The sequence below is a fragment of the Carya illinoinensis genome, chromosome 5, assembly GCF_018687715.1.
Source record: "Carya illinoinensis cultivar Pawnee chromosome 5, C.illinoinensisPawnee_v1, whole genome shotgun sequence".
Lineage (NCBI taxonomy): Eukaryota > Viridiplantae > Streptophyta > Magnoliopsida > Fagales > Juglandaceae > Carya > Carya illinoinensis.
Window position 1 is genome coordinate 25935568 of NC_056756.1, and position 72089 is coordinate 26007656.

The following is a 72089-nucleotide window of genomic DNA, read 5'->3' on the forward strand; positions in this document are numbered from 1 at the left end:
AAAATTGCTCAACAGTTCGGATGGAGAGAAAGGCTCTCTTTTAGCCCACTAACGCAATCTGGGCCTTTATTGGTGTTGTTTGGGGCTCCCGACGGAGTCATATGATGTCGGTGTATATGTTCATGACAGTGAATAGAAAGCAAGTGCAGAGAAAATAGAAAGAAACAGACACAAATTTACATGGTTCGGCACTAGGCCTAAGTCCACAAGGGTTTGGGGAGGGAAAATTTACTATAGTATTCTTGTTTACAGCCTCTCATCTTTCACTATACAAGGAAGACTAAGGATACATTTACTGGATAAGAACGTTTGCACCAAAGTCCTCTAGAGTTGAAGAGAAAAACTGAGGAAGAATGAGAGGTCAAGCGCCCCCCCCCCCCAACCCCGGGCTGGAAACTTTTTATTATCCTCTTATTACGTGCGCTAATATGCAATAATGGGACCCTACCTCTTTGCGTGCGCCAGTTTCCTTTCTTTTCCCACTTTCCTTCTGGCTTGCTCTGAAGTCTCTTGTCATTTGCCTGCCCCATGTCCCCCTTTGTCCCCTTTTGTCCTCTAACACCCAACTAGGTGGGTTGGGCTTTAGGCCCTGGCCATGGGATTTTACTCGCCTCACAAGTGGCAATTTGGAAAATTGCGATTTTGCTCATCATGATTCACATCATGTGTCATGTATAGTTGCTAGTAAATCAATTCAGGTTCTGTTGTTGATGAGGATTCATGGTTACAGTACTTGGAGATCTCTGAACAGATGAGCAAAGCGTCATCATAGATATGGATGCGACACCGACACCCCTAACAAGGTTTTCTTCGTGAATGGTTTGACAACTTGTTTGTCGAGTTTAGCTTTTCTTGTCTTATTGGGCATTTGATCACATACATGCACTTTAAATTTCTTTTTCGTATATGTCATATAAGCTAAACGGATGGTGTTCCCATCACAAAAACCTTCAATTATCCTTCAAATCTCTCTAATAGCTGATACTCTGGAGAGCTTGTTGTTGCCTTCTAAGTTGAGATGCACGAGGCCAGGGGGTAGTTTTCCAAAATGGAAATGGTGTTTTAGAAGAGATTCGACTACGACTAAAAGATTTTGGAATGGACTCAGATCAGCTGCAATATTACCAGGTTGCATGCCACTGTCAGTTTTGGAAAGTTTCTTGTTCTTAGTCTGAAAGATCAAAACATTCATTCGTAACCAATATGTAATAATTGACTCCTTCAGATCGCCAACTGAAATAAAATTGTTTTGATGAGACATATCATACAAAATAATATAGGAGGTGACGTGACATTCTAAGGAGATCTCAAAGATTACCTTTTAAGGGTTACTATTTCACCACGTGTTATTGTTAAGATATTCCTTTTTAACCAGGCCTACCATTTATAGTGTGGAGAAGGTTTCTTTATCCGTAGTACATGAGGTACGAGGTTGCAGTAGGCATGCCAGGAAAATATCTTTTACATATCTACAGAGAAAAAGTGAAGTAGAGAAGGATGATAACTCGTGTGCTAACAGCATAAACACCTGATTGAACATATCGCTAACGTAGGACGACATTGCTGCCACTTCAATAAAGTGAAATCCCAAAGGAAGTTAAGATAAGCACGTAAATCTATTATTTGCTCTCAAAAGTGCACTCATCTCCCAACATTGCACCAAGTATTCCCCTCAAAAAGGTCGTCATTACTCAACAGTGATCGGAAATTACAACTGCTCAAATAGTAGGTACCGGATGAAGTTCTCCCTCGAACAACGCGCATAATATTTTGAGAAGATAATCAGAGAGGAACGGCAGTACTCATGGAGGGTTACAGGGTTGCTTCGTAGCGTCGGGAAAACACAAAGGAACCACAGTTCTCCCTATCATTCATCGTGCACTCTTTCATCTGAATTTTTTTCTGCATATACACTTCGGATTTTAAATGATGATTCACGTGGTGCGAAACATAAGACACTGGTTCAAAAGAAAATTCTATTCATTATATTATCATCTCACTTTTATTCTATTAAGTTGCGACACATTTATCATTATTGAATGATCATTTATTACATTATTCTTCATCATCAAATCGTAATGAATATACTACATCTTATTTAATAGGATGAGAATATTGTGTATAAGATTACTGGCGCAAAATATACAAATTGATCCGTTGCCTAAAGGCTTCTGTAGCAAGAGGCCCAGTTCAAAGTACGCAACAGAAATACAGCACTAACAAACACGTAGATAACCACGGCAGAGAGAACACTAGTATACTATAAACGAAGAGATTCGTGTTCCCCATATAAAGGACATAAATAATTTTCATGTTTAAAAGTGTGAGTGAGTCTGTTACAACCTAATAGTATATAATTTAAGAATGCTCCTAACTTGGGAGTAAACAAAAAGCGAAGCAAGCAACAAGCAACTAAATAAAGCAAACCAAAACTCTTCAATGCACAATTCTTTCCAATCGAAGAAACTCCACAAACAGTCCCCAGCATAACGTTCTTCACTCCCAAGTAACTGAGATTATGGAGTTTGCCAACCCCGACTCCTCAAATGTTGTTGGGCTATCATAATCCAGAGACTTTGTCGCTCCCGGTATTGCTTGGGTCAAGCGAAATGACCTTGTGTCGGCTTCTTCTAGTTGAGAATAGCAAAATGACCACAGTAGCTGAAAATAAAATAAAGTGCACATTTTTAAACAGTAATGTACAACAACAAAATATACATAAAATATCATTACAAAAATTTTCAGAAAAGCAAGATAGTAATGTATTTAAGGGGTGGATGGCACTTTTAAGTTAAAAATTATAAAGGTTTTTTTTTTTTTCTTCATTGGTACTCTTTAGAATTCTGTTTTTTTTAACCCTTCATTCCTAGTTGGATGCGTAGTTTGTATTACTAGAAGTTCTTAACCCCTCAGTTGATAGGCCCTATAAGTCAAAAGAGTCTTATCTTTTTCTTTTTCCTTTTGTTCTTTATTGGAATCACAAACTCGGCAAGCATCAAATGAACCTTGAATTCTTTTAGCCTATTGCAAAAAGGATTAGGGAGAAGATCTTTGTGGTCAAAAAAGTATTAGGTATGGTCTTTGCTCTAAAAACTCCGATTCCTTTTCTTGTGTTCGTTTAAAATTCAAGTTGATCCTATTAATTTTTGTTTGGATTTTCCTTGTATCGGCCCCCCTTAAAGTAGGGCTTTCTTTGTAACGCTTGGCTATGCCTATTCTTTTATTAATATAATTTGATTTTACTCATCAAAAAAAAAAAATTGTTTGGATTTGTATCCTACTAATTTTGGTATGCATAAATTGATTTTCCTACAAGAGGACCACGTAGGAGATAGAAAACGGTCAGAACAAATCATGCAATGTAACATGAGCTTCAAAATAGTTCTTACTTGTATTGGATCAACACGGAAGAAATTTCTCTGGACTCTGCGTCCATCTGGAAGACGGAATCCAACCCTACAAAGGAGGTTCTTATCACCCTTGGGCTCATCAGGCAGAGGTGGATATTTTGGCTTCTTAGAGGATGTTTCCTCCTCATCAGTAACAGTTACATCTTTGTTTTCAGCAGTCACCCCACGGAAATCTTTCGTGCTTTCCATAGAAGCTGCCAATGCTCGTTGCAGTTCCTCATCTTCTTCATTTGTTTGATCTGCAAGAAATCCCATTCGTTTAGAAAAGAAATGTAAGAAAAATCACTCTTTATGACAAGACAAAAATCTAACAAGTTAATAGTAAACCAGAACTTAAAAGAATTTAACACATTTAAAATCTCCTGGATGTCATTCACATTGACACATCAATGCCTTGAAACTCTCACTTGCACAACACTTCCAATTACCACAATCACAAAGAGATCCAACAAAAGTAAATCTATAAACTAATATGATTTCATATGATACGTTGGATATACTTTACAATAAAAATAGTTTTACAATTAAACATATCATATCAAGCCATGTCAGTTTGTGGGTTTCCTTTTTTGGAATCTTTTTTTTTTTTTTTCTATAGATAATAATAGAATTTATTCCAAGTAAATAGGGCATAGTCCAAGTATATAGGATGTATACAAGTGAGTACACCTAAATACAAGCTATAGCAAAATACAACTAAGCCAAAACATTACAAATATTCCCATCCCTTACAAGGTTCTTCACCCAAAAACTTAAGTGCTAAAGAAAAAATCCTTGAATACCCCCATAATTCGTTCGCAATCTTCGAAACACCTCTCATTTCTCTCTAACCATAAGCAGCAAAACAAATACAAGGGTATCATCCTGCACACTGCTGCACTGCCTCCACATCCCACTGAACCTTGCAAGCTAGCCAAAAAGTCCACCACACGCAAAGGCATCACCCAAGCAATGCCTACCCTTGCAAAAATCTGATTCCACGGCTTCATCACCACCTCCAATGAAGGAAAAGATGGTTAACAGATTTGTCATCTTTTTTACATGTAAAACACTAGTCAATTTCAAATTATCCTCTTTTCCTCAAATTATCCGTGGTTAATATTTTCTCAAGAGACACCAACCAACCCAAAGATACAACTTTCCTAGGCACCGTTGCTCTCCAGATACATTTCCAGGGGTATACTTTATCACCATGACTATTTAACACCTTGTAGAAAGATCTCACTGAGAATCTGGAATTATAATCATGCACCCACAACAGCCTATCCTCCCTATTCTGATCCATCTTCATATCATGTAATTTTACAAAGAAATCAGCAGCTTCACCACTTCCTGGTCCTGTATTTCTTTGATAAATTCCACATTCCAATGCAACATATTATTAGATACCTGATAAGAGTCAGCCACTGCAGCCCCTTTGTTTCTAGCAATCCTAAAAAGATTAGGAAACACAAATTTAAGAGCTGAATCCCCGCACCAATTATCATACCAGAAATAATTATTTGTCTCATTCCCCACTTTGAAATTAATGTTTTTGACAAAATCCCCCCATCCCAACCAAATGGACTTCCACAAACCCACCCCATACACTCATTTTACTTCGTTAGTACACCAATTCCCCCACATCCTCCCATGTTGAACATCCACAATCTGCCTCCATAATGCATTACTCTCCTTGTTGTACCTCCGAAGACATTTCCCAAGAAGAGCTTTATTGAAAAGCTTTAAATTCTGCATGCCCAATCATCCACATGACACCGGGATACAAACCTTATTCCAACTCACCAAGTGATATTTTCTTTCCTCCCGATTACCGTCCCACAAGAAATTCCAAAAAATCCTCTCAATTATTGTAGCTACCCCAGCAGGTGAAGCAAAGAGGGAGAGGAAATATGTGGGTGGATTAGACAATGTGCTTTTAATCAATGTGACTCTGCCCCCTTTTGACCAATTAAACTTTTTCAAACCTGCTAATCTCCTCTCAATCTTCTCAATCACCCAATCCCAAATAGACACTGATTTGTGAGGTGCCCCCAGAGGTAACTCAGGAGATTTCACAGGTAACAAAGTTACATCCCAAAATATTGACCAGATCCAAAATATTTCTGACTGTACACACTGGAACAATTTCAGACTTAGTTAAATTGATTCTAAGCCCGGAGACAGCTTCAAAACATAACAATAAGGCTCTTAAAGCTCGAAGATGATCCTGGTTGGTATCACTGAAAATTGAAGTATCATCTGCGAAGAGTAAATGTGAAACAGTAATGCTGCCCTGTGAGATATCACCCACCATGAATCCCGACACAAAACCCCCATCCACAGCCACTTCCATCATACAACTCAAGGCGTCCATAACTAAGACAAATAGGAAACGATATAAAGGGTCTCCTTGCCTCAACCATGGGAGCTGTTAAAAAATCGAACCGGAGAGCCATTCGCCAAAATAGAAAATCTGGTGTCGAAATGCAATGTCTTACCCACGAGCACGACCTCTCCCCGAACCCAAATCTCCCAAGCATGTAGAGTAGAAAATCCCAATTGACATGGTCAAAAGCCTTTTCCATATCCAATTTGACTAAAATTTCAGATTGCCCCATCTTTTTTCTACTTTCCAAACACTCATGAGCAATTAAGATTGAATCAAGGATTTGTCTTCCCCGCACAAATGCATTTTGAGACTTCGTTATAATCTTTATCCATAACCACACTTAGGAGGTTGGCTAGCACCTTTGATATGATCTTATACACCCCATTTACCAAGCTAATAGGGCAAACATCCCTCATTTCTACAGCACCCGCCTTTACTTTTGTGGGATCTCTTTGTGGCCAAAACATTTCTCTAGGGGTGGGCAAAATTTCTGAATTCCGGCCGAATTCCGACAAGGCTCCGACTCTGACGGAGTCGGAGTTTTCGAAAGTCGGAGTCGGAATCGGAGTTACTCCGACTCCTTAGTCAGAGTCGAGGTCGGAGTCCAGAGTCCATATTGGCTCCGACCTCCGACTCCGAATTCCAACACTTAGACTTAATATATTTAATGTTGTGACATAAGTAACAAGTAGTTGAGTGGCCTAATGGTGCGATGCAATGTTAGCTGAACGAACTGACCCGCGTTCGAGCCTCCCCATGGACGAGATGGTGTATTTTGCCAAGTTTTTTTTAAAAACCCTCAAAAGTTCAAAACAACGTCGTGGGGGGCTCTATATATTTATCTCTTCAACCTTCAGGAATCAGATCAAAAACCCTACGCCCCGTACGCCATTTCTCACCTCTTCCATCATCTTCTCAGAACCGAAAGCCTCTCTTTTCTCTCTTGCCATTGTTTCTCACTTCCTCATTCGTTTTCTCACAAATTCCTCCTTCGTTTTCTCACAAGTTCCCTTCGTCAACTAAAATCTTCACTTCAGTTTTGAATATGCTCGAGTTCCACTATACATGGGTTAGGGTTTCATCCCTAACCTCTTCTCACCGCTTCTCACCATCAGTAGCTCCCTCTTCTCCACCGCATTAAGGGGCTTCCATGGTGGACTTGTTACATCTGTTCTTTGTTGGGAGTGTGGAATGTTTTTGTTGGGATTTTCATCTGTTCTGTTTTTTTTGTTCTTTCATTCAACTCCGATTAGAGCTCCGATCCTCTACTCCAACTCCGACAACTCCGATCGTAGTTGGAATCTACTCTGATTCGGAGTCGTAGTCGGAGCCCAACTTCGTCTCCGACTTTGGTCGGAGTTGGGCTTTCCGACTCCGACGGAGTCGGAGCCCAGCCCTACATTTCTCTTGGAAATAATTATATTTTGTTGAGAAGGCAACCAAAAAAGCACAAGAATCATAAGCATTAACTTCTAAGCTAACATACATAATACAATGTAATCCTAAATTAGATTAATATCCTCACCAGGAACATCATCATTATCATCAAAAGATGTGTAATCCACATCATCTTCCTCCTCTATTTCTTCTAATTAATGGTCTAGACAAGCATGCATAGTTACAAATATAACTTCAAAAGTATGTCTTTTTGCACTTTAAGCTCACTAAAAACAATGCCAAAAATTCTGTAAATGCTCCACTTATGCTAAGCAAAGCACTTTAACCTTGGGTCTTTGCACTTAAGCACATTTGAAGCACTTTTACCAAGCTGACCAACACCCTTACATACCTTTATTTTTTTGAGGAGAAGTCAATGAACTTTCTCTTGGACGTTTATTAGACAAGGTTATGTGATGATCCTTTGGGCCACCATCGATGAAAGGTAACAGATCCTACAGTCGACGTGATATCATTTAAGATTAATATTGTCATAAGTCAAACTTGGGTACATTTCTTAGTCATACAGCTGAAATACAGGAACATAAACTTATGTAACATACCTCTAGCAATCGCTGAGGTTGTACCATTCCACACCACGAGCGCATTTTTTGACCTGTTATGGGGTCAATAACGAGCACAACGGGAATTGAATCCAACTTGTAATATGTGCAAACCTTTCTGCCTTCAGTTGTATCATCATAGACCTATATTCACAAAACAAGTTCTGAGCAATTAGGTACAAAGAAATTGTAAGATATCAGAGAGAAAAGATACTGATCCTAAATTTCTGAAGTCCATTATTAATATAGCATTCAGGCCGGTAGAAAAGATTTTCGTAACTATCGAATTGGGCGGAAGTCGATTATAGAGGTCATGCACATTTGAGGCATCGAGTATCCTAGAAAAGTAGTTGCACCTTCAATGGAACTGGCAACTGAAATCCAATACACCTCATCGATTCCTTGTCAATTATGTGTCTATTAATATAATTGGGAAAGAAACATCTTATCATAAAAACAAAATGAAGTCTAGGGTAAGAAAGAAAGAAAGCTCACAGAAACTTCAACATCCCAAATTTTTAGACATTACAAAAATAATTGAGCATAAACGCCGTGTATTGAGGACAACCTGTCTGAATTGCCTCTAGAGCTCAACTACTGGCCATCAGAGTAAAAGATGGCCAGGATCTTATATGGGAATCCATTGTAAAGAGAGCACATTTTCTAAAGCAATTACAAAGATGGGAAGCAAATTCCCTTAGTGCAGGTTAATCTGTTATCTTCTGAAGATAACAACAGGAGCTAATTATTACAGAAGGCATTAAGGGGAATCTCCTTGAAACTTTCTGAAGTTTTCTCTCCGTACAAGCTGCATGCATGCACGCACCCCCTTCTCCGGCGCTTCTCGCCGGAGTTGACATCCTTCCCCTTTTTGCTTCTTTTCTTCCTTTTCTTTTCTGTTAAGTACCCTTTACAGTTAGTTCCGAAGGATGAAGTTAGGCGTTTTATGGTGGAGTCAAAATCTTTCTTTTTCTCGAAGGTAGGAGCTAACAGTTTTCGTATTACTGAGAAGAACAGACGCATGGTTTTATTCATACTCATTAATGGTGCAACAGCCTCTTGGGTTGTGAGAATGGTCATGGAAGCCATTGATGCTCCTCTGCGTGAAGGTTTTTTTAAGAAACTAAGAATGGGAAATGGGCTGTTCACTTTGCAACTGCTTAGAAATTCTAGGGGACGTTACCTCCTTCTGGAGGAATTCATTAATGGCAGGAGAAGGGGTTCGTTGATCATCCCAGAAGGAGCAAAGGGCAGCGGCTGGGAGGGGTTCTCTTATCACCTTAGGAAGGTGGCTGAGCAGGTAGTGCCTCACTCGGAGTCTGTGAAACGAGATGGAACCGTCGTGGAGGCAGGAACAACCTCTTACACAGCTGCTTTGGCTGGTTCTTTGCCAGAACACCTTTCACCCAGTGGTCCCATCATACCTGATTCTTGCCCAGTAGTATTAGGAGGATCTTCTGATGGCTGTAAAAATATGGGGGATGTCGAGGGTGTCCTCTGGGCTGTCAGAGCTCAGCTTTCTGGATTACTGCAAGAAGTTTCCTCTGTTATGAAAAGGGTTGATTTGGGTCTGAACATGGTGATGGGACTGGACAACGTAGGTGGTGGGAGAAAACAGTCTACGGTTTCTGCTTTTTCCCTGGTTGCTGAACAGCCTACGGTAAAGGGAGGGGAAGGGGGGGTAATTGGGACTAATGGGTTTAACGGGCTGGGCCCTGTTTTAAACACACACTCTAGGCCCTTGCAAGACCGGGCAGTGGGGAAAAAGCCCCAAGCCCCTCAGTTACAGGCCCCAAGCCCCAAGCCCCACTCACGGGTCACGGGCCCACTCTCTGGCCACGGGCCCACTCACGGGTCACGGGCCACGGGCCCTTCAGACAACGTGTTAGGCCTGTCTCAACAGGCTGTCGAGCCTTCGGCCTTCGGCGAGCACCTGTCCTCCCCGCCGGCGATGAACAGGGCCCCCCTTCCGACGACACAGAACATCACGTCGGTTGCCGGCGAGCCACCCAAAAGAGTGACGTAGCACCCGAAGGCCTTTTCACGAGCCGAGAAACCCCCCTTGGCTGCGATGGATCAACCCGGAGCATCCCAGGCCACCAACGTCTTGCCGTCGACACAGAACGGGCCGATCGACTCCGGCGAACCTGGGGAATGTTTTTTGAAGACAAAGACACCCACCGACTGTAGTTCTAAGGGATCGGGGGCACTGTGTACACTCGGTCCGACTGTGGGGGTAGTCTCTGAAGATCCGATCCTCTCCTTAGGTCTTTCTGAAACTTTATCCAAGGTTTTATGTACAGATATGGGAGAGGTTGATGCCTCTTCTCTGGAGGGGGGGTCCTCGGAGGAAGGGTCTATTTATGGGTCAGATTTACAGCTTTTTTGCAAGGAATTAGGGACTGAGAATTTGTCAACTCATCCAAGTGAACCCGAGGACCTACTCAGCCCTCTTTGTTCACTGCCACCAGCTGATACAGGGACTGATACACACCCGGAGTGGGTTCTTCAGAAGGTCAATGATATGCGACATTGCTTGGGCATGTCCTGTGAAGGCTTCGAGGACCAGATGCAAGCTCTCCTCTTAGCAATCCAAGCTGGCCAGCCTTCTCTTGCTAGATCTGAAGGCAAGAAAGATAGGGAACTCAAGAGATTGACCTGTTCGATAAACTATGACGCTCGGGAGGGCAGCGTGGGTAGAGGGAGACACAAGGATAGGGTGAATCTTGGTGATCCATGAAGCCCAAAATTCTAGCATGGAATGTTCGTGGCTTGAATGACCCGAACAAACGCCTGTCCATCAAGAATCTTTTACGGGCATGGAAGGCTGATGTCATTTGCTTTCAGGAAACTAAATTACAGCTTATTGATAGGCATATCATTAGAAGTTTGTGGAATTGTCCTTATGCACGATGGACCACCCTCGCTTCTAAGGGCGCCTCAGGGGGTATTTTGGTAATGTGGGATAAGAGAATAGTTAATTGTATTGAGGATTGCATCGGTGATTTTTTTGTCGCTTGTTCTTTCTCCAATGTGGACGATGGTTTTTGTTGGGGCTTCGCAGGTGTTTACGGGCCAAATGATGACGGTAGTAGAAAACTTCTCTGGGATGAGTTGGCTGGTCTATGCAGTTGGTGGGACATCCCGTGGTGTGTTGGGGGCGATTTTAATATCACCCGGTTTCCGAGTGAGTGGTCTGGGGTTTCTAACACAGGTTCGGCCATGATTGATTTCTCCTCACTCCTTTTTGACCTAGACTTGGTGCACCTCCCTTTGGCAGGGGGAGATTTTACTTGGTCAAACGGAAGGGCCTGGTCGAGGTTGGACAGGTTCGTCGTCTCCTCTTCTTGGGAGGCTCACTTTCCCACCCTATGTCAAAAGCGACTTCCCCGGCTTTGCTCAGATCACTTTCCCATCATGTTAGATTGTGGGGGTCTCCATGAGGGAAGGAGGTATTTTAAGTTCGAAAACATGTGGTTGAAAGTTGATGGATTTCTAGAGAAAGTTAGAGCGTGGTGGTCATCTTATCAACTCACGGGCACTCCTAGTTTTGTTCTCGCAGGGAAAATAAAAGCTTTGAAGCAAGATCTAAGGAAATGGAACTTCGAAGTCTTCGGAAACATTAATGACCAACGCAACAGCCTATTCCTAGAGTTGCAGCAGCTTGGCGCAAAACAAGCAACAGGGACTTTGTCGGTCGATGATGGGGTAAGAAGATTAACTGTGGTTGCGGAGCTGGAGAAACTTACCCTTATGGAAGAGATTTCGTGGAGGCAAAAGTCACGGGCACTTTGGTTGAAGGAAGGGAATAGAAGCACAAAGTTCTTCCACAGAGTTGCCAACTCTCACCGTAGGAACAACGCCATAGAGGTCCTCCACGAGGAGGGCAGGGTCATAACAGGTAGAGAGGCGATAAAGGACCATATTGTTCACTTCTATGATAAGCTTTTGACAGAACAATATTTTTGGAGACCCAAGGTAGATGGTCTAGCTCTTGATTCCATTGATCACACAAGTGCGGCTTGGTTGGAGAGGCCTTTTGACGAAGATGAAGTGCTTCATGTGCTAAAAGGTATGAACAAAGACAAAGCACCAGGTCCAGATGGCTTTCCCATGGCTTTCTTCCAAGCCTGCTGGGATATCATTAGGGAGGATCTCATGAAGGTCTTTATCGAATTTCACTCCTATATGAAATTTGAGAAGAGCCTAAATGTCTCCTTCATTGCCCTTATTCCCAAAAGGGCAAGATCGGTGGAAGTGAACGATTTCCGCCCCATCAGCTTGATCAGTGGGGTTTATAAGATCATCTCCAAAGTTTTGGCGAAGCGGCTGAGTGGTGTCATGGGGAAGATCATATCGAAGTCTCAAAATGCTTTCGTGAAAGGAAGGTAAATTCTAGACTCGGTCCTCATTGCCAATGAATGCTTGGAAAGCAAAATCAGATCCGGCACTCCAGGTATCTTGTGCAAATTGGATATGGCAAAGGCTTTCGATCATGTGAACTGGGACTTCTTATTGTATATCCTTGGTAGGTATGGTTTTGGGGAAAGATGGTGCCAGTGGATAAAGCATTGTATCTCAATAGTCAGATTCTCGGTTTTGGTCAATGGTACTCCGGAAGGCTTCTTCAACAGCTCTCGAGGTTTACGACAAGGGGATCCTCTCTCCCCACTTCTTTTCATTCTTGTAATGGATGTCTTGAGCAGAATGCTGGAAGGGGCAGTGGAAGGCGGCTTCGTCTCGGGCTTCTCGGTAGGTGGTTCTCCTCATGGAAGCTTGACAATCTCCCACCTCCTCTTCGCTGACGACACCTTGATTTTCTGCCATCCGGATCTAGCCCAACTTAGATCCCTTCGTGCTCTTCTTCTTTGCTTTGAAGCTGTTTCTGGCCTCAAAGTGAACTTAGCAAAATCGGAGGTAGTTCCCGTTGGCTCGGTTATCAACTTAAGCGAGGTGGCTGCCATCTTGGGCTGCAAGGTCTCTTCCTTGCCTATGAAATACCTTGGACTTCCCTTGGGAGCCCCTCATAAATCCAAAGCAATATGGGAAGAGATGATTGAGAAAATTGAAAGCAAACTGGCAGGGTGGAAGAGAATTTACTTGTCCAAGGGGGGAAGAATCACGCTTATTAAGAGCACGCTCTCTAACCTCCCAACATATTTCCTCTCATTATTCCCCGTGCCTGCAGGGGTAGCGACCAGACTAGAGAAGACTTTCCGCGATTTCTTACGGGGTGGGTTAGAGGATGAAAAGAAATGTCACTTGATCAAATGGGATAAAGTATGCACTCCGTTGTCTTGTGGTGGTTTGGGCCTAAGAAATTTGCGAACCTTCAACAAGGCACTCCTGGGGAAATGGTTATGGCGGTATCATCTTGAGGGAGATGCTCTTTGGAGGCATACCTTAGATGCCAAATATGGGAGCATTTGGGGGGGATGGTGCACTAAAGAAGCAAGAGGGACATACGGCGTGGGAGTCTGGAAATTTATTCAGAATGGATGGAATAACTTTCTTGGTAACTGCAAATTTGCGGTGGGAAGAGGCACACGCATCCGCTTTTGGCATGACATTTGGTGTGGGGATGTCGCCCTGAAAAATGCTTTCCCCTCTCTTTTCAGGATCGCTTTTGATCAGGGTCCCTCGGTAGCCGATAATATGTGTAGTGCTGTTGACTCTATCCAGTGGTCTGTGAGATTCTCTAGAGCTGCCCAGGATTGGGAGGTGGGAGTCATCACTGATTTCTATAGCGCTTTGTATGAAATGAAGCTAAGGGCTGGAGGGGAGGATTGCTTACTTTGGATATGCACAGGAAATAAGAAATTCTCAGTCCGTTCTTATTACAAGGCCTTGACAAATCACCCCTGCAATGTCTTCCCGTGGAAGAACATCTGGAGGTGCAATGTTCCCCTTAAGGTAGCTTTCTTCGGATGGGTGGCTTCTCATGGTAAAATTTTGACTATAGACAAGTTAAGAAAACGTGGACTCTACTTATTGGATTGGTGCTTCATGTGCAAACATGACAGTGAATCTGTGGACCACCTCCTTCTTCACTGCGAAGTAGTTAAGACCTTATGGGATGAAATCCTATCCAGGCTTGGTATTGCATGGGCTATGCCTAGGAGGGTGATTGATTTATTGTCTTGTTGGCAAGGGATGAGGGGCAATCGTCAGATAGCTGCTGTCTGGAAGATGGTACCTTTATGCTTAATGTGGTGCACATGGATCGAAAGGAATAGACGCTGTTTTGAGAACAAGGAACGCTCCCTCGACGGTCTTAGGGCTTTCTTCTTTCACACCCTATTACTTTGGGCGTCCTCTATTGTATTGAACGGAACAAGTCTTCATGACTTTTATGCTACTATTCGTAGCACTTAGTTTGTAACTAGGCTCTCTTTTGTATACATCCTGTGTACTCGGGTTTTGCCTTTTTACGTGGATCAATAAAATCTTTTACTTATCAAAAAAAAAAATTATTACAGAAGCCAAAGAAACTAAATTATGCAGAATTTCATTGTATCCACTTTATGCTAATCAATTGCCCGAAATTGGAAAAACTTAATCCACCCATCCAAACTGCCATTGCCCTCATTATTTTGTTGCAGGCATCAAATTTATCTTAGTGCATGACAACATTTGATTGACTCAACACACCTAACAAGATCCCATAACCTAAAGATCAGCATGTTAGCTAAGTGGTTTAAACTGGAAGAAACATTATATTAGAAGTTGGCCAGGAGTCTATTTGCCCACAACTGAATTCATGACCTTCACCTTCATAGTCTAATAGCATCCTTCCTAATAGTGCCATTGCACTGTCACACACCACTCCCCCTTTTCTTTCATCATCATGCTTGATAATCTAAGCTACAAATGGCAAGGCATTTCAATGATTAATAACCACCTTTAATTTACTGATCAAAAAATGATTAATAACCACCTATACCCAAATTGATGCTCAACAACCTTTTTTTATGTTTCCTTTTTATTATTATTATTATTATTATTATTATTATTATTATTATTATTATTATTATTATTATGTAAAAATTTTATTCGTCAAATGCAATAGGCGAAGCCCATGTACACAGGATGTATACAAAGGAAATGCCTAAATACATTCTAATATTAGAAAAACAAGGACAAAAACTCATGGACTGCCCCTCCATTAAGTACAATAGCTGAAAACCAACTAAACAATGAACACATGAAAAAATTCCAGAGTTCTTCTACATTGCGTTCCCTATTATGTTTCCTTATTATTGATAAGATTTGATGTATCCATCCAACTTTTTTACTTCTTGAACTATAGACAAGGAATGGGATTTTTTTTAACGCTTTTGCTCAGCATTTGAAGCTTTTTAGTGGAATTGAAGATGTTAGAAACACTATATGATTACTCATTTCAATTATTCCAATTATTCGACTTAGTGAAATAATTTCAAACCAGTACAATGATTCAGAGAACTCCCATCACCAAGAAGGCCTGGCTAGGGCCTTTTGCAACAAGTACCCAAACACAATCACATGAGAAACTGCAAACTGTTAGGGGCACTTGCTACATAAATTTGGTCAATTTTATTATATGTTCATCCAGCCTTACTTTCCAACTAGACTTGCTTGTACAGGATATTCTGTATGAAATGAACAATTAACAGAACATAGGAAGAGAAGCACATATCACAACACTGAAGTCTATCAAGGCATCACACAGACCTGCCAGAAGATAAAATTGGTACTTATAGTTTGAGAAACAGCTTCATTTGCCCATGTATCCCGATTAAGCTTCACAAAGTAATGTAATGGTACCAAGTGAGTATGCTGACAAATAACAACTTAACAATGATGAACAAAGACAAACTAGAGTATTTAGAGACTACCATATGCGAGCTGAATTCCTTGGTTGATTGCAAGTTTACGAGGAGCCATTTGTCTTGGACAGAAGCAGCATCTTTTGCCTGGATTTGAGTATGAGGGTGATGAAAATCAAACTAGTAAAAGAACTGAAGCAGATCAAGAACAAAAATTGAGGATTGCGTCTTTTCTTTTTTTGATAGGTTAATATCAAGGATTACATCAGCCGAATATCATCGGAACTAGAATATCATTTTCAAACTGTCGAAATATATGTTATTGTCCAATTTCATGTGCTGTGCACAAACAAAATCAGAAGGATTTCCCCAGGGATAAAATGACAAAATGCTTAAAAGCAATTTGCTTCAAAACAAAAAAAGATAAAAAAAAGGACATGGAAAATGAGGCAACACTAAATTGAGAGACAGTAACTAGAAAACATTCTATAGGTCAACCATGGCACAAGATAGTGTCACAAACATAATGCATACAGCTTGCATCAACAAGGTTTAATCCCAACTTCTCATCTACCTTGCTAAACATAGAAAACAATGAGTTCAAAAGCAGAACCCAAAAAGGAAATAAATAATAATAATAAAATTTCAAAAAAAAAAAACCTTTTTGTTGAATGAAATCACAGTACCTTGAATAAGAGAATTCTTCAAACAATCATACTACAAGACATAAATTACATTGTAAAGCCATTAAAGAACTCAAGGGCATACTATCAAGCATGAATGCCCCCAAAAAAGATCAAACAAAAGTCTATACTTTTAAACACTAGTGTATGATCACTCATCTGTTATAAAATTAACTTCTATAGAGTGCTAGCATGCACACGTACCTTTTCAAAGGGTCCATGGAGCATCAGATGAAAGGGAGGACGGTATAAAGAAGCAAGATTATCTCGAGGATTATCAGATGTAGATGAAGCACCCTGGTCCGATTCCCAGACCTCAGGGCGCTTCATTTCCTCATCAAAATTACGGAATGCAATTAATGAACTTGGTTCACGTGACGGATATCCCATCCTTGATGCTCTAGATGAAAATATCAAAGAAATGTCACAATTTAATGAATGTATAATGAACAAACTGACCCAAATTGCAATAAATAAAACAGAAAACAACATTGCATGTCAAGTGCAACCAAAACAATAGGAAAAGATGCACAGAGCTTAAAACAGATAGCTGGAACACGTCAAACACTGAAGTTACTCAGGGAAATCTCTTATGAAGCAAGGATACTACAAAACCCCTAAATATGACTGTGCATCAAACATGGATACAGCTCAGACAGGACCATATCCTAAAGTGTCTGAAAATTAAAAAATTACTCAGGAGTCTAAAAAATGCCCAAAAACGCTCATAACATCAGATGACAGGCATGAAACAATAAGTATACAACTCTCACTTGAATTGGGAAAAAAGGTGAAACAAAACTAAGTCAGACCCAGAATCTCTCTCCCTGTCCATTTCTCCCTCTTATCTAAACTGTTCTGCCAATGCTCACCAAGAATCAGTCTCCCACAAGCAATTGCAACTTGTTGTCTCTCTACCAATGATGGCAGACCCCTCTCATGATTAATTGCAATTCTCAGCTTTAACTTGTGCTAGCAACTGGATCAGTACTAGTTGCAAAGGATCTTGCTAGGGTCCTGGACCGCTGCACTTCTGTGTATATTGAGGCTTGTACCACTGCTAGACATTGCGCCAGCTCCACAAACCCAAGAACAAGCGTTCACTACCTCTCTCTCTCCTCCTGAATCCTTTTTGTTTTTCTTTCTATTGGTTTTGATTTAACTGTTTTAGCAGTATATTATTGTTAGTTAACTAACTCGAATTCTACCAAGAAATATGCAAATGGTGAGTTGGATGATCATGCTCCATTCTGGAAATATGGCACTACATTGTTGAAGCACAAGCCTTTGTTAAAAGAACTATCAAAGAGACGTTGATCAGATGACACAGATTTCTGATGAGGAAAAAGTGTATATGATACTTGCCAAATCTAGATGGAAAAAATGAGGTCATTATTGAGTTTACTAGGTTTTAACTTTTATGTATCAACTGATGTATTTGGTAGTTTGGATTCCAATGGGAGGTATGTCCATCTTTGGCACCTTTACATCCAACTTCCAAGCCTAGCCATTAAGCGTTTTGAACACCCTTATTCTTCATCATCTTGGTACTGATAAAAATAGTAGTACTTTCTGTACATACTCCATTCACTCAATGATCTGAGACATGACTCCTAAACATATGGAAGATTTTAGTATTTTACAGTCTAATATTTGATATTTAACAATGTAGTGAAGATTGCAAGAAAAGAACAAGACAATGTTGATTATTGAAGGGGATACCGCAAGCCTTTAACGTGATGATGAGGACACGGAGACTGTTTTATTTGTGGAAGGTAATGGTAATGAGTATGAGATTGTCACAGTTGTATCATGATGAAGACATGCTTTTTTTCCTTTTGTTTTCTTTTTCAGTTTTTGTAGATTGTTAATTTGTGATGTTATAGATGATTCAACTCCAAAAATGGATGATAGTTTATTTCCACTGTAGACATCATTTTACAGAGTTCTGAATTTGCACCTTTGTTGTCTATTGTAAGAATAGGATGCTTGAAGACCATAATTCAAGGGATGATGATATGCAACATTCAGAAGAAGATACTATGCCCACTGGTTCACCTAACTTCTGTACATGCTTTGTATTGTTTTTCATGTTGCTCTAATTAGTGTAGAGCACTTTCCTCGTGTTGCAACCCTCGTTCCAGAAATGTGCAGGATTGGGAAGTGGAGGAGTTGGTAGGTTTTTACAGTTTTCTTTACTCCACGAAGATAGGAGGGAATGGGAGAGATAGAATGCTGTGGAAACATTCAGGGAACAAAAAATTTTCTGTCAAATCATTTTATAAGGTGTTGCAAGACCACCAGCCAACGTAGAGTTCCCTTGCAAGACCACCAGAATTGTTCCCTTGGAAGAGTATATGTAGAGTTCCGGTGCCATCGAAAGTTGCTTTTTTTGCCTGGACTGCAGCTTTGGGTAAGATTTTGACGGCTGACAATTTAAGGAAAAGAGCGTTGATTGTGTTGGAGTGGTGCTACCTGTGCAAGAATGATGGTGGAACGACTGATCATACTTTTCTGCACTGCGAAGTGGCAAGGGTGCTTTAGGATGGCATTATATGTAGGGCTGGGTTGAAGTGGGTCATGCCCAAGAGAGTGGTGGATCTCTTTGGAAGAGGCACCATCAAAGCTCACAGCTGGCTGCGATGTGGAGGATGATCCCTTTGTGTTTACTGTGGTGCCTATGGATGGAAAGAAATGAGAGATGCTTCAACAACAAAGAGAGAACAGGGGGAAATCTGGAATTTTTTTGTATTTTCTTTGGTCCAATGGTTTTCGGCTATTGTACTAAAGGGAGGGGATGTTCAAGAGTTTTTTTTATTTCCTTTCAGCTTGCTAGAGTGTAACTAGGTGTCTCTTTTGTATATTCCATGTGTAAATGGGCTTTACCTAGTTGAATTCGATCAATAAAGTTTATTACTTATCAAAAAAAAAAAAAAAATTAGTGTAGAGCACTAATCGATATATTGATCTTTTGAGAACATTTGCATAATTTCACTAAACTCTCTCAGTTTTACTCTTAGCACTAGCAACTTCTACATCAATTACAACATCAAAAGCTTTCTCATTGCTTTACAAATTTACCAGCTTCTCCACCAGCAATCTTGCCACTTGTACCTTAATCAACTCATCTTCCTATCAAAAGACACCCTTTAGTTTCATTAAATTGGTTAAATGCATAGGTGGTTCACCACCTCTTATAGCCTCTACATCTGAATATAAATATTCAAAAATACATCAGAATTACATTCAATGGCCAAAAGAACGGCTTGTGAAACATTTCTTAAAATGGTTTTAAAAGCCTGACACAGTGGGTGCACTCAAACAAAAAGGCCACTAAGAGTGTAGGTGCAAAGCGTAAGACCACATCAGATTGAAGTGCACATCTTTAACAATTAACCTATAAAATCAAAAGATTAATAAAGCAATAAAAAGGGTTTAAAAATCAAGATAGTAATATATTTAGCCATTGACTCAATTTGTTAGAATACGATTAAACAAGACAATCAAGTAGTAAACCAATCATATGCAATGCACTTACAAAAAAAAGAAAAAAAATTATATGCAATGCAATCCTAAAGTATATATCATCCACATCATTAAGCATAAGAGCATCAACATTGTCATCAAAAGATTTGTAACACTCATCACAGATATTAATGGTTTAACCGATGTTTTATATCTTCGTTTCAAGAAACTATAAAAGCACCAACAAGCACGCTTAATGTGTGCTTTTGTTAATGCACTTCACTTTTGATAAGCAAAGCGCTCTGGTGTCGCACCAAAAAATATAGAAAAATATGTTTCAATTTTTTTGGAAACCAGGGTTTCTATTTTTAGATTTTCTTAATGCGGACGTAAAAGTTCCCTTATGATTTTTCATTTATTTTCATTGTGATCCATCTTTCACAAAGTGAATTTCTTCATACTGTCAGTAGCTTTAGGGAAAATCCTAACAATGAAAAAATTTGTGGCGGGCGCACATCTAAGCTGCTGAAAGCCCCATCTTCTTTATTAAAGTGCCTAGATCCCTTCTATCTCTCCGTTTCATTCTTTCTAAGCTCACATCACCAAAAGCCTCTCTCTCTCTCTCTCTCTCTCTCTCTCTCTCACCTCACCAAAGACCAGCAAGCTCTGTTCCCCTCAGCCATCTAATTCACACTCATGAAGCCAAGCCAGCCCTGCCATAAGCCATATCTTGCTCTTGTTTTCCTTCACAATCTCCCTTGCTCAATTTGTTATGCGAGTTCTTTTAGCAAGACTGAAAGTTAGGCAGTTCCTACTTTTCTTTCCTCAAGTTCTCCCTCTCTGCCTCTCTTCCTCAAACTTTGTTTTCTCTCTCTCTCTCTCTCAATACCACCAACCAAAGTGCAAGGTTAAACTCACAACATATCTCAGCACTAACGAAGGCCAAGTAGGCAATCTCTCTATTTTTAGGTTTCTGCGTCTCTTGCCTAGCCCTCTCTTCACGAACCGAGAGCAAGCTCACTATTCTCTCTCACGCATCTCTGCACTGAAAAAAGACCACACCATCTCCTATGTTTTCTGGGTTTCCGTCTCTCTCCCAAACTCACATAAATGAATAGTTAGCTAACTATGTCACGACCATCATCTTTGCACAACCAACGAGCTTATGTGAGTTCTCTCTCTCTCTCTCTCTCTCTCTCTCTCTCTCTCTCTCTCTCTCTCTCTCTCTCTCTCTCTCTCTCTCTCTCTCTCTCTCTCTCTCTCTCTCTCTCTCTCTCTCTCTCTCTCACACACACACACACACACACACACACACACACACACACACGTCTCCCCATGTGCATTGCTATGATATCCCCATATTGAGGAATATAGGTGGTGAATGGGATACCATATTGCCTGGGAGGAAGAAGTTTTTACTCTTTATAATAGTTTCAATGAGCTCCAATTGTACCATTGACTAATCATTTGGAGTATAGGTCCAAGTGTGGTGTGGGCTTCCTTTCAGGCATTATAATCATCGAAGCCTAGCTCCACCTCAAATTCCCACAGAACACGTCACCTGAATACTCTCCACCATTGGATGCCAAAATTGAGCCACCTAGCCACGGTATGAACCCTTTGGTTGTCCTTTTTCCACTAAAGCCACACAAATCTCCTTTTAGTTCCTAACCCAACACTTTTTTTCCTCTTTCAGCCATGGGTACTTAGTTCAAGCACACCCTCTCTCTCTCTCCCCCCTATTAAATCCTAATAATAGTCATTTCGTTGTACTTGTAACATGAGAGCTTTGCTTTATTATAGGTATCACAATATGATATCAAGGTTATGGGACGAGATTATTTTGGGGCTTAATTATATATGGTAATACATTAGATGCTAAATTTTGGATGGTACGGATTGATAAATATGTGTCATAGGTTGGATGGGTTAAGAGCGTTATGATGTTAAATCATGAAACAATAAATATTTTGAGTTACAGATAGATCATTAGACAATTTCACTAATTAATTGATAGTTTCCGCTTAAATAGAAATTGATGTGATATTACATGTGCATTGAAATAGGCAATTATCAACACTCAAATTGCTGCTCAGAGCTAATAGGCAAGTACATACGATCGCACCACTTGACACGTATCTTTTATAAGTTATAATAAGTAATTATAAATTTATTACAAACACACTCTTCAAAACACAGCCTTTCAAAATGCAATGGGGGAGTATACAACTTATCGTTCTGATTTTACGTGTTAACCATCCCATGTGATGATCAATGTGAGAATAGAGCTGCAAGAAAGGACTTTCCTTAGCGAGAAGAGGTGGAGCCCTAGACATTGATAAAGTTTATTTTTATGCTTAAGTGAGTTGTGTGTATTAGCACAAAACTTGAACAATTTTTTAAAGATTGTTACTGATGAATCTTTTTATTTAAAGAAGATTGAGTTTTTTTTTTTTTTAATGAAATATTTTATACATGGCGTTTACACGATTTTTAAAAGGTTGGAAGCATTTGTAACCTGGTAAGGGAGGCGTTTAGGATTTTTGTATAGAATTACAAACAAAAGTTTCAATATGCTGAATTTTATGCATTTATTATCTTGATGTCCAATAAGTGATCAGTAGTGTTTGAAGTCTATATTGTTTATAAAACCCTTATTAGATGGTGCTATGGAAAATATGATGAAGCATTCCTAATCTAATAGGAAAGGAGGTGCTACATTTGGCCTAGGCGCTTTTGTGCTTAAGCACGTTTTTACCAACACTACTTTACCAAATACTTTAGTCATGCAAAGATTAATTTTCTTGAAAACTTCTCGAAACAATCTACCACGCAAAAGTCTAATCTAAATCGAGGGCACCAAATTATCACTAAAATTGATCAGCCTTCACAGCTCATTAAAAGATGTAGACACTATTGTAGAATGTGATTAGATATATCCTCAATGAAGTAGGTCAAGACATACCCTCACCAAGGATGCCCACTAATTTTGTATATAGTTTATATTATTTTTCACATGTAGTTTTTTCTATTGGCATTGGATGTCCGGAAATAAAGTCCCGACCAATCCCAAGGGTGCACAGGCCCTGGGCAAGGAGGTTCTAACAGGTGCACCTTGAGTAATTCAAGCAAAAACTCCCCAGTATGATGGCCCCTAGAAATTATTTGCACCCAATGGTTCAGATCTTAGACCTGGAGGGATCATACTACCAACCAATCTGTGGTGTAAAGTTATGTATCCCAGCCAACATTAAAGGAATATTGGTAATGAAAGTGGAAAACTGACAAAATTACTATATAACTCCAGCTTCTACCATATACAAATTACTTAAATTAATAAGCACCATATGCAAATTATTCCAAATATAGTGACACATGAATATAAGATATCGATGCATTGCTGATGCAAAAACGAGGGCAATTTAAATTTCAGTAGGTTTCAAAAGCAACAACAGAAAGGAGACTTGTTTTATGGCATTGCTTGAGGGCAAATAAATTCAACACATTGTTTGCCAATGATATGGTATAGAAAAATTTACCAAAATAAGAATCCCACCCTAGAGGAAACAACTTCAAAAGTAAAAATCTTGCAGTTAAAGTTGTATGAAAGGATCTCAGTTTAAATGGGAAAAAATAAAAAACATACCCGTACAACATTGCATCCTCATAAAGAGCCTCCCTTATGACAGGTAGAGGAGGGCGTACTTCATCTCCATCATTTTGCCCAACATTTACATTTCCAGTGTCACTTTCGGAATTACTGCATCAATAAACAAAAGCAAAATAGAAAACATAAATCCATTAAGTAAAATTTTATATTGACAATCAAAACATCAACATACTAAGTAAATATATCAACTTACCCAGTATGTTGTTCAGCCAAATAGTTGATATTTTCTTCAGGTTGAGAGTGTGATGTCGTAACCACAGGCCCGCCTTCATTACCCACAAAGAACAGCTGAATAGCTTCCTCAAGCTTCCAACCTGTGGCCTGTTCCCAAAAGAATCAACTATTGAGTTCCATATAAAGATTAACACTTCTTTAGTTAGAAGAAAATAAAGCACGGAAACAATTTTTAAAATAAGCAAAAAACTAGATAACCAAACTTACACATATTTGAAAAATAATCTCTATCAATTAAGAGCTCAAAAAGTTCCTTCACTAAAAGGTTCCCAAAATGCTATATTTTAGTATTTACCCAACCCATCATTATCGCTCAGTAATTACGTTTACTCTATAATTATTATAGAAACTAATTAAAAGTTAAACATATTCATTGTCAGTCTATTCTATATAAGGAAAAGGTTATATCCCTGTCAACTCGCTATAACAATAAGCTTCTTTTTTCTTTTTTTATAGGTAATAAGCTTCGTTTTTTTTTTTATAGGTAATAAGCTTCTTTATTTCATGCCTCAATAAAGCCTTTTCCACTCTGTTCCACCATGAATTGATATATACCGACCAGTAAACCCAGTTGGTAGCTACTACAAGCAGCCACCCAAAGATTAAGGATCTTGAGGAAAACATCCCTAAGCTCTCCCGGTCAGAATATCAGTGAAAAATTCAAAGCTTCATTCGCACCAGACTACGCCAACAGAACCACCGGAATGCTAAAGGCCCATATAGCTCAGCTAATCTCTACGCCCTACTGATTATCAATTTTTTTGTTCTCAGAATATGAAAATTAGATAACAGTAATGCTTATACAAATTCACAATACAAACATCAAAATCACATAACACCACCCTCAAATCTACCATTAGCCACCCAATAGATACAAGCTTTCACACACCAAACAAATGAATCCCTGCCCCTGAAATGCCCACATCCTTCCAATCCTAAAATAAGCAACAGATCAGAAATCTAAACAGAAAAGAAAAAATATACAGATTTACTCCCAAAGTGCCAAAGTTGCAAGCTTTATCACAAAGATAAAATCGTAACCTGCAAGAACTGTCGCGCGGTGTCGGCGGTCTGGCCAACGGCGATCTCTAAAAAAGATGACACCATGTTCTGCTTGTCTGCTGAGAGCACTCCCTCCATAACTCTTTTTTTTTTTTTTTTTTCCAACAGTCCTGAGCTTTCGGTTTAGGGTTTCAGAATGTCAAAAACGCTGGCATAGTCCTTGAGGTGCTTGGCCCTAGGGAACCCTGAGAGGCGTTTTTCTGATTGTCTATGATATTAACCGAGAACGTTGTATAACGGGGCTGTTTGGGAGTACGGGAGTGCTTGTGAGGGAGTGAATAGTTGGGAAGAGTTGTGGTTCACTGGTTTTTCCACTGAACGTTAGGTTAACCTTGTTTCTTGGGTGAACGATGCCCACTCGGCAGAGACTTCTCGATCAATTGTCAAATAATTTTGCTATGTATAAATTTACATATTAATATTAATTTTTTTATATTTAAAATTTAAATTAGTATTATTTTTGATAAAATCTATTTTTTAACCAATCATATTTTATTAATGTACATATTAGTGCACAATTATACTTACAACTAAATTTTTTCATTGTCAAAAACAAGATGTGAAATTATTTGTATAGTATGAAAATTTTGATTTTTAAAAAAGTGAATAAATTTAAGAATTATAAAAAAAAAATCATTTTAACGATAAATTCTTTTTGTAATAATAGTCTTCACTTTTTTTCGATGGAATCTCATAAACTTGTTTACTTTGGGAATATATTCAGCATTACTTGAAAAAAATTTATATAAATTTGATGCATCTTTTCTAGGGTTGTAAACGGTTCAATTTTAGATAAATTTTGAAATCGAATCGATATGTATATATATATATATATATATATCAATTTTAGAAATTTAAAAACAGATACAAACTTATTAATTATCGAAACTTCCAATTTTTATTTTTTCGATTTCTATCCAGTCAAGTCAAGTTTTTTATTTATTTATTATTTACAGGTGTGGCACTACATAAGTTATGATTTGAGAGCCAATACCTCTAATGCTTGTTCTCTTCAAAAGTAAGTAATTTATATTAATAACTTAATATTAATATTCACGTTCATATTTAAGATAAAAATTTCATATTATATTAATTTTATATTATACGATTAAAATTTATATATTATATAAGATGTTATATTAAAAATTATAAAATTAATTTTATGTTATATCAATGTTATTTTAAAATTTATAAGATTAATTTCATATTATATTAATTAATAATTTAGCATATAACATATATATAATATAATATAAAAAAGGTATTTTATATATAATATACAAAATTAAAATATATACATTTGTCTGACTCAGTTTAAATTGGTTTTCAGAATATGAAAACTAGTACTAAATTAGTTTTGATCCAATTTCAATTCTTAAGAATCAATGTTGAATCGAACCGATTCATAACTTATTTGCGCATGAGAAATTGTCATGTGCATTAGCATGCTGTTAAGTTTCAGATGAAGAGATGAGTCATGCTTGAAAATGGAACTTGAGATAGAGCAGAGTGACTTGGAAACTAAGAAAAAAAAAATACTTCTTTATGATATTGACTGAATTAATTAATTACAAAAGATAACTCTGTATTTATATATAAGTACAAGAAGAAAATAAATTAACTAACTCTCTTCTTCTTTCATTTTAACATTAACAAGTGCTGCTTTAGACTTCAATTTCATTTGTTCAATCTTAGATACTATACTCCAACACCCCCTCAAGATGAACATGGATATTAATGATGTTCATCTTGTGTAAAGTATGGTGAAAGAATGGGAGAGAACCAATGGCTTTTGTCAATATATCTGCCAGCTACAATCTTAAAGAAATGTGAAATAACTTGATGACTTTTTGTTGCAGTTTTTTTTCTGATGAGATGACAATCTATTTCTATGTGTTTTACCAACTCATGCTAAATAGTATTGGTTGTTATCGATAAGGGCGCTTTGCTATCTGTATAAAGCATAGTTGGCTACAGGTGATTAATGATTAAGTCTTGCAAGGCATAAAGAAGCCATTGGATTTCACATGTTGTTGATACAATGGCCTTGTGCTCTGCCTCTGCAGATGACCTACTTATTGTTGCCCACTTCTTACTTTTCCATGAAACCAGTGAATTGCCTAGGAAAATAGCAAACCCTGTTACAATTTTTCGAGTGTCAATGTGTGATGCCCCCAACTCCCATATATGGACACATGGAAATCGAGACGTCGGGATAATGACAACACGGGTCACACATCCCATTATTAAGTGTCAAGTGTGTACATGCAACACGTGTACATAAAATAATAAAATTCAACAATAAACTACTTTAAAATAAAAAGCACAATAAAATAAATAGAAGCCGAATAAAAACATTACAACTCAATATTAATAAAATAAAATAATTAAAGCCCAACAATAATAAAATAATTTAGGCTAAAAAGTGATTTAAATGCAAAACAATAATTAATAACAAGAAAGCATATTAAAATAAATTGCACAACTTAAAATCATAAAATAACCTAACAAACAACACATTAAATTTAAAACAAGAGAACTATTACTTATAATAATTTAAATAATCATTCAATAAAAATACACGTAAAAAAGGGATATCACATCATCCCCTCTTTAAAATAAATTTCATCCTTGAAATTTGTGAGGTCAAATATCAACGCTAAGCAGGATACAAGGTACAACTCAAAACACTTGAGAAAACATATCATCAACCATTCCCATACAAGCATGAATAAAGCTCTCCCAAATTTACTGCTATAGACGATTTCTTCATACCTTCACTAGTCTCCCAATGGTATATCACTCCTAGTACTCCTAGGGTGGCTATGTAATTCAAAATCTACATTTCTACAAGAACCTTAATACAACACCCATAGATTCCCAATGATTATTATTTCCTATAATAGGCTGTACTAACCTCAATCGACTACCTCCTAACCATCATTGTATGCTCCACCTTATTAACCGAATAGCCACTTTCAAATTTAACCATCCATAAACAAATTTGCACAACCAAATGATTAATCTCCAATTATAAGCATCTTCTCAAAATTTCAAGTCACCACTAATTCCTTAAAATTAACACAAAATTTAAATACCTAATTATTTCCAAAAATCACGCTTTCACATGCACTATGATAACTCATCAAAATGCAAAATGTCCTCATAAATTAACACCATTGAGTACAAGCTAACTCAACACCTATAAAAAAGAAAATCCTTTACCACATTTTGGTAGAAAATACTGTCTCCCAAAATCATGAACTATCACTCCTATCCCTCAATAAGCTCTAGCAACCTTAATCAAATCAAAATTCCGCAATAACACCCATAATCATCGTCAAAAACCAATATCAATCAATTTCAACATTCCAAATTAAAAAGAAGTAACATTATCTCAAAATACACTAGTCTCATCTAAGATAAAGAACATAAGGCTCGAATCCATCCTGACCAACTAATAAAGCACCTATAACTTCTACCCGACAACTTACACTTTCAATCTCATCACCTAAATTTTGAATATCATCTAATTTAGAGATGACTAAACTCGCTACGAACTACTATTGAATTCACTGTAACCTTAATGAACCCTTCTTGGAAACTCGCTTACCTACTTCTATTCTCATAACCCTAGCATTAGCACGACTATTTTCTTCAATTTCATACGCAATTAAATCTCAAGTTAGGCCATGCTATTCAAATCTCCAATCCACCAAAACTATTGCACTACACTCTTGAATCTTACTGCTTATTGCCTCACGTATCTGTTTAGGCTAATCACCGTTGATGCCTAATCTTCCACTTTCAAGATTTTATTATCCACCACACATGGCGACCCAATAATCTCTCTTCAAGTTAAATAATAATGTCTATAATTCTCCCAACTAGATACTCAATCTCCAAATGAAAGTATAGTCACAAAATTTAAATTCCTATGTGGCCTCAAGTCACAATTAATTCCTAAAGATAATCACTACAATCACTGCCAACCAACATTCCGTTGAGTATCACACTTCGGCTAAACATTCCGATCGACTCGCCAAAAACTAACAGTCAAGATCTCTTGAATGTAATACTATTACATCGAATCCACTTCAACACCTACCAAAGTCACTTCTTTCGAGTTGAGAATGAGACTAGGATCCGTATTTTCTGAAATCCATACACACTCACCACTACTATGCATTGGTCTCATGCACTCTTAGCCAAACCAATAATCATTCAAACGTACAAGTAATCCATTACTACATTTCCATCATCTGGACTTCTATCCTCGAAAACAACAAGAATCATTTCCTAATTTTGCACCATTTACTATCCTTAAAATTGACATGAATCAAGTCCTAAACTTGCCACTACAACCTCGAGTTATAACAGTTATTTTCCTAAATTCGATCCAAAGGTTTAATCCTCAGAGGATGAGGAGGCTGAACCCAAGGAGGCAACTTTGTTGAAAGAGTGATCAGGGATCACTCGTGGATTGTGGTTTATTTTCCTATTTTTGATTGGTATTATATTTTTACTGGTTAGTTGTAATATTATTAGTATGCTTGTTTTCAAGCAAGTTTGTATTTAAACAAAATTCTGATACTTAGTTGAAAGACTTTTTATTACCGCTGCTATCCCTGCTTACCACCATTCCTACAAGTTTGTCTATAGGTGGGCATCGCAGGTGAGACTCTACCACCATTCCTACGCCGCATGCACCGTAGGCGGGAATCACAGGCGGGACTTCAATTTCATTTGTTCAATCTTGGATGCTATACTCCAACCATGCTGCAATCAATTAACTTTAGGAGGTTTATGCTACAATCAATTAACTTTAGGAGGTTTATCATCGTATTTGAGCCCTTGACTAGGATTGCTTCCCCTACTGATACACATATGATACACCTAATCAAGCAAGTATTCTAGTATTCTAGCCCTTGACTACATTTCCTGCACTTCCATTTCAAGTTGTCCAAAAAATTCCATTCATCGTCACTGGTATAGATTGTAACACCCAGCCTAAAAACCCCATTAAGACTTAATTATTAGCTTCGTTAATCTTAGTTAGCAAGAGATTGTTATCATTGTTGGATAATTTTTTTGATTGAGAATTGCATTTTTTATTTTAGTTAAAATTATAAGAAGGTTTCTAGTATTATATTTTATTTTAGAATAATTTCCATGAAGCCAATAGTGGAATGACAATTGGCATTATTATCAGGCTAAGCAAAGGGCTAAGTATGGATGGATTTAGGTGCGAGTCCAAAAATGTTTAATTAATGGCCCCCAATTACTAAGGATGCGATGGACAAAGAATATGTGTCATAAGTTTAGACCCATTAGGATTTATGAAGTTGTAGGCCTCTCTTGGAGAGCCTTGGAAATTTGGCACAAATGTGTAGAATGGGCCTAACTTGGTGATAGTAAAGGTCTTTGGCCCAACCTTAGAAAGATATGTTATTTGGATCCAATGTTAGTAGGCCTCTGAGGCCTTAGATAAGCCTTTAAATCTAGACATAAGGTCTAGTTAATAATCGACACCAAAAGCCCACGTCCAAGAAACTTACACAAATGGCCCTACAAGCCTATCAAGACCCAAAAGCCTTATCTTCCATTTTTACACTTTTAATTGAAGCCCACATACATCATACCATTGGTTTCCCTCAAGCCCAAGAAGTGCAACACGTCCCTAGGGTTTTCACCTAACCATGGTTAAGCTTCTAACTTAAGTTAAGGGCATTAATCAACTTACACATGATTAATGACCTCTAAACCATGTTTTAAACTTAATTTTTCTTCAAATTATTTTCCACATTTTTTGATATGAAATTTATTGATTTTATTATTGATTGGCATTATTCTTAGACTAAATTAGAAATTTAATCTTGACTCAACACATGTCAGTAGAAGCAAAACCATGTTAATGTTTAAATCACCACCATTCAACACCTGGGTGCACCCTCATGTGCATTGCGCCAAATCATATAATAGATATCATAAGCATGCGAGAGCAAACCATAATGAATGCATGGACATGAACTTTACTTATGTACTTTGACCTTTGTAAAACATAACATGTAACAGAAAGCTTTATGACTTTTTCAGAAAAACGTCTTTTCATCTTTTCATTCTTGGTTCTTAAACATACATACGAGCTCGGGTTCTTGATCATATAAGATAGCATATCTTGGAACTCAAGGCCTTTTTCTTAACTTTAAACATCTAATTGGATATCTCACGGCTCCCCTACACAGCATGTTTTCCTCGCTAGTTACTACATCAACCAACAACCCACTTTGACTGAGGTGACTACGTCTTACTCTTAAACATACAAAGTACGACAGTTCACATTTTTGCCTTTACCGTACGACACCCACTAGCTTTAGGTGCAACCCCGCTTTGGTATCTTTTCCCATTTAGGAATCATTCAATGTCCGTCGACTACACATCACCAACCTAAGGGCTACCACTCTATTTTAATCACTTTTAAGTGGATAGAAGAGTTCCACTAGGGTATTCCCCCGTCCTAGCATTTAGAGTCATGACAAAACTTTAAACGACTCTTTTCTTGTGACGGCCCCAACTCTCATGTACAAACACATGGAAATTGAGGTGTCGGTATGATGATAACATAGATCACACTTCCCAATAATAAGTGCCAAGTATGTGTATATGCAACATGCATACATCAAAACAATGCAGCGGATAATTAAAGTCAGTCAACTAAGTACTAGAATTGTTAAAATACAAATTTGCTTAAATACAAGTGTATGAAAAAATATTACAATTATCTAGTAATAACGTCATAAAAACCAAAATACATAATTTCAAAAGCGGGAAACTAATTCCCAAGATATACAAGCAAAAGGCACCAATCATTCCTTTGGTAGAGCCGTCTCCTTAGGCTCGACTTCCTCATCATCTATATCAAAATCGATGGTACTAAGAAATGATACCGAAGGTAACTAATAATCCGAACAACGCACAAGATAAAAATACATTCAAGTAACAACAATATGCATGCACAGGATGACAGATGCATGAGATCCGAAAATTATCATTTTTCAAAAATAAGTAATTTTCCACGCACGCCAAAATCCCATTTTTGGCTCAAAAATCCAATCTAATAAAACATCCGCCACTTTCCTAGAAAACAGCCCAACATATAACATATAATCTACCATTTTTCTAGAAAATTGTCCACATATTTTCCATTAATCAAATCCAGGCCATTTTTTACAGAAAATAGCCTACATATCCAATTTTAAACATATGCACCATGATTTCTCTTAGGGATCATCCGCACACCCTGGCTCCCTATGCCACATCATGGGTAATGACCATCCGTGTGATTTTGTAATAAGTGATGCCCAATTCTGCACCCAGCGCATTTGTAGCCAGACATCATTGATGAGTGTGTGAAAGTATACTCTAAATACCCTATTATTAGATTAAAATGCTAAAATGTGAATATAAATTATAGGAATTAATGTGTATTCTTGAATTGAGTTTCTATTTACGTTAGGATACTCCTAAGCAGGTTTTTTATGTTTAATTTTAGAGAATATAAAAGAGCAAGTCAAAGTCCAGTCAAATTCAAAGGAGGAACTTCATGGAATTTGAGAGCAATTTGGATCAAGAAAAGAAAGAAAAAGAAAATCACAAAAGGAAACTACAAGAAGTCCAAATCTGAAATTTGCTAAGAGACAGTTAGGATATACTTTAATATTTTTACCGTAACTTTTTACTCAAACATCGGATTGAAGCGATTTTTAATGCATTAGAAAGCTACTTTAAAGGCTATAAATTTGCCTCTAATAAGGCAAATTTGAAAAGAGGCACAAGAGACGGATTTGAAGAGAGGAAAAAATCACTTCCATGGCCACCGTCCGCTTTATCTTTCTCTCAAGATTCTTGTTGTCCATTATATTTATGGGTAACTAAATTCTTAAGTAGGGATATGGATGAACTTGCACATTAGATGGTATTTCTAATTTATTTTTAATTCATGTATTTGATTTTCAATTGTTAAAACTTTTTTGTTTTATCATTTTTAATTCATTGTTGATGATTTCTTTTCTGAATAATCATATAATTTATTATGTTTATGGATTCAGTCATGCTTTTTCTATTGAATAGATTAGTTCTTTGATTATGTTTAGATCAATTATTTATCTATATTGATTTAATTCTTTGCTGCAATATCGCTCATTGAGTATATTATCGTTGTTGAATTTTCTCAATAGGGATAATAATTTACGTATTTCAAAAGTGATGAATGATTTTTCAAAAATCACATTTGATTTAATTTTGGTTTATAAATCTATACCTTTCGATTGGAAATTTCAGAAATTAAGTTCTTAATTGAGTTATCAAATGAATTAAGAATAATTAAAATACCAGATTTGTGCAAGGGATTCCCGACGTTCTACTGTTCGTTAAATTTAAGTACTTTTTCCATTAATCACTTTGTTTCACTTTAATTTGTAGTTAAAATTAATATTTGTTCTTCATTACTTATTTAATATTTTTTTTAGTTTCTTTATTCCTTCTGCTATTTTTTTTAATTTGTCTTCCGTGGAATTGACACCCAAAGCTGTGCTACAACTACCACGTTATTCTTTGGGTGTAATTAAATTTTGGCACCATTGCCGGGAAGACGGTAGAAGAATTATTAGATAGTTTTTCTTTTCAGCAATTTGTAAAGGCGGTAACTTCGTTCCTCTTTTAGCTTGCTGCATCTTTATTTTATTTTATTTTTCATTTTATAGTTTTGGTTTATTTTAGTGTTGCATTTTTCTCTACCTTGCATGCACAGGTATAGAGACACCTTGGGTCGGTTTGCTTGTAGACCTTTGTTAGAGTTAGAGTCAGAGCTTGATTTTTCTAATATTTTGTTTGATAATTTTTCTAATAATAAGGAAATGAGTGAGCACGGAAATCAACCCACTAGGACCCTTTAGGACTACCTTCACCCTAGGGGTGTGCATCTGGACCAGATTTTTTCCGGATCCGGATCTGAAACCCGGAATCTGGGTGAATCTGGGCGGTTATCCGCCCAGATTACACCCGGGCGGTTGAGAAAAAACCGGATCCGGTTACGGATCCGGTTTTCTAATCCGGTAATCCGTAACCGGATATTACATCCTGATGTTTTTTTCTCTTATCGAAACGACACAGTTTATTTCTTACATTTAATTCCTCTCAAGCTCTCAAGCTGAACGAATCCTCTCTTCAGCTCTCTGTCTCATCTCGTCTCTCAAGTTCTCATCCAAAACCCTAGCCGTGCCGATTGTGAATCTGTCTATCTCTGTTTGTATGCTAATCAAAACCGACGGTATGCTAATCTCTCTCTCTCTCTCTCTCTCTCTTTCTCTACCTCTGTCTTTCTCTCGGTTTGGTTGGATTTTTCTGGGTTTGTGTTTGATTTTCGCTTGGTCTGTTTGGGTTTGTGTTTGATTTTCTGGGTTTATTATTTTGTGAAGCTGATGTTTATATCTCTTTCCCTTTTTCATGCTTTTGGTCTCTGTCTCTGTCTTTCTCTCGGTTTGGTTGGATTTTTCTGGGTTTGAGTTTGATTTTCGCTTGGTCTGTTTGGGTTTCTATTTGATTTTCTGGGTTTGGAAAGGTAGTCATCATTTTCTGGCTTCATTATTTGTTTTCGAGTTAGTCTCTGTTTTATCTTTATGTTAGTCCTGTTTGGCAAAACAAAATACCTTGATGTCTCATCTCAATGTGTTTTAATGTTTTGGCAAAGATCTCAACAAACTATGCATATCAGTTGGATTATGGGGGTACCTTGTACCAGAGTTTTTTTTTTTTTTTTAATTGTCGGTTGAGGTTTTGAATATGCTAAAGCATTAGGAGGCAAGTTTTCTAACTATGGTGTAAGATGGGTCTCAGTATGGATAAGCTCTGGATGAGGCAAGAGTTCATATAAATATATTTAGAAGTAACTATGTAACCTGTGGTTGTGGACCATCTTGAAGATTTTTTGAGCATTTGAGGTAGCAGTACTGCCTAAGTCACCAAAGCTTTGTCTCTTTAGATATGTTCCTCGTTATGATTATTTGGTGTTTTCAGTTTCCTTGATTTTAGAATTTTTCTGTTTTATGGTTTCCTTGAGACATGTTCCTAGATTGATGGTTTGATTGCTAGTAGTTATTGAATTTCTCTGTTTTCATGCTTCAATGCTTATGCTTATTATTTGATGTTTTCATGCTTCAATGCTTATGCTTATGCTTATTATTTCTCTGTAACTTTTGGTAATGAGATTTTGCATTAGCGTTTGAGTTGGCCAACATTACTATCCTTGTGTTCAAATGTGGGGTAGTTGATTCGACATTGTTTTCAAAGCTGTTCACAGGAGATGCTTTTTTGTTATAAATTGGTGCATTGACAAGGTTAAGCAAGCAATTTATAACAGCTTCTAGACCAAGTGTGGCATGCTTGCAATTCATGGTAGTCGTTATTAACAATGTGGGATGGGCATTCCAAAGTTGAGCACATGGAACATGAAATTTAAAGCCACCGTATGTAAAGAAGTTATCTAATCTTGCTAAATTTTTCATTCGAAAGTGCCCGAAGATTCTTATGGTTTTTGGTCATTAATCTTCCACGTCTAATCTCTTGGAGTCTTGGACGCTTAAATATTAGACCACCCTTAAACAGAAAACTCAGAGGTCGAATCTTCTTATAAGATGATGCATGCTTAGTTTGATCTGCAGAAAAGTAGTAGATAAATTATATGACCCTCACTGCATTGACAACATTGGTTATAATAACATTGATGTGTCTATCTCTATAAGAAAATTAATATCTGTGACAACAATTTGTAGAAAACCTTAATAGCTTTTCTTTGTTTTATGATCTCTGCCATCTTAAATGAAAAGTTGTTTTTAATTCGTAGTGCTTTTCTGCTCCGAGAGCAATAAATTGATCACTTTTCATTAAATGGACTATGATAGAATTATAGGAATGCCAGTAGCTATTCATTGGTCTAAAAAGAAAGAATGAATAATGAATGTGCCAAATTAATTTTATTTCTCTCATATTAACTAGGATTCATATATTGATATATAAAAAAAGTTTGTGCATGTATTATTAATAACTATTGATTAAGAACTGTTTACTTATCAAGAGTAGCCCCAAACAGAAATATCAAAATATTTATTAAAGTTGTACTGGACCACTTGTGGCTAGCTCCCTTGCTCTCTGTATTCATATATTGATATATATTTGCTGAACCAAAGTTTGTATAATGTTTATTGGCTTTATGCATAGCTTATATGAATTCTCCATTAGTTACGCCTATTGATATTAATACTTGCTGTTGTCCAGGACTCACAGACCTTATTATACTTTAATTTAGAAAATGAACTGTCAGCCATAGCAATAGAGAGAAGATTAACGGTATTGGGGTTCATCTCTAATTAATTGCTGTTTGCATCACACATTTTATTACCCAGAATAGCTATCTAAATTAATTACTATTGAAGACTTCTTGCAGGATGTTTATTGGTACATGCAAGAGGCTGAGAATCATGGTTCTGAACTTCTGATGCTGAGGTAGAAACAACTTTTACGAATAATCAGTAAGAGGTACTCTAAAATAACTTGACTTGCTATGGATAATTGTTGTACCTTTGTAGCTGACATGATTTGGCAATGTGGAAATGTGTTTCATTGTACGAGGAAATGACTGTTCTTTTTTTTTGGCAATGAGGAAATGTGTGTTTCAATTTTCATAGTATCTAACATAATAATATTTGGCAATGTAGTATCTTTTAATGTATTCTGTTATGCATTGTTGGGTGACCCTTTGCACTCTTTTCTGAAATATCCATATGTCTATATGATTTACTTCTTAATTTGTTGATTACAGGCCATCCATTTACTAGATCAAGGTGAAAGAAATCAAATTTTCCCCCAAATTCAAGATTCAAGATGTGAAGAGTTATGATATTGTATTAGTTTAATTAGTTGTAATGTATTATTATTTATTTTATTTTTTGTAAATTTATGTTTTGCATTGTGATGTAACAACAATATTATTTAATTTGCATTTTTATTTATTTTGTTCTTCAATTTTTTTTTTAGAAAATTCTTTTAAAGTGTTTTAATTACTTTTTTTAAAAAATCTAGGCAATTTAAATATGAGATCAGATTTTTTTTAAAAAACAAAAAGTGCTATAATTTCTTTTTAAAGTTATAAAGATATTTTTAGATTTTTTTTTTTAAATACAAAACCCGGGTTGAATCCGGGTATGAACCGACTATCCGGAATTTAAGTCCAAAAAAACAGAAAAATCCGGATATCCTGATTGAATCTGGTTATCCGCCCGGATTGAGTCCGGGCGGATAACCGCCCGGATTTTGAAATCCGGATCCGGATCCGGTTATAGCCGGATACTCGGATCTGGATCCGGATGCACACCCCTACTTCACCCTACACGCACAGCCACACCATCATGCGTCATGTTTCCAACTAATACTCGCCAATTGGATTTTAAAACATGGATGATACAGTTACTCTCTACTTTTCATGGCTTGAAAAATAAAAATCCATATGTGCACACTAGGGAATTTGAGCAAGTAGTTGCAAATTTTCATAGTCAAAATGCAATTGATGACATTGTGGGACTTAAGGTCTTTCCTTTCTCTTTGAAGGATAGAGCTAAGAGTTAACTATACTCATTGAGACCACGATCTATTGGGTCATGGAATGAGATGACTCAGGTCTTCTTTAATAAATACTTTCCCTAACATAAGACCAATGCATTAAAAAGGCAAATCTCCACCTTTGCACAAAAGGACAGTGAGACTTTATATCAGTCTTAGGAGAGATTTAAGGAGTTATTGGATATGTGTTCTGGCCATGGGTATGAGAATTGGCACTTAGTGAGCTATTTTTATAAGGGACTTACACCTAGAAAGCGTCAATTTGTGAAGATGATATGTAATGGTGAGTTCTTACAGAAAGATCCTGATGAGGCCATAGAATACCTCAATGAGTTTACTGAAAAAGCTCACACTTGGACTGGGCCTAGTGCTACTGAGAGCACAAATAGGTCACGACCTATAGGAAACCTAAATGGTAGTGGAATTTACCATCTCAGGAAAGAGGATAACCTAAAGGCTAAGGTTGAGATGCTTACTAGGGAGTTAGAGGTTTTAAAGACTAAGGACTTAAAGCCAACACACGTGGCTAATCATGCAGAGTCTTTTGGACCATGTTTTGTGTGTGGTGGGGTAGATCATCTTACCTAAGAGTATCCCACATTTGCTGAGATGAGAGGAATGTATGAGGAACAATGTAATGCCTTAGATATGTACATGAAGCCTGTTGCACATTTCTCTGATACCTACAATCTTGGGTGGCGTAATCACCCCAATTTTAGTTGGAAATATGAAAACCAATAGCCTGCACAACCCCCTAGATCATATCTTGCACCTTCATCTTTTAGGAGCCCTTTAGAAGATACTTTACATGCTTTTATTGAGGCACAAAGTAAAACTAATTAAAAGTTTGAATCTTTAATTATGTAGGTTATTGAAGAAAACAAAGAAATAAAGAGTCATATATCCAAGATAATGAGCTCCTTGAGTGTGAATGAGCGTGACAAGTTTCCTTCTCAAACTCAATCCACATCCTAAGGTCAGCATGTGGTACAAAAAAATTTGAAAGAGGTCAATGCCATTGTGACAAGAAGTGGTAAGTCCTTATACATCCCAACAACTGATTAGCTAGATGATGTTGAAGAGGAATAAAACAATGATAATACCGGGTTCTCCAAGGAAGCTGAGGTAATCAAGAGTCTAGTTAAGGTACATTTCCTCAAGCTTTAAAATCTGGTATGCGAACTTTGGATTCTAGTAACGAAATCTTGGAGAACCTCAGGCATGTAAAGATTAACCTTCCTCTTTTGCATGTTATTAAACAAGTTCTCACTTATGCAAAAGTTCTTAAAGATTTGTGTACAGTTAAGAGGAAGCACTATGTTAAGAAGACAACATTTTTGACAGAGCAAGTTAGTGCTCTAATTGAGTAGCGAATTCCTCCTAAGTATAAGGATCCTAGTTGTCCAACGATTGCATGTAGTATTGGAAATCGTGAGTTTGGACAAGCCTTGCTAGATTTAGGAGTTAGTGTTAATTTGATGCCTTATTCCATTTATTTGCCGCTCGGTTTGGGTGAAATTAAGCCTACTTCTGTTGTGCTTCAATTGACTGATTGTTCAGTTAAGAAACCGAGAGGGATAGTTGAGGATGTTTTGATCCAAATTGACAAGTTTTATTATCCTGTTAATTTCTTAATTTTGGACACTCAATCAGTTGTTGAGTCTAACTCTAAGGTTTCTCTCATAGTAGGTAGACCTTTTTTTGTTACGGCTAATGCACTTATAAATTGCAGGAGTGAGTTGATGAAGCTATCTTTTGGAAACATGACCATGGAGGTCAACATTTTCCATATTAAGAAACAGCCAACAGATGACAAGTGCTACCAAACATACATGATTGACGCACTCATAGACAAGGGAGTTCACACAACCCATGATTTTGATCCCCTTAAATATTCCCTTGTGAATTCTGGGTTTGATACTATTAGTGATTCATATGATGTTATTGATATTTGTGCTATTTTTTATGAAACTTAGGATTATGGCACATAGACTTGGCAATAGAAATTTGAGAAGTTGCCTAAGAAAGGTGAAAAACAGATTCCTGTAAGTATGAAAGCACCAAGAGTTAAATTGAAACCTTTGCCTAAGTCTAAAGTCTATAAGGTTAAAATGAAAATGTTTCATGATAAAAATATTCTTAGGAAGAGGTTTGAACCTAATGACCTAAGCACCAAGGAAAACTTCGGTTTAGGTGGATTGACCCATTTGTAGTGAAAAATATTTTTGAAAATGGGGCGGTAGAAATAAAAGATCTTAAGGATAGTCGGATCTTTAAAGTAAATGGTCAACGCCTTAAAATATTAATTGATAAACAAGTTTCAGAAGTGGAAGACATTCCACTTGTGGATTCAGTCTATCAACCTTGACCACAACACTCAGGTATGTTTTTCTTTATTTATTTTGTTTTGCTCTATTTTATTTTTATTTTCTCTTATTTTCTTTCTTTTTCTTTTTGTTTACTGTTGTTTTCATTTTCTTTATTTGTATGTTAGTTTTATTTTGTTAGTTCAGGTTATCATCTTTGGTGCTTAGTGAGTTACCCACGTCACTCATCCGGTGTATCATACCATTTTTAGTTACTCTACATTTAATTTTGATTCTTAAATATTGAGGACAATATTTCATTTAAGTTGGGGGTGGTAGTGCAAATTTAGTATTTAAAATGCTTGTTGGAATTCTGTGGCATATTTTCATGTGTCAATTTTTTTTTTAATTTGCATTACACGTGCATCATTTTCACATATGTACTTATTCTCATTCATAGCCATTTTCATGAATTCACCAAACCCACTAAAATCATTTTTGTTGAAGCGTTCATAAAACCCTTAATGCACTCATCCAAGTTTTGTGGTAAGATAGTGGTTTGACACATATAGCTAGAGAATTCTTTTGCTTAAGTATTCATATGAGTTTAGAGGGGATTGAGAGCCTACAAATGCAGTAAATTGTGATAAGTGTTCATTTATTTGTTGAATTGGGCACTTCTTTTGAGAATATCATTACATGGTTTGTGGTACAATAGTGGATATACTTGGGATATGACGAAGGTCAACTTAAGATTAACGTTTGAGCCTTTCAAGCTATCCCTTTCCATCATAGACCCCTAGTAGCCAACTTTGAGCCAATAAATATATGTAGTTTTTTCTTTTCATCTGCCCATATCATCCATACCTCTCCACATTGGAGTATAACCTATACATTAATTTTTCTACCCTTTTTACTTCTAAGTGTATACTAGGTGTGAAATTTGCATTTTTTTTCTTTTATTTACCATTTTCAATTAAAAAAAGAAGAATAAGAAGACAAAAAAGAGAGAAGAGTACAAGTTGTAAAGAATTCAATTGAGTGAGCTCCGAAAGAAAAAAGAAAAATAAAAGGTTGGTAGAAATGGAAAGAATACTAAAGTAGCATGTATTTGTTCATCAAATTGTTGAAAAAAAAAAAGAGAAGAGGAAGAAGAAGGAAAATCATTATTATTTGATGATCTAAAAAGTTGGAGAGTAAGTGAGAACTGTGGTCTATTGAGATATTTAATAAAATTTCCTTTGTATGTACTAGGAAGTTTTTGAATCATTTTTATCCTTTTTTTTTTTTTTCATATAGCTTCGAACCCAAGCCATGTTACAACCTCTTGTGTTGACCATTTTGATCCTAGGTAAGCTATTGGAAAGACTGGTGGAAGTCTCTCATTTGTTAGTGTTCCTATCATAAGATCAATGTTTGCTTATTGTTTGTACATAATTGCCTAATTCCCCATGAGAGTGTGTGTACACTCATTGTCAACTCCATAGAGAGAATCCTCACACAAAACACTTTTATACCCGTGAGTTATGGAGTTTAACCTTTTGCTTGAGATGTTCTTGATGTTGCATGTGTCAACGTTAGTGGTAAGATGGTTATGGCTTGGAGAACACACACACACTTTGTGGACTGCTATAGGTGGATTGATCTTGATGGGTTATTGGATTCCTTAGATTGTTTTGATATGTGAATCTGGAAAATGTGACTTGATGGCCTTTATGTTTGATTTTCTTTTGTCTCTTTCATTGTTCTGGACATGAAAATTGATAGAGACTAGCAATGAGTAAGTTGGGGCGGGTGTGATGAGTGTGCGAAAGTGCACTCTAAATACCCTATTATTAGATTAAAATGCTAAAATGTGAATTGAAATAATAGGAATTAATGTGTATTCTTGAATTGAGTTTTTATTTACGTTGAAATACTCCTAAGCAGGTTTTTTATATTTAATTTTCAAGTTTATAAAAGAGCAAGTCAAAGCTCAGTCAAATTCAAATGAGGAGTTTCATGGGATTTGAGAGCAATTTGGATTAAGAAAAAAAAAAAAGAAAAAGAAAATCACAAAAAGAAACTGCAAGAAGTCTAAATCCGAAATTTGCTAGTAGATAGTTTGGACTTACTTTAATATTTTAACTGTAACTTTTTACTCAAACATTGGATTGGTACGATTCTTAATGAATTAGAAAGTTACCTTGAAGGGCTATAAATTTGTCTCTAATAAGGATTTCCAAATTCGAACTCCTGAAATACGTACGTGGCTACCAAGATGAGTCCTAAAATTTAGACAAATGTTTTTGTGCGGAAATTAAGAAGACATTAGGTTTTTTTTTCCTACTCTATATAAGCATATCATTAGCACGAAATAGAGGGGGAGGAGAGGCATAAGAGATAGATTTGAAGAGAGGAGAAAATCACTTCTATGATCACCGTTTGCTTCATCTTTCTTTAAAGATTCTTGTTGTCCATTATATTTATGGTCACTAAATTCTCAAGTAGGGATAGAGATGAACTTGCACATTAGATAGTATTTTCAATTTATTTTTAATTCATGTATTTGATTTTCAATTGCTAAAACTCTTTTGTTTTATCATTCTCAATTCATTGTTGATGATTTCTTCTCCGAATAATCATAGAATTTATTCTGTTTATGGATTTAGTCATGCTTTATTTATTGAATGGATTAGTTCTTTGATTATGTTTGGATCAATTATTTATCTATATTGATTTATTTTTTTGCTGCAATATCGCTCCCTGAAAATATTGTCGTCGTTGGATTTTTCCAATAGGGATAGTAATTTACATATTTTAAAAGTGGTGAATGATTTTTTAAAGGGTTACATTTGATTTAATTTTGATTTATAAATCTATACTTTCTGATTGGAAATTTCAGAAATTAAGTTCTTAATTAAGTTATCCAATGAATTAAGAATAATTAAAATACCAGATTTGTGCAAGGGATTCCCGACACTCTATTGTTCATCAAATTTGAGTACTTTTTCCATTAATCACTTTGCTTCACTTTAATTTGTAGTTAAAATTAATTTTTGTTCTCCATTATTTATTTAATATTTTTCTTTAGTTTCTTTGTTCCTTCTGCTATTCTTTTAATTTGTCTCCCTATAGAATCGACACCCCAAAGCTATGCTACAACTACCGTATTATTCTTTGGGCATAATCAATCATCTAACCCCCGCCAGCAGAGGGGCTACGGAGTTAACACTTAAGCGTTACCATCCTGTCCGATCTCGTTGTCGCTCAGCGACAACGTAGGGGATGTCACTTAGTATATTTCACTCCTAAGTGATCAGAGCAGCTCCACCGAGATAATGCCTCATCTCAGTTTGGGGTCATGATACACATACACCCAAAAATCCATTTAACACATAAAAACCTAGTTTTCATTTCCAACACATGAACATGCATGCAATATGCAAAAATCCAATTTTCATTTTACAAACATGAACATGTGTGTACTATGTAATGTATACGACAAGATACAAAAATATCCAACAAATCCCAACATCATCCAATTACAAAAACTATTCCGTTCTCCATTCTAACTGACCCCCGACTCCTTGGACTCAGATCGGCACAACCAACCAATTTCACAAAATATTTGTTGATGCTAAAATATATTTTAATCTTAAGGGTCATTTAGAAAATACTTACAGTGCGTTAAAGGCAATATTTCTAAAAGATCACGCACCCGATTTAACTCCCAAAAGCTAGCTTGAAAATAAACCACTAAAATTTACAATTTTTGGGACTAAAATGAGTTTCGAAAACAATAGGATTTTAAAGGGAACTTTTCGAAATAAAGGGTCTGATTTACTAGGATAAAATTAGAATATTGTGGCTGGAGAATGAGGCTTACGGTAGAGTAAAATCTGACCCAAAACCCAGTTCAAAGTCCATGGCTTGGGGTCTAAAACAAGGGCACGGTTTGAGAGCAAAACATCCAAAAATTACAAGAGTTTACCCACAACCTAGCACACGAAAATCCTAAGGGAAAAAGAGAGAAAAGCCGAGCATAGAAGCTCATGGATTTACCTGCATAAGATGAGAAATCAGGTGAAATAAAAATGCAAGGAAAGAAAAGAGAAATGTATGGTTAGAAACAGAGAAACTGAAATCAAAAGCTACGGCACAACACAAATTTTTCAAAAGCAAAAGAAGAAATGAGGAAAGGAAATGGAGAAGAGACGGTTCAGTCAACAGAAAACAAAAACTAGAAACCATAACAACAAGATTAGAGTGCAAGAAATTTACCCAACAAAAATGGAGAAAGGCAACTGTAGCACACTCCAGCTTGAAGAAAGAAAGAAGGAAAACGAAAATGGAAGAAGGGGAAGAAGAAGCTGTAGGCAGCAGGGTAGAAGAACAAAAATGAAGAAAAGAAAGGGAATGAAGTGGATGGCATAAGGGAGAAGAAAGGAAGGATGAAGCCCTAAGGGCTACAGCCCAAAAATGACACTGTATGGGAAAATGAGAGGGCTGGGTTTCATGGGTCAACAAGCAGGGCCCGAAATGTGAAGGATTTTGGCCAAAAAACAAGAGAAAAACCCACTAAAATTAGTCCAGTTTGAAAAATAAAGATCCAAAAAATAAAAAGGTACAATAAAAATAAATAAAAGTCAAGTAAACACTACAACTCAATGTTAATAAAATAAAATATTTAAAGCCCAACAATAAAATAAATTAAAATAAAGAAGAATTTAAATGCAAAACAATAATTAGTAATGAGAAAGCATATTAAAATAAATCTCATAACTTAAAGAATCATAAAATAAATCCAACGAATAACACATTAAATTTAAAACAAGAGAATTATTAATTATAATAATTTAAATAATCTTTCATTAAAAATACACGTAAAAACAGGGTATTACATCCTCCATTTTTATGCACTTAGAGTTTCAAATGAACATTGATAATGCATCACTCATAGGCATGGACGAAACATATCAACAATTAAAATGCATAAATATTCAATCTTTTCATGAACTTGGAATCTTCTAATGCATTCGGTTAAGCATCACTAATAAACATACACATGGCCGAATCATGCATGTAAGTATTACATGTGAATAAGCAATCATTTCATGGGCTTAAAACTTCTAGTAGGTTCGATTAGGCATCAATTATCAACATACACATCAAAGCACGTGAATCCGAACACTAGAAGTAGCATCACAACTCATTTTCATAGTATAAATCAAGTAGCAACAAATCAATCAAATAACATAGTAACAAATAATCAAAGAACCGAATATAAGACATGAAAAAATATCATCAAATCAAACACAACCAAACAAGTTCACATAACATATACTTGCAATATTGGAGAGTAAGTTAAGGGTCTACTTATAAAAGTCCAATATCCAATAATAAGCAAGTTGAAAATGTAGTGTAAGATTCATAAGAATCGATCTTTTAGAAACCCTAATCTGTGTGTATGAGTGAGTGTTGTGTTCTTGAATTTTTCTTCAAGACAAGAAAATCTCCAACATCCAAAATCCTTCCATAGGTCCAAAACTTTTATAGAATAAAAACCCTAGTTTCACACGAATGTTTATGTCATGTCAAAGACTATCATTCTCATAAGCTTTAAGCAAATGAGGTTTGGATTTTCATTCTTTAGAAAAGAAAACCCTAAGTACCCAAGTGTGTGTGTGTGTGTGTTGCTCATGTGGAAATACTTCAACAAAATCTGAGAGCCTTTCGCTTCTCTTAGTCATGTGTGTGTTTCAAACATATGTTCATGAAAAACTTGGGAGTCCGAAACTTCCTCCCTTGGCCATATATGTGGTGTATGGAAAAAAAGTGTTTGGTTTCCTCACCTTATGTGGCTTTTCTTGTAGATGGTGGCTCTAACTTGGCAAGCATTTAGGATGATGTTTGAGTGAATGGAGGGTGGCGTGGGTAGTGTTTGGATGGAGAGAAAATGGTAGAGAGTAGAGAGAAAGTGAGAAGGCCAAAAGTCTCAAAGATTTCCTTCAAGTGACCAAAAGACTCAAGGTTTTCAGCTCCTCCCGTTTTATAGGCATGAGAGTCCTTCTTGAAAAGCTAAGTGGCATCAAAACCATGTGCCTCTTCCCCTCCCCCATCATTAGATTGTGTTGGGAACTAAAAGCAAGCTTTTGGACAAGTGGCATGGCTCCTAAAAAATAAAGCCCTTCTTTTCGATTTTGCCCTCCCTTTTGTGTCTTGATTCAATGAACCAAGTGGCAAAATAGTTTTTCTTCCAACCAAGATTCTCCTTAATCTTGTGCATGTGTATCAAGTGGCGTGTGTAGAGTGTGTGGGGGTGTTGGTGGCTGAAAAGTCCTTCTATTTTCCAAGGAGATCCTTCAATTTTCAAGGTCTTGGAAATGGTGTGATTGGGCATGGTGGGTGGCTAGGCACAAGTCCATATTGTCATCCACCTCACTTGTGCTTCTCACAAAATCCTTCTAGAAGCCCTTAGGCATGCAGCTTCCCCCTTTTGCAAGATCTTGCCCTTTCCCAATGCCATCACCTTTCTTTTTCATCTTGTATGCATGATAAGTGGCAAGGATTTCTTAGAAACTGAATCCCTCTAGGGTTGCCATGCCCTTCTTGTCCTTTGATTTCCCCTACACACCACTTGCCCATGTACTCTTCATTTTTATTTTCTAGAAATTCCATCTACTAGTGACACGTGTCAAAATGTTTCTTCTTACAAGCAAGTCCTCTTGCATGCATGACAAATGGCAGGAAGTAGGTGAAATTCTAGGGTAGGTGTGTGGGACTCCAAACCCTGATTTCTCTCGCCTCTCTTCCCTTAATTCATGTCCAGATTTATCAAGTTCTAGTGTGGATCTCAATAGATGACATGTGGCATCAAAAGAAATGAGTTAGGCATGTTCCCTGATTCCCTAGGGTTTCAAAAACCTAATTTGCTTCTATAGAGGCCAAAACTTACACGGGCTCATGGACCTCCTTTGTGGCTTTAGTTGCCTAGTGCATCATACCTAAGTTTCTAATTGAGTTATACCACCTTGCATGGCCTAAAACCATGTACCAAAAATAAGCTATAAGGCTTGGCTAAGTCCTGGTCATCACACTATCCCCAAACAAAAACCACAAACTGATGGGCATCCAAACTTGAACTATTCGGCAACCCCACTTCACCCCTTTTCCATGAGTTGCACACACTTGAGCACTTAGTAGCCAATCCCTTCACCTTCCACCACCTGAAAAAGCCTTCAAAACATGTCATTATACCTATGCAGAACAGCCATGAAGAAAAGACAAGATGTGAGGCAAGCATGAGATGAAAAACTGGCCAGACTTTGATACCCCTACCTGAAGGCATCAATGCATGATCTCATTACTTTTTTTTTTTCATTTTTTTGTTTTAATTTCTGCACCATGGATGCACTTACAACCACATCACACACTGCAACACTTGAAAAACAAAAATCATGAAAGGTTTGAACATTATTTACCTGCACAAGTGATGACACAAGTTGAAACTTGCATCCACCGCCCACTCCAACCAATCCCCAAGCCCTTCTTCATCCAAGGCCAATGTCTCTCTCCCCTCTTGAAGCCTATAAATACCTCCCTCACTTCCTTGTTTCTTCACACCTTTCCTCCAAGCCTCTCTTGAGTCTTGAGAGCATTTCTCCCTCTTAGTGTGCAATAAAGTGAAACCGAGTGAGTTCTTGAGAGAAGTTGTGTTGGGAGCTCTAAGGGCCAAAGATTTTTGTAAGTAACATTGAAATAATATTCTTTTAGTATTATCATATCATTTTAGGCTTTAAGTTATGCCATGGGAGTGATTTTTAATGAAGTTTAGTTAAGATTACCATGCTAAGTTCAAAACCAGGTTAATTGGGAAGAATGCATAAATTATTTAAGTTGAATTTTTAGCTATGGCATGCCTTCGTATAATTTTATATGATTAAAAAATGTATTAGAATGAATTTTGAAGGTTTAATTTTGAAGTTGGATTTATGCCATAATAGGCTTTAATTCTATCTTGTGTTGATCATCTAGCATGCATCAATTTTGATTAGTTTATGATTAACTTCTAGAAGTTTTGATTAATTTACTTAATCTTGAATGATGTGCATTTAGAAGAGCCTTGTGATTGGGAAAAGAATGAAAATGCATCATTTGATTAAGTTTTGAAACATCTTTGGGTAAGGAAAGCTAGAAACATTATGCTTGCTTAATGGATGGTTTAGTGAGGATTAAGGTCTTAAAGCTATGTTTAAGTGTTGGGATGAACTTTTATGACCTGTGACTAATTTTTAATTTGTCCCGAAGGTTATAATTACTATTGGGACTTGATGTATTTGAGTACACATGTATCCCTAGAGGTTTAATAGTTGAAATCACACCTAAGCCTTAATGAAATGCATGCCATGGGTTGGATGTGATTGGCATAATTTCACTTTGATTCTTAAAATTATAAGGGCATAGATGGTTTTATAATATAGAAAATACGAGGTTTGTGAAGTTTGGTAAATTTTGGGGCCAAAATGTAAATAGTAAAAATTTAGGACCTTAGTGGCAATTTTGGAAAGTTTAGGAGCAGTTTTGTAAATACTAATTTTTTAACCCTTTTAATTATGAACATCTTCTTGAGTGGGTCAAAGCCTAACTTAGTATAACTTTGATTACAGCTGCTTCAATTTTCTAAACTTGAGAAGTTTGTAAGTTGGTCTCTAACTTACACTTTGATAAGTTATTTATTTATTTTTGAAAGGAAACCATTTCATTGATAATGATAACTTAACACATACATGATACATCTTTCATGACATAACTTTTGACCTCATCAGGACCATCTTTTAACCAAACTTTTTCACTGGCTTCCATAATAGCTATCTTAGCTATTGTGTGAGCAGCATTGTTTGCATACCTGTATACCCAGGAAAGTCTCAAAGTAGGATGAAGCTCCATCAATTGCTGTAAATCCTCTATCTCTTGGCCAAGCCATGAATTGTCTTCACTTTTGGAATTGACTGCATCTACGACAACTTTGGCATCCCCTTCAAAATTTACTTGATTCAATCCTAACTCAATGCAGAATTCCATGGCTCTGTGCAGACATATATTTCTACTTGGAATGTAGTGAGAACATGCACCTTAGAGGCTATCAAGCAAGCTTGTAAGCCCCATTCATAGTCCCTCATTACAATCCCCATTCCCTTTTGTCCTTGTCTTTTTCAAAAGTTGCATCAAAATTCACTTTGAAAAAAGGCCACTCAGGTGGCTGCCATGACTAACTAGGTCCTCTCCCTAGACTCCCTTATACTCTAGTACTGCTATTAAGGTTGATCTCCTTAAGCAATGACAGGTCTACCTCAGCCATAGCAATAATTGTAGCTGGATTCTTAAATTGGTTTTGAAAAGTATACACAGTCCTCCTAGCCCATATGTGATAGAACAAAACTGCAGCCATCATAATGCTTATCTGATTCAATTTTCTAGCCATCTCTCCTCATAGCTACTAAAAGTCAGTAAAAATACTTTCCATTTCCTGAACATACTGGTCTCTCCACCCAAAATGTCTACTACTGTAGGACAAACCCATAACACATGCACTGGTGTTTCTTTCTCTTTTGGACAAATTGGACAAAGATTGCTCTCAACTATACTCTTCCTAAATAGATTGTCTTTTGTAGGAAGTATGATGTTTAGGCATTTCCATATAAGCAGTTTGACCTTGCCTGGAACTTCTAATTACCATAGATCTTTCCACATTGATTTGTTGCCCCCACTTGTCGAAGGTTCCCCTGAGCTCCTGATTAACAGCATGGTTTCAAGGAAATAAGCACTTTTAACTAAGAAGTTTCCTCTTTCTAAACTTGCTCAAATCCATTTGTCACTTGCGCCTCTTCAACTGATAGGTATAAAACAGATGAGCTTTGCTTCTTCTTCATTGAAGGCTGCTTCAACCATGTCTATCTTCCATGAACTACTGTCTTCATCAATCACGACATCCATTCTGGACTCATGATCTAAAGTGTTGATAGGGATTTGAACCTGGAAAGTTACAGGCCTAGGTAGCCACTTATCGTTCCAAATTCTTATGCCATTTCCATTGCCCACCCTCCAGACCAACCCCTCCTTTAACAACCCCAAGATAGACCATAGGCTCCTCCATATAAACGATGGTGATCCTTTCAGCTTAGCATCCCTTACATCACAATTTTGGAAATACTTCTGTTTCAAACCTTGAGAGACCAGAGAGTTTGGGTCCTTTATCATTCTCCATACTTTCTTGCTAGAAGGGCTCTATTAAAGCTGCAGAGATCCCTAAAGCCCAAGCCCCCTTATTTTTTACTGAATCCAGATACTTCCAAGATTTCCAATAGATTCCTTTACCATCTCCTTTATGACACCACCAAAATCTTGCCAAAATTGTTTCAATTTCTTTTAGGAGCAGCACTGGCATCTTAAACACACTTATTGAGTAAGCTGGGATTGCCTGTAGCACACTCTTGATGAGGATTTCCTTCCCAACTGAGGATAAGAACTTCATTTTCTAGCTGTTAATTCTTTTCCATATCTTCTCCTTTAAGCTTATGAAAGTATCATATTTTGACCTTTCTACCATAGTAGGGAGAACAAGATATCTATTATAGTTATTGCACCTCGACACATTCACTTACTGCAAAATGAAATCCTTAGTTTCCACCTTGGTGTTTGAACTGGAAAACACACTGGTTTTCTCTTTATTTAAAGTTTAGCCTGATGCTTTCTCATATTGAATCAAGATTTCATGAATTAGGTACCACTCAACCAAATTTGCTCTACAAAAAATTACACAGTCATCAGAAAGAGTAAGTGGTTGATTCGTAGTCCACCCCTAGTCACTGCCACACCCTAAGGCCATTCGATTCAGCTTTGTACAAAAGAGAATTGAGACCTTCAGCACATATTAGGAATAGGTAAGGTGACAAGGGGTCACCTGGTCTCAATCCTCTGAAAGGGATGATGGTCTCTCTTGGTTCCCCATTAATGATAGTAGAATAAGAAATTGACTTAACACATGCCATCATTAAATCAATCCATTTATTTCCAAAATCCAGCTTAAGCATCAAAGCCTCTAGGAAGTCCCACTCAATCCTATCATATGCCTTTGACATATCTAGCTTTATGGCCATAGACCCCTCCCTGCCTTTTTGTTTTGATTGCATAGTATGAAGCAGCTCATAGGCTACCATTATACGTTAGTTATGAGCCTATTGGGGATGAAAGCACTCTGGTTCCGTGAGATCACCTTGTCCAACACACCTTTCATTCTATTTTCCAAGACTTTTGAGATCAATTTGTAGACAACATTGCACAAAGAGATTGGTCGAAATTCATGTACTAAGTTGGGGGAGTTTACCTTGGGAATTAAAACTAAATGAGTATGGTTTAAGTCCCTTGGTATCTTTCCTAATTTAAGAAGTCTAGGACAACTTGAGATACATCCCAGCCCATTATCTTCTAGTGTTCTTGGTAAAATCCTGCACTGAACCCATCAAATGCTAGGGACTTGAAAGGGGACATTTGCTTAAGTGCGACCTCCATTTATTTTACTATGAAGTTCCTCTCCAGCTGGTCTTGCATCTCAGTTGTGACCCTTTATTCCACCCCTTGAAGACCCTGATCTATACAAACTAAGTTAGGCTGTGTAGATTGGAAAACTATAGAAAAGTACCTCTTGAAGCTTGTAGCTATTTCTTCCTTCTCCCTCAAATCTGAACCATCCATATCAACAACTCTTTTGATGGTGTTTTTGTATTTCTGTCTCCCCCAGTCAACCATTGTCTCTTAGCTCTTTGTCCCCCCTTGTGTCTTCTTGGTTCAATAGAAAATCAAGCTCTTGCTGTAACTATTTTTGTTCTTGAATGTTGCTAGGTCTTTCTCTTCTCTGTAGCATGCTTAATAGTTGTGACTTCTCCCTAATAGCTTTGGTTCTTTCCCTTTTCAATTTCTTACTCCACTTTTTAAGCCATTTCTTTGTTGATTCCAGCATACTCATCATCCTATCCAATCATCTCCCCCTCCCAATGTTGCTTTGCCAAGCTTCAGAAACTTGCCTCATACTTGAAGAAAGAATGCTGGGAATTGAGTACCTATCAATACTGCATTGCAGTAGTATTGGGCTATGATAAGAACAATTAGCTGGTAAGGTCTCCACTAAGTATTCAAGGTACTTTATTTTCCATAGATCATTAGCTATATCTCTGTCAAGTCCCTCTTTTGTGAAAGTCTCATCTTCATGACGGTTGCACCTAGTGAATTTATTATCTAACCATCCTAGATCATAAAGTTTACCCTCCTTCATCATGTCCCTGAACATACCCATTAGTTTTTCGCTTCTGGGATTCCCCCCTCATTCTCTTCCTTATAAAGCACCTTATTATAATCTCCTATAAATCCCCATCCCCTTTCCTTAGGCTTGAAGGATGATAATAAATCCCAAGTTTGTCTCCTTAAGTTTGATACTGGATGCCCATAAAAGCAAGACAGTAGCCACTTAAATTTGTAGTGTTCATCATTCACTATCACGTTAATGTGATGTTGTGAATAATTGACTAACTCTGCAAGATCTTCCTGTTTCCATAAGAGCATAAGCCCTCCACTCCTTCCTACTGCTTTGACAATGATACAACCATTATACTTAAACCTCTTGGCAACCCTGTGAGCCTTTTCATATGGCAACTTGGTCTCCATAATAAAGACCACATCAGGCATCTTTTCCTTTACCATCAGGCAAAGGTTTTGAACTGTTCGAGGGTTCTCAAGCCCCCAAAAGTTCTAACTTAGAATCCTCATAGTACCTGGTGGGGTTGACTCGCAGCCGCTACAATTCCAAAGGAGAAACACTACCATTGAGCTTCTCACCCAAGTGGGATTTTCTGAGTTTTTTTTTACAGGGGTAGAGCTAACAATGCTTACCTTTGCATTATGTTTGTCACCTTAAGACCGAGTGGTTACAGAAAGAGCAGTAGGTTTCTTCTGATCTCAGGCATGGCATTTCCATCTATGTCCTTCCCCCTGCCTTAGTGATGATGAGCTGAAACTAGGTTCACTTCCCTCACGGAGTCAAGTTTACTAGCCGTTAGAGAGCTTGAAACTAGGTTGTTGGGCCCCAAGTGTATTGTGCTCACCTCAGTTGCTCTCATAGGCCCATTCCCATCCCTTGGCCCAGTGGCATCCGCTGACTCAAAAGTAACTTCCTGCCTAAATTCTTCTTGCAAGTTTTTCTGTGTTTCTTTCTCCCCTAGGTTAGTTTGGTACACAAATTTAGTCACATCCACCCTTCTCTCTGATTCTTCTGAACTCTGTACTTTGTCACCAATAATTGGACTACCTCCTCATTTTACGCCGGTTGTGTTTTGTGTATGGGAAAAAAGTGGAAGCAGACTGTCCCCTGTCCAACCCTTTTTCCCATCACCCTTTTTCCATAATGCTTTCAGCAACCTCCATCTTCACCTGACCACCACATATCCCTGAATATTTCCTCCCTCTCCTTTGCCATTTCTATACGAGTAAAGCCCTTGCTTGGTATTGCCTTCAGCCCAAAGCCATGTCCCAAACTATAACTCTAAAGCCTTCTATTCTCCTTGACCAGCTCAATGAGATAGGCATCCCTGGTCTCCATGAAGGATCCAGCCACATTGGAAACAGATTTTGGGTAGTTTCTCATAATGAAAATGCACCCAATGATTTGACTCCTCAACATTGATGAAACGGCCCTTGGGATGGGCTTGTTTAGTAACAACTCCACCTTCACACAAATACATCTCCCCCATCCTATACGATCGTCTTCTACATCTACTTCGATATCCCTCGCCACCGAGTTTCCTATCTGGTTACCCCATTCCATCGACATACAACCCAACGGCAAGTTGAAAATTTGCATCCATAAAACTTCACGATCGAATGCTATTTTTCTTGGCTTTGTGGTTCCGTCGAAAGGCACTAGTAGAAATAGAGCATTATCAAAAGACCAAGGTTTACCTTCAAGGATCTTGTGCATGTCTGCATATGTCCCAAAAGTAATGACAAATGTGTTTTTGTCTACTTTTTGAAAGGTGGCCCCTATACTAATCCTCCAAATTTTGGCCATTGCGTTACTAATCAGTTCCTTGCCCACCACTCGATCAGAGTAGACCTTTCCTATCAATCTTTTTTCTCCTTTGCATTTGATCTCCTTGCTCCCACTTTTGTTGACTACCAGCACCTCTCCCTCCTCCTTTGTCAAACTAAGTTTCCTCCAATGTTCCTCTAGAACTTCCACCCTAAATCCCTCTCCATTTGACATTGTTTGGCTTGACTAACGAAATAAGGAACCACTACCTCACCACCTTTGGTTTCGCCGAAGCTCTAGCCATAGAGGAGACTTAAGTAAGTTGAAGGAACTAAAATCTCACGAAGAAGTTTCTTACTTTTGATAAGTTATTTATGATTTATTGATAAATGCCACATTCATGTTATAATTGTCATTTTGAGTATGAAACATAGCATTGTGCATTTGATTAAGTTGTTCACATGACGTGCATTTTTTTTTTCTTTTATCATTTGAACATTATGTGAAGCTATCATTTTCATACTTCACAAATATATGTCATGAAAAACATTTTCAAGCATAGCATAAAAGCTTAATTTTTTTCATGACCTTAAAGGCTAAGATGAGAAATTATCCTAGTGGAACTTCTCTGTTTACTCTGAAGTGATTAAAAATTCCTAAATTGAATAGTCAATAGGTTTTGAATGGGTTCTTTTTAAGGAATGCTGGAGCGAAGTCTAATTTTATGATATCTAAGATTGGTGGATGTATATGTTATGATGTTATGATGTTATGATGATAATGTTATGTTATGTTACCAATGCATTAAGAATGAGTCTGCAGATAATATAGTTTTAACATGAGTTGTACAATAGTTACCAACAAGTACTTACAATTCATATGGGGAACTGTGATGATACCATATGTTATGATGTTAATGTGATTTTTAATGATGCTTAACGATGATGAAATGTTATGTTTTTGAAAGTTGAATTGAAAAATACTCTTTGAAAGAAAATGTGCATTAAAGTTTTTCTGAGAAAAGTTGAGAAATTTGGATGGGAGAAAAATAGTAATTTTTTGCATAGCATGCATTTCATATTTATCATACGTAATTTATGTTTGTGCACGTTTTTTGTTCAACTTACTGAGATTTTAAGTAAATCTCACCCCTTGTGAACCCACTATAATTCTACTCAGGATGATAGAATTTGTATTGGGACCAGTGAGGATGGTCATGATAAACCAGTGGATCAGATTGATTGAAGAGGAGCCAGACCTTGACGAAGATTAGATCTTATTTTCATGTTTATAGCTCTAACCCTTCATACCTTAAAGCATATGAAGGAGTTGATCTAATCATAGAGACTTATTATTTGAAATATTTTATATTGAGGATATGCTACCTTATCATTTGAACTTATAATGGTTATTAATGCTATTGGGATGTTTTAGTTCATTCTCGCATGAGTTATATTTAGTCACCCTTATTCCTCTACGATTATTGCATATTGCTAGTTGCATTCTAAGATGCATTGCATATTAACTTTAATGAACAGGGGTGTGTAATCTTGTGTTGCATGTCTTAAGTCTCTAAGTCTTCGTTCCATCCCAAGAGGAGGTTGGGGGCGTCACACAAATCTAGTTCATAATACATACATATGAGAACTTCCACTTCTAGAGCTTCCAAGTTCAAATTCTATGCCAACATCAAATGATTAACATTTTCCTTTGAACCAACAACAAGTGTATATAAGTCCTAAAAAAAAAAAAAGGACAATGAAATTGTTATCACGTAACTAGTTTTCTCTTGCACCTCTCAACCGCTATTTCTAATCGATGTTGAGTGGTTTGGATCTTTTCAATTTCAGGTTTTGATCTATCAATTGACTATTGTAATTGTTTGATTAGTTTTTGGTCATAACAACAAAAAAACCCGTAAGAATGCCCAGCCCACAAAATCGACCAATACATAGTAATAAATAAGACTACTAACACAAATGATATAAGGGAAATAATATAACATTTTACCATATAGTTTTGGCATCCAAAATTCATGGCCCCACATTTTCCTCGTATAGGTAGTTCTTTGACATGCTATATACCAAGTGAGAGGTCAAAAGTTGGAGAGAGGATTATTAACAAGTAAAAGGGATTTTGAAACTTTTTACCTTGTATTGTATGACAAAGTGATTGCCTTACAATAACCTTGGCATGCAAGTTGTAATCAATCGACAACTATCATAGCCAATTTACTCTAACATTAGTTGGCAGTTTTTTCCTCATATGCTACACACAAAAAAAGTCTCAAATATCATTTTAGCCAAAAGAACTTGAACATGAGGCAAAGGAGATGGATAGAAACAATCAGTGTCTACCTATTTGAGATAAAGTACCACCTTGAAATGTCAACGTGATGGCAAATGCCTTGAGTCATAAGGCTCAAATAGAGATGGAATCTTTGTTAAGTAGTATGAGAAGTTTTTTAATCAAAGGATCTTAGAGGAATGAGGCCTTGGCAATAGTTCAAGAGATTGTGCCCTTGAATGACAAAGAGATCAAACATTGTCAGTTGAAGGACATATGTAGGAAGCAATTCCATGGATTTTGTAATTGGATTGCTAAGGACATATGTAGGAAGCAATTCCATATCAGTTATTGTAGATAGATTGATGAAAAGTGCTCACTTTTTGCTTATCATCAACACTGAATCTATAGAAAGTTGTCTAAGTTGTACATTAAGGAGATAGAAAAGATCGCGGCCCATTGGCAACAAATGGAGAAATTTGAGCACTATAATACTCATGTGATGGATGTAGATTTTGAAGGAAATCTTTTCCTACGATGAGCGTTGGCATACGAGGAGCGACAACCTCCAAATGACCTGGTAGTTTGGAGAGATGCACGAGGTTATTATGAGTGTTAGGCCTTAACTAGGAAGCAGAATTGAGCCATGATGCTTAGATTCGAGCTAGAAGGCGTATGACATTCGACTCTTCATTTGGTCTTCTCCGTGTTCATGAAGAAGGTCAACTAATGAAAGATGATGAGGCTACTATAGAACATAAGGTGAATGAGGTAAGGATGAACATGTATTACGACCCTAATGTTGGCGCAATTTTCTGCGTCTCACAAGACTCAGTAATTGTAAAGGAAGAAAAAGTGCCATCACCTTCTTCATTTGAGGATTTGATTGCAACTAGTGGACATAGTCCTTCAAGTGAGTTAGTATGCCTTCAGTTTTAATTTTGTATTTTATCCAAATTGGTGCCGATTTCCAAGGTAAAATCTTTTCTTCAGGGGGGAGGATGTGACACCCCAGTTTGAGGCTAGGACTTGGAGGTTTTGCTAAGTCTTTACTAGGCCAAAGTAAATAGGGAATCATTTAGACCTAGGGCCCTTAGCATTAGAACACTATGTGAAAATAGGCTTGGTTACCTTACTTTGGGTAGTAAATAGGCACTTAAGGCCCAGTGGAGTTTAGGCCCACCTAATTTTCGGTCAAATAAGAGAGAGAAGGTCTCATATTTGATGAAACCCATTAGGGTTTCAGTTGGCTTAATAGAGATGCTACATGGAAACCATGCAAGGGTGACCTAAGGGTTTCCAAGAAAGAAGCAATCATGAGAAACATTAGGATAGAGAGAGAGAGTTTTGGTTTTTCTAAAGGAACATGCCACTTGGCTAGCATGCAAGATGGCTCTTGAGATCTCTAGGAGAGTAATGATGAAGGGAATAGGAAGAGGCAATTTTTGGCTATGGAAATGCACATGGACCCTTGGATTTTGACAAGTGCAATAAAGAGGGGAGAAGTGAGTGAATCTCAACAAAGGCAATGAGATACCACTGGACATCCATGCACATGTGTATATTAGAGTTTCAGTAAAACCAATAATGAGGAAAAGAATAAGAGTGGTTAGTTTTGGCAAGAGGTACACCACTTGTCACACATGCATGAGAATCTTAGGGTTTCTAGACATATAATCATGAGGGAGCCCATTAGGGTTTTGGCTAGCCCAAATCTTTGAGATCTGATAAGGCAAGGTTTAATCTGTGTATGAGAAGGAGAGGCAACACCCCTTCCATAGGATGTTGCCCTCCAAGGCACCACATGTCCATAATGCAAGGAGTCACTTAGGGCTCAAAAGAAATTAATTATGAGAGAGGAAGGAGTGTTAGTCTTAAGGGACTGTGCCACTTGGCATCCATATGTGTGCATGTCTTTTGGGACTTTTAGAAGGATTTAATGATAAGGGCTGGAGATTTTGGCTATGCCATTTGGCAAACATGCAGAATGTGTCTTTTGGTATTTTGAGGAAGCAAATGATGAGAGAGGGAAGTGGGATTCGGTTGGTGTTAAGAAGGGACCACTTGGCACCCATGTAAGGAGATTTCTTATGAAATTTTCATTTTTCTAGTAGAGAAATGATAGGGGAGAGAGAGAGACATGGAAAATGATGGAAGCATTTAAACCCCCACTTAATGGCCGGTGTGTACTAGAGGGAAAAGGGAGTCAAAATGTCATTTGTTCATTCTCAAAAATTTCTCTCCTCCTTTCTTCTCCTCTCTTTTTCACCAACTCTAAGAAGCCAAATACCATTTTCTCTCCACCACCAATCTTGTGCATCCAAAGGAAGATTAAGAAACCTTCAGTGGAGATTATCACAGTAAGAAAAGCTCAACCCTAATCTTCACCTAGTGCACATCATGAAATCACAAGGAGAGGAATTTTTTAAGCTTCGGGTATGGGGGAAGTGAGGCTTGTGTTCTATCATGAGAGGTGACCATGCTTAAACCCTATTGAGTATGGTCTTGCCTAGGGTTTTTCTTTTCTAAGAATCCGAATCTTTGATGGAAAAATAAACAAGAAGGGACCCTTTTTAGAACTAAGATATATTTAGCCATCATTAGGGTTCCATGAGATTTTCCTATCTAGTTGCCACATGAGGAAAACACAAGCTAGAGTGCCTTGCACATGTCTAGAAAATTTCGGCCATTAGGGCTTCTCATGCACAAGAATGTTTTTGTTACACATCAAGCACACACGCCCATTAAGGTTTTGATCTTATAAGAAATGGCTTATCACATTTGGCCACTAGGGTGTCAACCAAGTGAAAGAAAGGTTAATGCCATTTGGCCCAGGGTTTCTCATGTCATGTGTTGTGTTCATGAGAATTACAAGAACATGGTATAGAACTTGAGAGAAGTCATGGATAAGTAAGTTGACTGTAAAAACCGATTAGGGTTAGAATGTTTGAACCCCTAATGCATGGATCACATGCTTAGTATTTAGAATTTCAATTTCTAGAGCCAAATATTTTGTAGCATACACTTTCAACTTGTTTGATCATTGGAAATCTTTTTTGGAGCTTTGTAAGTTGGTCTCTCACTTACTCTTGGATTTATGTTGTTTGTTTGTTTAATGAACTATCTACTCTCAAATGTCACATGATATGATCGATTTTCTTATGTCGTATGTTTGAATCTTAATGATATGCTCAAACGATGCTTGCTGGAATTTTTGGTTTAAATGACATGTTTAGAGCTTTGGAGATTGATATATGCCATGTTGAGTCTTCATGTGTAACAGCCCACTAGATATTTAGTAGATGAATTTCTTTAAACTTTAGGAACGTCGTGAAAACCCTAGAAAGATCTCATGAATTGAACAATCGTATAAGTTTTAGTTCGTCATATTAGTTAGTTTCTCACCCACTTTGGTGAGAGAAATGCAATTTTATTTATTTAAGGTACTTAAGAGTATATGAATGAGAAACAAATTGTGCCATTAGTCTCATACAAATATTTAGAATTTTATGACGTAATAATACAATTTTCATTTTTCGGATGATAGCTACTCAAAAACGCATTTTGATTTATTTAAGATGCTTAGGAGTCAAAATCTATGAAATGAATTGTACTATTAGGTTCATATGATTATTTATGAGTTTATGGCGCAAAGTTTATTTTTGCCTTCTTTAGAGTGAATAGTAACATCGGTGTTAGCACCTAGTCCAGTCATTTTCAAATCACAGTTTGGATTATCCAAATTAGTCTAGAGAAGTTTCATTTGGACATATGGCAAGATCTTAGCCACACTTGGTGAATAGTATAGGATACTTGGCACCAAGAAGAATCATGAAATGAAAATGTGAAGGGAAGGAAGGAAACATCAAGTGTGGTGATCATGCCACCTAACCCAAACACTATTCCATCCAACTATTTATTTTTGTGCCAAACTAAAGAGGGTTTCAACCATATGAAACCAAAAATCTTTTAGATCCAAATGAAACCTCAAAACCTTGGTGAAGACCAAAACCAAAAAAGGTTTCCCCAAACCCCAAATGGTTACTCCAAGCCCTAAGTGTTGGTTGGTTTTATCTGAGTATTTAATTACTTGATTAAATCACTTCCACATGCTATTAACCATTCAAATTCATGTCATTACACCTTTATTTATTCTCTTATACATTGGTTATTTCATTGGGCCAAGAAAAACAAGATTTGGGCTTGTTAGAAACTGAAACCCCAAACCAAACCATATTTGAAACCCTAAATGAGGCTCAATAAGTTTAGGCCCATTAAGGCCCATCGAAAAGCTTCAACTATGCAAGGTTTCTTGAGTAATTTTCTCCCACTGCCCTAGGTTTACTTTCATTGACCATGTTTGCCCAAATAGTAGTTGATGAGAGGTCAATTAGCCACCTCACCACCACCCATCACTTAGCAACTCCCAAGGCTGAAAACCATGTGCTACTGTTCACAGTTTTGTCCACAATTTTGGCTGAAATAACCACCATAAAATAGCCACCCCCACATTCTCTCTCAGCCCCAACTCTATATAAGTTGTTTATGGCTTGTTCTTCATTCTTTTGTCACTTTCACTTTACTTTCTTAGAGAGAACTCTAGAGGAGATTTCAAACAAGGTTTCTTGCCATTCTTTGTTGATTCATTTAAAGCCTTTGTTTGTAGATTCTCACAAAATCTCATTCATATAAGTTTTTTCTCTTTGAGTTTAGTTTTCATTTGTGTATTATGTGTGATTTTTAATATAGGTTTGATTAGTGAAAATCCTGTTTAAGCATGCAAAGGTCTTGCTAAACTATAGTCTAGATATTGTGTGAAACTTTGATTTATTTGATGAAGTTTTTGGAAAGATCTTGGTCCGATATTTCTATGGTTTAGATTTAACATGTTTACATGTAAGATGGATTTGGATTTAATGCATGTTAAGAGTTTTTACAAAGAGATTTCAATGATTTTAGAAAGATGGAAATCAGAGGTGTAAAAACAGTTTCTATTTTGAGGATGTGTTGATCTTTTGTTATGGAACCATGATCCTGTGGTCTTGATATTCACAAATGTTGATCTTAATACTTGAACTATATGTTAGGAAGTTATTTTTGGAGAATAATGGTCCTGATCTTGATTAAATGAATTTTATGCATGCTAAGGTCCAGTTAGGACATAAACATGAGGGTCACTGTTTGCCATGTGATGTTAGGTTTAATCCTAAGATCATATTTAGAACTTGAATATGAGGTATATTATTTTATTTCTTGAAAGTTTATTTCATGAGAAACTTGGATCTAGTGGTTTGATCTAAAACCAAAGCATGTGGTACTTGGTTTTGAAGTTAGTATAAAAGTCAATTGTGTTGGATGATGTTTTGTGATTTTGTGGTCTTTGATTTGATTGTTCAAGCATGTTATGGACTCATGAACATGTTAAGAGAACATTTATGGACTTTAGGAGTCCTTGGAGTTTATTGGAAAGGAAATAGTCCAAATTCATTAAAGAGTTGTTTGAGATTTGGTGTTATAGCATTTCTTGTCATAAGGAGTTTGTGATTTGTTTTTTGAAGTGTATGTTTTATGGTCTTAGCATGATTTTTAAAACATAGGTATGATTGTTATTTGTTGCATAAATCGATTTTAGCATGAATATTGGAGTTGGATAAAATTGCAACAAAAATGAAGGCTTTTAGCCTTAGCATGTTTCGGTCTATGCATACTTCACATCTTTGTGTTATGTTTTAAATTTTTCTGATTAGATATATGGATTTAGGATGGACTTTACATAAGAAATGTCAATTTTAGTGAGTTTTGAAGTTAAGATGCAGGATACTTAATTTAAGGGTAAAATGGTCATTTTTCTATATATAGGGGGTAACATGGACATTTTCTATAAGTTAGTAATTTTTTGGTTCTAAGCATGTTAGTGAGAAGTTTCTAACTCTTAGAAATATCTCCTTTCAGTTCACATTATTTTGCGCTAATTTACGCTATGCTATAATCATTGTAAGTTTGCTTCTAACTTACTTTTAGGATACTTGTGTATATATAGTGGTAAGAAACCATCATTCATGTTTGTTATGTTTATATATACATGTTTAGTTATGCCACACCATGTTATGTGTTCAAGTACATAATTATATGTTACACGTTATATCATGTCATGTCATGTTTTACTATTACACACCACGTTATGCCATGTTATTAGTCATACTTACATGTCACACCGTATTATACCATGTCATCTGCCATTTGATTTCATGCCACGTCATTTCATGAATATGGAGTTCATCACGAAAAATAGTATTTTCAAGTCAGTTGAATCTTTTATCTTTATCACAATATCAAGTGCTAGGATAGGGCAATATCCTAGTGGAACTCCGTTATTCACGTTGGAGCGTTCAAATTGGTGTGAAATTCCTTAGGTTGACAAAGTACCACCAATAGATTTCGAATGGGGCCAAAGTAACTGGTCAACAGAGTGAAGTTAGGCACCCACCCTGATGGTGCGAACCACAGTTCATGTTCATGATATATGCACTCAAGTTGGTGCAGACACTTGTTACGAGGATGCATACATTATGTACTCACAATAGGAGCTGATACGTGTGGTGTAATGCTTATGTTAACATACTCACAGTTGGTATAGATACCTGTGATGTGGTGTTATATAGATAGGGGCACATGGCTCAAGGGGACCTGTGTAGCATCCACATATCATGTTTAATTAACCATTTTATTTATGGAACAAGATTCCAAGTTCATGTTCAGTTAACATTTAGTTTTAGTTCACGTCTTGTTTATTTCACATTCAGTTCAGTTTCAAGTTAGTTCAATTCATGTTAGTTATAATTCATGTCAGCTCAGTCAATTTCTAGGTTATGTCAGCACATTTCATGCTATTTTTCAAGTCATGTCACACTCATTCATGTTCATGTTAGTATTCATGTCTTTTTACTATCATGCCTGCATACGTAAACTATTAGTTTAACTTATTTGTGAACTTGTTGAGATTTGTAATCAAATCCATTTGTTAGTTTCAACTACTATTTCTCCCGAATGGTTGACCATGTGTCAAGATCAGGAGGACTAATGGAGGATCATCTGGACGATGTCGATTAGACCGCAACTGAACAACAATGAGCCCTTCATGTCAATGCTCCAACTTTTGGATAGGATTATGAATCCTAGCCAATTTGTGCAAGCTACTCTTTAGGCTAGTCTGGTAGTTATTATGATTGTTTTATTATGTACATGAGTGATTCACTCAAATTTGAGTAGCACAAAGGCTATCCCAAGTGTAGGAGCGTGTTGCATAATAATTAGTAATAAAATTCCTATATTGTCTTCTTGAGAAAAGTTGTTTTAAAGTCAAACTCGTATAAAGTGGTGTAAATATTCATAAATAAAAGTGGTGATATGTACAATGAATGAAAAATTGCAACGGAAATAAAAAAGATACTGGTTGTGAATTAGATTCATATTGTTGGATTTTTTAGTGTAGCAAGGAAAAGTAAAAGACTGAGATACAAAACAGTAAACTAAATTTGCTGAAATTAATTAACCAAAATTTAAAGGAGCAAGAAAAGTAAATGACATCAAATTAAACGAGCAGGAATTAAAATGCAAGCTTAAAGGAGCAAGGAAAGTAAATGACACCAAATTTAATAAACATAAATTAAAATGAAAGCTTAAAGGAGCAAGAAAAGTAAATAAATTAAAATTAAACAAGCAATTAAAATGCCAAAGATCAAAATAATACATTCAACCTGAAATAAAAAGGAGTTGGAGAGGAAGGTTACAAGCAGAGAAGAAAAGATGGGCAGCAACAGTTGGGCCACGGGCACTGCAATTGTGCTGCCAAGCTCCATCTCCTTGCTTGAGTTCTCTCCAAAAACTAAAGGAAAAGAAAACTGAGAGCAAAACTAAATTATTATCCTCCTACTCCTATCCCCCCCGACCCCAAAAGGCTTGCTGCATCTCACGTCCATCGAAAATGAAAAGCATAAAAACTTTGTTATGTGTTTAGCGTGTGTGTCAGCATGGTCTTTGCCTTTTATCAAAATGTTTGCTGCTTGGCATGTGACTTTAGTGGAGGTTCCCTTGCAAAATGCCAAAAACAAGCTACCTCCCTCGTGAACCAAGAAAAGAGTGTGCTGTGTTGCATTTTTATTTCACTACATATTAAACATTAAAAAGGAAAGGAAGGCCGTGTGTGTGCAGAACAGCTGCAGAACAACATTAGAATTTGTCTTCCATTTATAAGCTCACGTGTTGCATTCTCCATGCTGTCTTATGTGAGCTTCCCTCCAACTGGCCATGTGCTTTTGTTTTCATTCTTTGTCTTCCTTTTGAAATTCTCTTCATTCCAGCATGTGTCTTAAGCCCAAAGAACCCTTGTTGTGTGAGTGCCTCCAAGACTAAAAACTCAAAATTCTCAATGCGTAGAGGTCTTGTCTTGTCATGTGTTTCCGTAGCCTCTTGATTTGCATGTGGTTCCACTCAGCAATGTTTGTCCCACATGAGTAGCTCACTGACAAGCATCTTATTTATTTAATGCCTTCCCTCCAAAATGTGCTGCTTCCATATTATGCGCTTCCATTCTGAAAATTCAGATGCCTCTGACTTCCTTATGCGTGTCACGTGCCCAAAATTCAGTTGGTCATGTGTTAGATTGAATTTTAGCATGCATGCATTTTTTTCCAAAGGCACAAATCAAATGAGGATTTGACTTACTGATTAATTGATCTGATATTATCTTCTGCTTGAACTTAAGATAGCTTCTATGTCTTATACGATGTGAGATGCATGATATACATACCCATATAAATAACTGTAAATTTCTGAATCTAAACATGATGCTGAATGACATGATCATGTGCTGTGTTGGGTGACATGTTTGCATATGACATGAGTGGTACATAAAAATGGTTGTCAAAGAACTGGCTCTAATAATAATTATATATAAGCTAAATTGTGATGATCCTAATTTGTAATTACTTACCTCGTTGTGCTAATTCTTGAACCTCACTTCATAGCTTGTCACCTATACGAAGTATTAAATGTCACTAAATCTGTCTCAAGAATGTGTCCTAATTGTGACACCCCCAAATCCACACACATAGACACGGGAAAATCGAGATGTCCGGATGATGACATCACGGGTCACCACCCTATCGACGAGTGTCAAGTGTGTGTATAAGCAACGAATGTGCACGAAGAAACACACAGCGGATAACAAAAGTCATAACTAAGTACCAGAATTTTTTCTTGTTTAATACAAAGCTGGTCAAAACATACATAATAAAATATTACATAACACAAATATTGTTTTAAAAACCAACTACAAAGCATAGACTTTAACTCAGCACTCCGGCGGAGCCACATCCTCGGGCTCAGCCTTCTCCTCTTCCTTGAACCCTACACCAAAATCTACGAAACCAAAAATGGTGCCGCAGGTAAGTAAAATCCAAACACCACTAGATAAAAATATATTAAACTAAACAATATGCATGAAAGAATGCAATGCACATGCCCCATAAAATCATAATTTTTCCACGTACGCCAAAAACCCATTTGGCCCAAAAACATAACCATTAAAACCATTCCTCGCCATTATCTTAGATAATAGCCCAAAAACGCTACCACCATTTTCCCAGAAAATGGATCAAAAGCCTCAACACATCCACGCCATTATCTCAGATAATGGCCCAAACCATCATTTTCCCAAAAAATGGATCAAAAGCCTCGAAACCAGACCTCGCCATTTTTCCCAGGAAATGGCCCACATCCGAAAACCATAAAAATGATCCAATTATGCATGCACCATGATCTCCCCTAGGGATCATCCGCACACCCTAGCTCAGCCTCCTCCTCTTCCTCGAACTCTGCACCAAAATCTACGGTACCAAAAATGGTGCCGCAGGTAAGTAAAATCCAAACACCACTAGATAAAAATATATTAAACTAAACAATATGCATGAAAGAATGCAATGCACATGCCCCATAAAATCATAATTTTTCCACGCACGCCAAAAACCCATTTGGCCCAAAAACATAACCATTAAAACCATTCCTCGCCATTATCCCAGATAATAGCCCAAAACCGCTACCACCATTTTCCCAGAAAATGGATCAAAAGCCTCAACACATCCTCGCCATTATCTCAGATAATGGCCCAAACCATCATTTTCCCAAAAAATGGATTAAAAGCCTCGAAACCAGACCTCGCCATTTTTCCCAGGAAATGGCCCACATCCGAAAACCATAAAAATGATCCAATTATGCATACACCATGATCTCCCCTAGGGATCATGCGCACACCCTAGCTCAGCCTCCTCCTCTTCCTCGAACTCTGCACCAAAATCTACGGTACCAAAAATGGTGCCGCAGGTAAGTAAAATCCAAACATCACTAGATAAAAACATATTAACTCAAACAACATGCATGAAAGAATGCAATGCACATGTCTCATAAAACCTTAATTTTTCCACGCACGCCAAAAATCTCCTTTGGCCCAAAAACATAACCTTTCCAAATATCCCGCCAAAAGTCACATTTGGCCCATATCCAACTCAAACCATTAACCAATTAATCTGTATGTACCATGACCTCCCCTAGTGTTCATCTGCACACCTTGGCTCCTGTGCCACACTGCAGGTAACGACCACGCGTGTGACACCTAAACGAGCGATGCCCAGTTCCACGCCTAGCGCGTTTGTAGCCAAGCATCCTCTAGCTCCCACTCCCGTCGTCACCCAACGACAACTCAGGGGACGTCACTCAGTATATTATGCTCCTGAGTGACCAGAGGAGCTCCACTGAGATAATAATCCATCCCGATTTGGGCTCGTGAGACACACGCACCCGAAAATCTATTTACGCCAATAAAACAGGATTTTCTCAATTTAAAATAAAACGGACATGTATGCAATATGTAATGCACGCCTCATGGCACAAATAACCAACCAATCACAAACAACCAAAATCAAGCACTCCGTCCTCAATCCATCCGACCCCCAAACTCCTCGGACTCAGTCCGGAATCAACCAACCAACAACAAAATATTTATTGTAAGAGTGAAATATATTTAAATCTAAAAGTAGAGTTTGGAAAATACTTATAGCGCTATATGGTATTTTTTGAAAGCTCGCGGCGTTGCAAACGGCGGAAGAAAAGCAACGTAATAGTGTAATTTACATTGTTGCCGTGGGTAATAAATTACCCACTTTTGAAAGGAAACAAAGCAAGGCATGAAATTGATAGGGAAAGGTCTTGAGATATTTATGAAGTTAAGGGAAACGAGTTTTGGCCGTGGGTGGTGGTGGAAATGGCGGAGGAAGCGGAAAAAGCTCAAATCGGAGTTGAGCTCGTGGGAGCTGCTCCGGCAACGGATCAAGGCCGGAAATGGGTGGGTTAGGTTGTCAAAAGGTAGGGGAAGAAGCTGTGAAGAGATGGTGGCCGGAGGTGGTGCGATGGCGCCGGAATCGGTGAAAAACCGTGTGGCTTGGAGGAGCTCGTGGTGGCTAACTGTGGCTCGAATGGAGGTGAAACTTGGTGGGGATGTTCATCGATGAGAGGAGAAGAAAACTGGGTGGGTGGTGTAGGCCACGCCGCTGGCGAGTGGCGGTTCTGGGCTGCGAAAGCAACCGGCGACAGGGGAGAAAAACAGGGCCGGTGTCGTGACTTCTAACTGTGTGTGGCAGCTAATGGCTGGTCCGATGGCTCTGAAAATTGGTGGGGACGATCTCTGGTTGGGAGGGGAAGAGAATGGTAGGGGTGGTGCACTACACGGCTACCAAACGGCAGAGAACCAGGCGGTCAAAAGGGCGGCGACGATAAGGAGAAAGAGAAGAGGCAGCTCGTGGGAAAGAGAAAACGGGGAGGAAAGAAGAAGAAAAAGAAAGAAAAGAAAGAAAAGAAAAAAAAGAAAAGGAAAAAAGAAAAAGAGAAAAGAAAAGAAATGAGGTCCAATCCTCACTCTGGAAACCAAAAATAGATCCGCCGAAAACGATTTTAAAAACCGTAAAACGACTAAATAAATTAAACACAACATGAAATAAATAAAAACCAATTTAAATACATTAATTTAAAATAAATAAACCAACATATTAATTAAATAAAAAAACCCTTCAGTGAAAATACACGTAAAAACGGGTCATCACATCCTCCCCCCCTTAACAACAAATTTCGTCCTCGAAATTTGCAAGATCAAACACCAACTTGAAACAAGCCACATAAAACCACATAGAACCACCTGTGATCAAGATTAAGAGACGTACCGTCTTTTACTCAAACAAGTATGGGTACTGCTCTCTCATGTTAGCTATTCTCTCCCAAGAGAAATCTTGAGCTAACGGATCTCCCCATGCCACCTTAACCAAAGGTATCATCTTGGACCTCAACTGTTGTTCTTTCCAATCCATGATCTGTGATGGAATAACCTCATAAGTAAGGTCCGGTTGCAACTGAATACTCTTTGGGTCGACGAAGCGAGGCTCTTGTTGTCCAAAGCTCTTCTTCAAGGATGATACATGGAAGACATCATGAATATCCCCAAAATATTCTGGCAAAGCAACTCTATAGGCGACGGACCCTACCTTCTCCAAAATCTGAAAAGGGCCGACATACCTCAGATCCAGTTTCCTCTTTTTACTAAAACACTTAACTTCTTTCATGGGAGAGACTTTGAGATAAACCCATTCACCTTCTTCAAAAGATAACTCTCTCCTCCTGGTATCAGCGTAGCTTTTCTGATGACTCTGAGCTACCGCCATTTTATCCCTAATGATCCGGACTTGGCTTTGCATCTCTTGAATTATTTCAGGTCCAATAAAGAGCTATCTCTTGAATCATCCTAACACAAAGGCGATCTGCACTTCCTCCCATAAAGAGCTTCATAAGGAGCCATCTGAATGGTCGCGTGAAAGCTGTTATTATACGCAAACTCTATGAGCGGCAAGTGGTTTTCCCAACTCCCTTAAAACTCCATGACACATGCTTGCAACATATCTTCAAGGGTCTGAATGGTGCGCTCTGATTGGCCGTCCGTCTGCGGGTGATATGCAGTACTGAACTTCAACTTAGTACCCAATGCTGCCTGCAAACTTTTCCAAAACTGAGACGTGAACCTTGGGTCCCGATCCGACACAATACTCTTCGGTATACCATGCAGCCACACTATCTCTTTCAAGTACAAGCGTGTCAACTTGCCCAAGGAATCAGTGTTATTGACAGGCAAGAAATGAGCACTCTTCGTTAACTGGTCAACAATCACCCAAACAGAATTTTTCCCACTAGGAGTGCTCGGCAAACCCACTACAAAATCCATCGTGATGTCATCCCACTTCCACTCAGGAATAGGGAGGGGTTGGAGCATACCAGCAGGTCTTTGATGCTCGGCCTTGACTTGACGACATGTGTGACATTTCTCAACATACAAGGCAATATCGCTCTTCATTCCATCCCACCAATAATTTTTCTTCAAGTCCCGATACATCTTCATACTGCCAGGATGAGTTGAATAAGGGGCCGCATAAGCTTCTGCCATGATCCGCTCCTTGAATTCTGAATCTTTGGGGACCACCCTATGATCTTGGAACCGAAGAATTCCATCTTTATCCATACTGTAATGCAATGGCCCTCGAGATTTTCTGACTCTTTTTCTGATATCCAACAGCTTCGGATCCTTCTTTTGAAGAGTCTTCAATTCCTCCAAATCAGTTACCCGAATATCAAGAACTGAAGATAAAATCTCTTCTTGCTGTGAACTTTCAATAAGGAGTCTTCTCATCCCACAAAGCAAAGAATCCAATCCTAACGACTCGGCCTCATCTTCTAAGTATGATTTTCGGCTCAAAGCATCAACAACTATATTTGCCTTCCCCGAATGATACTTGATCTCGCACTGGTAGTCACTAATTAACTCCAGCCATCGCCTCTGCCTCATATTCAGATTCTTCTGGGAAAACAAGTGCTTCAAGCTCTTATGATCGGTGTATACTTCGCAAGCTTCCCTATACAAAAGGTGTCGCCAAATCTTGAGGGCAAAAACAATCGCAGCCAATTCCAAATCGTGGGTCGGATAATTCTTCTCATGGTCCTTTATCTGACGGGATGCATAAGCAACAACCCGTCCCTCCTGCATAAGGATACAACCCAATCCAAATTTAGATGCATCGCTGAAGACTACAAATCGCTTATGCAGTTCTGGGAGCGCTAACACTGGTGCCATCGTCAACCTGTTCTTCAATTCTTGGAAGCTTCTCTCACACTTATCTAACCAAATAAATTCTGCATTCTTCTGAATCAAAGCTGTGAGAGGTCTGGATAGGCGAACAATCCCTCCACAAACCTTCGGTAATACCCGGCAAGTCCCAAGAAACTCCGAATCTCGTGCACTGTTGTCGGACGTTGCCATGACAAAATGACTTCCACCTTACTAGGATCAACCGTCACTCCATCTCGGGAAATCACATGCCCAAGAAATCTGACTTCCTCCAACCAGAATTCACACTTGCTGAGTTTGGCATACAACTGGTGTTCTCTCAATTTCCCAAGAACTAGACGAAGATGATACACATGCTCTTCAACATCTCAGGAATAAATTAGAATATTATCAATGAATACTACCACAAAGGAATCCAGATAAGGTCGAAATACCCGATTCATTAAATCCATGAAAGCAGCAGGGGCATTGGCTAACCCAAATGGCATCACCTTAAATTCATAATGTCATATCTCGACCTGAAAGCAGTTTTGGGCACATCCTTGTCTCTGATCCTCAACTGGTAGTATCCTTACCTCAAATCAATCTTCGAGAACACAGCTGCTCCTTGAAACTGATCAAATAAATCATCGATCCGTGGGAGAGGATATTTATTTTTGATGGTCACCTTATTTAATTCCCGATAATCAATGCACATACGGAGGGTTCCATCTTTCTTTTTAACGAACAGCACTGGCACACCCGACGATGAAGTACTAGGCTGAGTGAACCCTTTATCTACCAGCTCTTGCAACTGAGTCTTCAACTCTTTTAATTCAGCTGGTGCCATGTGGTAAGGAGCTTTATGTACAGGAGCCGCTCCAGGTTCCAAGTCTATAACAAACTCCATTTCATGAACAGGGGGTAGCCCAGGCAAGTCTTCCACAAACACATCCAAAAATTCCTCCACGACGGGAATGTCTACCAAAGACTTCTTCTCAGATGGCATAGACATCATATGAACTAAGAAGGCATCCGCTCCCCATGCAATCTCTCTTCTTACTTAAATTGCCGATATAATTACCGGCTTTTCTTTTAGCTTACTCCCCGCAAATTCCAAACAATCACCATCTGGAAACTAAAAGCTAATTACCCGACTTCTGCAATTAATACTCGTAGAATATCGGTATAGCCAATCCATCCCGAGGATGATATCAAAACCCAACAGCTTGAACACCACCAAATCAGCATCCAAGAACCTTCCATCAAAATTTAATGGGCAACCCAAAGCAACCTTAGAACACCACACCATTTCACCATTGGGTAGAGCCACTACCAATGACTCCGGCAAAACTTCCGTGACCAAATTACACATCCGAGCAAAAGTGGAAGATACAAACAACTGTGATGCACTTGAATCAAACAAAGTGCAAGCATAAAACTCATATAAATGGACTCTCCCTGAACCAAACACATAAACCCATGAAATCCAAATACACAAGGAAATCAAAGCGCACCAAAAATCAAATCCAACATAAAATTAAATTAAATCCATACCTGTAATTACTCTAGCATCATGGGTCGCTGGTGCCTCATCATCAACATCTTCGGGTGTGATAGCATAAACCTGGGCTTGCACTGCTTGTCTTAGATTTGTTCTTCCACCGCGTCTACCTCCATGGCTTCCTTGAACTCTGACGGGGCACTCACGAGCAATACGTCCCACTTGGCCGCATCGGTAACACTGGGGTCCACCACTCAGCTGACACTCGCCCTCATGAGCTCTATTACAAATTCTTCAAATTGGCACCCATCCTCCCATACGTACACCTGAAGTCGCTTGAGGTTTAGTCCCGGTCCGCTGAACAA

General features: G+C 37.6%; 1 protein-coding gene and 1 long non-coding RNA gene across 2 annotated transcripts; one reads left to right on the forward strand and one right to left on the reverse strand.

The window, feature by feature from the left end:
• Positions 1-2258: 2258 nt before the first annotated feature.
• Positions 2259-25078, reverse strand: LOC122309843 (plant UBX domain-containing protein 7). The gene is made up of 10 exons (XM_043123533.1): positions 24683-25078; positions 23601-23728; positions 23384-23497; positions 16477-16672; positions 15659-15736; positions 15495-15563; positions 7782-7925; positions 7571-7673; positions 3390-3649; positions 2259-2661 (listed from the first exon to the last, which is right to left on the reverse strand). Exons 1-10 carry the CDS (start codon positions 24779-24781, stop codon positions 2497-2499), a joined length of 1356 nt encoding a protein of 451 aa, XP_042979467.1. The 5' UTR covers positions 24782-25078; the 3' UTR covers positions 2259-2496.
• A 9863-nt stretch (positions 25079-34941) lies between these two features.
• Positions 34942-36768, forward strand: LOC122308981. Its single transcript, XR_006242303.1, has 2 exons — positions 34942-36106; positions 36193-36768. It is a non-coding gene; the product is annotated as an uncharacterized LOC122308981 (long non-coding RNA).
• The last annotated feature ends 35321 nt before the right edge of the window (positions 36769-72089 follow it).

Bases quoted from the DNA above. Each gene is read 5' to 3' on its own strand.
- LOC122309843 (XM_043123533.1), bottom strand. From the start codon at position 24,781: ATGGAGGGAGTGCTCTCAGCAGACAAGCAGAACATGGTGTCATCTTTT. The intron at 23,729-24,682 runs GTTACGATTTTA...TTTTGGGAACAG, and splicing joins CCGCGCGACAGTTCTTGCAG to GCCACAGGTTGGAAGCTTGA. The intron at 15,737-16,476 runs GTACGTGTGCAT...ACTCAAATCCAG, and splicing joins TCCATGGACCCTTTGAAAAG to GCAAAAGATGCTGCTTCTGT.